Raw genomic sequence first — 70,574 nt, 5'->3', positions numbered from 1 at the left:
AAGTTTCCTGAGGCCTCCCCAGAAGCCAAGCAGATGCTGCCGTGCTTCCTGTACAGCCTGAAGAATCGTGAGCCAATTAAACCTCTTTTCTTTATACATTACCCAGTCTCAGGTGTTTATTTATGGCAGTCAGAGAATGGACTAATAAAATGCCCTTTTCTGATCACTGCAAAGACAGAAAAAGAAGGAGAAATTATTTTGAAGAAGAGAGTTTAGAAAATAAATGAAGGTGTTTCCTTTCTTCTGCACTTGATTAAAAAAAAAAAAAACTTAGCATTTGAAATTTGATACCTGTGGTTTTGAAGAATGAAATTCCCAAGTTTACTTGTATATTAGACTCGTGTGGGTCATCAGAACATGATCAGAGCTCCTAGTATTGGCGGCTGAAAGTATTAATACTATATGGCTGTCAAACAACCACCACCACCTCAGAACCGACATCTCAAAAGTGAAGCACCTTTGAAGTGGAGTGCGAGTTAGGATCTGCACTTGCCTCTTTGTGGTGTTGCAAGGAAAGGTGCTGGGTTTCCCTGAATTTTAGATTTGAGAGGTCTTTCCACGACATTTTTTGGTTACCTAGAGTCCAAGGGTTTCCTAAGGCCAAAGAAAGTCATTCTAGAAGACAGACTGTCAGCCAAAAGCATTAATTTTGCTTTCTCCCTTTGTTCCTGTTTGTGAAATATTTTCCAATTATTTTTCCATGTTCTTCTTTACTGCCTAGACTTTCTAAGTAAGGAGTTGAACCATTTGTTTCCGAAACAAAATGTTCACAGGACTCCCCCCACTGTATGGAAATCTACTTGCAAGAATAAGGTTTGAATCCTGCCTTAGGTTATGAAACCCATCGGAATTTCTTGCAAGTGGTCCTGTCCAACCTACCCCATCCCCCCTTCTAAGTTCACACCCTTCTCAGGTTCTGATTTGAAAGCACTTAATTAGAGGGCTGATTAGAACCTAATCAGGTTGCTAATGAAGTAGTTGACAGCCCAGATCAATTAAAAAAGGAAAACGCATCCCTGGCCTTTTGTTTGCAGCTTCTACAGGAGATGACATTCTCTTTTTAATTGCTTTGAAACTGGCTTTGCTGAACAAATCAGACTCTGTCATTCATGCTTGGCTCTCTGTCAGGTTGCCTGCGCCAGCAAGAGGCTGCACTGCAGCCAGAGGAAAGCTTTTGGACTTTGGGAAGCAAGGTTTTTCTTTTTCCTGTGCTTGATGCTTGTACATCTTACACTTCTAAGAGATTGCTCTGCCCACCTGTCTCCGCCTCCTGAGCAACTGAGCTTTTGAGATAATTGCCATAAATCCCGACTAAGCCAAACTATTTAACCAAAACATCCCCATAGTATATACGTTTATCTCTCTGAAAAAGCAGCAGTGACAATGGAAACCAGATAAATATTTTAAATAATGTTTCTTCCCTTTTTGGTGCCAATCTGGATGCTGGACTCTAGACACAGATTCCTAGAGTTTGGATTATAATTTCTATAGAAGTAACAATAGTGGGTGTATTCTGACATCGTAGGCATTACTCAGTAGAAAACGAAGTTGCTTTCTAGGTTTCATCATCACACAGTGTGTGAAGGTTATGTTGGAATCAGGCCTGCAAGTAGGACACGAGGCCCCGGTAACAGGAACCAGACCACGGACTGAGGGAAATAGGAGAATGGGAAGGGAGAGAGGCGGGGATCTGAGGGCAGCGTTTGCTTACTGGTGCCAGGAAGAGCTATAGAAGTGGCTTAAATAAATACTTTAAAGAATACAAATCGAGCACCTATCGTGTGCTAGGCACCATGCTGAGCACAGGTTAGAGAGCAGTGAAGAACACGACTCTTTGAAAGACAGACAACAAACAAATGATTGCAGATAAATAAGAGCGTGCACAGTGCCGCAGAGCATAAATCATGAGCACTGGAGGCCTGACCTATACGGACACAGCAGACTTCCCCGAGGAATGTAGTGTAAGCTGAGAAGTGAAGGTCAAGTAAGAGATGGCTGGGCACAGGGCGGGGGGTGCGGAGCAGAGTCCCAGCCAGCAGGAGTAGCACAGGGGCCTGCACAGGGAAGGGAGGCAGGGAAGCAGGGTGCAGGTATTGTGCTAGGAACTGGGCAAAGTCCCACATGCTGGAGGATTTCATGGGTTGGGGCTGGAGAGCTGCCCAGTCATTTGTAGCCCTTTAAGCCACTTGAAGGATTTTGGGCTGTAAAGGAATGGGAAGCCATTAAAAGGTTTTCAGGAGGGGACTCTTAGGATCAGATTTGTGTTCTTGAAATATCCCAGCAGCTGTGTGGAGAACAGATTAGGGGGAGTCCAGATGGGAGGTTAGGGATCATGGAGATTTTTATAGTTGTCCAAGTGAAAGTGGCCTGAACCAGGGTGCTGACAGTGGGGATGGTGAGAGGCAGGCAGATCTGAGAGAGTGTTAGAGGATAGAATGACCAAGAACTGGTGGTTAATAGATGTTGGGAGTGAGGAAGAGGGAGTAGTTAAGAGTGATTCCTAAAGATTTGGGTTGAGCAACTGGGTTATGGTGGGATCATGTGCGGAGCATCGTAGTGGTGGAGAGAGAGTAGAACTGGGGCTGCAGATGGGGCAGTTATGAGCTCAAGTCTCGGCTGTATTTAGTTTGAGGCATCAAGGGGTGATGTCATGGAGGGCATTGGTGTGGGTGGATCTGGGACCTAGAGGAGCTGGAGAGGTGGGCGTCCTTGCCAAACAGGTGAACTGTAAATCTGGAACTCCATAAGATACCCCTGGGGGAGAGGGTAGCCTGAGAAGAAGCTCACATGCAGGCCAGAGCCCTGAGGAATCCCAGCATTTAATGGTCTCTTAGAAGAGGGCGAATTGGGAATCAGCCAAGGAAACTAAGAAGCTGCCATCAGAAACAAGGGGAGAAAACTGGAGAGAATCTTTTTCGTGACGCTTTTCATATTCAAGTCTCTGTGAGGAGATCATTGTGAATTGATAATCACTTCAGGCTCGAGAGCACTGATTTCCAAAATTGTTCCAGCAACGACATCCTCTTCTGTACATGACACCTGGAAAGGTGGAAGGCTGGGACTGAAGGCCTGCTCACTTAGCCCTCCCCTCCTGCGTCCACCCCACCTCGTACCTCTGAACTCTAAGGCTGTGAGGAAGGATGTTGGCACAGCCCTGCCCTAGAGGATGCCCTTGGCCTTGTGAGTTTAGGGCCACTCAGAGTAGAGTAACCTTGGATTCTGTTCCTAGGTTGGGCACCACATTCCTCCATGAGCCAACCAAAGGCCTGGCTCCTTCGCACCTAGAGAGCTTACAGAAACTCATCTCTGGATTTCTCCAGGTTAGAAAGCAGCAAGGAGCCCTTTATAGACACCCCCGCTCCCCCGTGAATGCCTCCTGACCCTTAGTAACCCAGCTTAGACATCATTTATTCATCATTTATTTCATGAGCCTTCCTAGGCCCCCAGTTCAGGGGCCTCCCCAGCCCCGCTTCTCCCCTCAAACAGCCTTGTTGCACTCATCACATCGATGACTTGGGGTATTTCCTGACACACACTTCTCCCCTACTAGACTGAGTTCTCAAGGGCAGGGACTAAATCTTTACATCTTCAAGCCAAGATCATGCCTGATACGGTGTGTGTCTTCAATACATATTTGCCAAAATAAAGTAAAAATTACATTGAGTTAAACTTGGAAGAGACTTCAGCTAGTCCACAGCCCTTCCTTCTTTTCTATGTAAAGGTGAGGATAAGCCCCAGCTGTAGCTGGCAGACTCCTGATTTCCGGTCCAGTTTTCCTAGGATCCATTCTTCAGTGCTTAGAAGCCCAAAAGAAGAGTTAACAGCACTAAATAAATCTGTACATGTTGGAGAAAAAAAAACCAAAAAAAAAAAAAAATCTAGTCTGCAAGCTGTAGGTGGCTCTCGCTGGTTTAAATGGTGCTATCTCAGTATCACCCACCAGGCCCACAGCATAAAGTGGCTTTCTTTGGAGTCACTTTTCATAAGTAGAAGTGTGATTGTCTCTCCTACTTGTCTTCACCACCTGTCATGGCCCTGGTTCCTTCACTGATTCCCCATCACTTCTACTTCTTACCTTCAAAAAAGGCTCACTTCTTACATTTTCTAGTGAAAATGCTTTGTTTGTTTGTTTGTTTGTTTGATCTCCTCTTGCAGGATTTGCCCAAGGATGATTCCAATGTTTACAAGGCTCTGGGGCTTTTACTGTGTGGAGAAGGGTTAGGAAATTCCTCTAGGGAAAAGGTAAAATTGGCCTCTCTTCCTTGGAGACAGAATAATGGTTCTGTTTTTTTATTTTTAAGAGTTGAAGAGGGGCTCCAAAGAGGGGCTCCAGCCTTGAGTATAAATGCCACAAGCACTTGTCTTCTGCCATCAGTGGTAGCAGGGCTGTGACCCTTGATTTAGGAGGAATCAGCTGAAGGGCTGAGAGGCTGGCTATTCACTTCTGCCACCCATGTAGCCTGTTCCCAGACCATTTATTTGTTTCCCTTTAGATCTCTTCACAATCCGTGCTGTCTTCCAGCTATTGGGCAAGAATTTTTATCAGCCTGCCAATTTTGTTGAGGAAGTAGAGAAGGCAGTGCAAGAACCCAGGTCTTGGTCCTGTGTTCAAACCCCAGCTCTACCCATTGTGCAATCTGTCTCTTTTTTTCTTTTTTTTTTTGAGATGATATCTCGCTCTTGTCCCCCAAGCTGGAGTGCGATGGTGCGATCTGGGCTCACTGCAACCTCCGACTCCCGGGTTCAAGTGATTCCCCTGCCTTGGCCCCCCGAGTACCTGGGATTACAGGCACCTGCCACCATGCCTGGCTAATTTTTGTATTTTTAGTAGAAACGGGGTTTTACCATGTTGGCCAGGCTGATCTAGAACTCCTGACCTCAGGTTATCCACCCGCCTCAGCCTCCCAAAGCGCTGGGATTACAGGTGTGAGCCACTATGACCGGCCACAATCTGTCTCTTAACCTCTGTGAACCTCAGTTCCCTCCTCTGTAAAATGAGACTAATGATGCCTCCCTAGCAGGGCAGTTGTGAGGCTTGATGAAAATGTATATAAAGCCCCCGGCAGAGTGCCTGGCCCATGTGGCCACCTGATAAACATTTAGTGTTAATAAGCCCAAGTTTTTAGCTGAGATCATTACAGTTTCACTTGCTGTAATCCTGGCTGCGCATCCAAAATTGTAGGATTGATCGGTCTCTCCGCAGTTTTCATGGCGTGTCTAGTGCAACAAATGGTTTGCTGTCCTAATGATTGTTGTTGTCAGTATCACTACTGTGATGCCTATTGATGGGATGGTCTCTTTTAAAGACAGATTCTTGGGTGATAAGTAGTTACCTGTAGCTGAACGCATACACAGAATGAAACCTGTATCGTTTTATGTCTTTTGTCTGTTTTATGTTTGAAAAATATGAATTAATCTGTCAAAATAAAAAGACAAAATGTTTAACCAACATTTTTAACCAACCAAGCCACATTTTAACCAAACACAATGTTTAACCAACTAAATGGGGGCACTTGGACTAATTGGGTCTGAATTCTGTGGCGACTCAGGGTATCCTTGGCAACTGTTTAGGAGAGAGCTGAGCTTCCCAGAGCTCTGCTTTCAGATGGAGGACGCAGAAAGGTTAGACTTTCAAAGCTCTTTTTGTCTGTCAGCCAGTGTCTGTAGGCAATCTGTGCTTTTAGAGCGCCTGTCAAATTACAAGGAAGGTGTGGGTGGCCAGATTATTCCCCTTGAATAGAAATATTATACTTTTTCAAAGAATGCTGGTCTTGATTAAATAGCTCTCTGGTTAAGAGGCAGCATAGAACAGTATCTTAACCCTAGTTTAAGAGCAACCTTAAGGGTTACTGTTTCTTTGTATTTTTTCTACCAGAAGCTGTCACTTTGCTATTCATAGGCCCTCCCTGAAAAAGCTCTGCTACTTGAATTGGGCGATTAGTAATATTGACTACGATGACTGGATTCTCTTTACCTTTTTTGCAGAATTGAGTATTTGCTGGAGACTATTTTAGTACAACCTAGTTGCACATCAAAGTATAGCCTAAGGAAATAATTAGAAACACTAAAAAAGCTAAAGAAATTCTTCTCAGCATTACTCCTACTAGGAAAACTTTGGAAACACCCAAAATGTCCAGCAACAGGACTGGTTAAGGAGATCAGAGCACACCATAAGAGTTTTATATAGCCATTACAAATTGTATGTATGAGTGGTTTTTTTTTTTTTTCCTTTCTTCTTTTTTGAGACAGAGTCTCACTCTTGTCACCCAGGCTGGAGTGCAGTGGCGCAATCTCGGCTCACTGCAACCTCTGCCTCCTGGGTTCAAGCGATTCTTCTGCCTCAGCCTCCTGGGTTCAAGCAATTCTCCTGCCTCAGCCTCCCGAGTAGCTGGGATTACAGGAGCCTGCCACCACACCCAGCTAATTTTTGTATTTTTAGTAGAGACGGGATTTCACCATGTTGGACAGGCTGGTCTCGAACTCCTGACCTCAGGTGATCCACCCGCCTCAGCCTCCCAAAGTGTTGGGGTTATAGGCATGAACTGCCGCACCCGGTCTATGAGCAGTTTTTAATGGTAACTGTTTACGATGCAATGTTAAAGACATAAAATTGTATGTTGAACCTGATCTTGACTTAAATCAATAAAGACATACAGATGAAAAGACTGTAAGGAAGTGTACTAATCTGATAATTATACCAAAGTTGTCACTTGGGCATGGGACTGTAAGCGATTTTTCTTGTATTTTTTATTTTTCCCATATTTTCTAATTTTTCACTATAAACATAAATTACTTCAATTTAGGTTAAAGTGTTATGCAACAAAAGCAAAGACAAAATCTTGTGGTTTCAGGGAGGTAATGGTGGTGGAACTTGTGAATTAGAAATTGGCAGTGAGTGGCAGCTGTTGGATATTAAGGTTTAGCACTTATGTAACATTTCTCAGGAGAGTTTTAAGGTGTTTGATAGCACCTGAGCTCATTTTCATACCCTCCCTCTGTGGTAGGCAGCAGGAATTGTAATGATTTTATGGATGAAAGAAAGGCCGAGTGTGGTGGCTCACCCCTGTAATCCCAGCACTTTGGGAGGCCGAGGCAGGATGATTGCTGGGGCCCAAGAGTTCAAGACCAGCCTGGGCAATATGGCAAAACCCTGTCTCTACGAAAAATACAAAAATTAGCCAGATGTGGTGGCATGTAACTGTAGTCCCAGCTACTTGGGAGGCTGAGGTAGGAGGATCGCTTGAGCCCAGGAGGCAGAGGTTACAGTGAGCAGACATCACGCCACTGCACTCCAGCCTGAGCGATAGAGCAAGACTTGGTCTCAAAAACAAACGAAGCATAGAACAAGCACTGCATTTTCCACCCATGAAGTCTTTAAGCTGTGAAAGCAGAGCCTCCATGAAGACATGGTGCCGCCATCCCTTATTCATAGAAGCATAGACAATTGATTAGGATTGGCAGGGACCGTAAAAATGGTGTGTAGTCCACTACCTCACCTAGAGGAAACTGAGGCAAAACAGTGAGTTAGCCTAGTATTTGAGAAGGTAATTCCCTTGCCTTGCTGTTTAGGATGAAGGATGTTCTAGAGGAGCTTTTTGGTTTAATAGATCGCATGATTCCTGCTGAAGACCTCTATGAACAGTGGGGGAACCCTGAATTCTTACAGATTAGACTGGAGACAGGGTAGACAGAAGAATATTGGCAGCCAGAGAAGGTGGGCTGTGACTCTCATGCTTCCTGAATTCCCTGACTGATCAGTGCATCTGACGCTTTCCTTGGTCCCTTGTATTATAACAGCCAGACTATCCTAGCCCTCTTCTGTGAGACTTTTCCCTCACCCCCACTTCCCACTTCTGCTTCCTGGGGTTTCCATGTCACCTGGTATCTCTAGCATACTAGCCCATCTATGATCACTTTCAATTTAGGATTCGGGGTGTGCTCCCCTCAAGGTGATACAAGAATTCTAAGCTTCACTCCCTCCCATTTCTCTGATGTTGTTTGTCAAGATGGTCACAATCCAGATTCAGAGGAGTCAAATACTCATATTCTCCAACAGTTACCATCACTGATATATTTTTTTTAACCAGTGCTTAACTGAGGATTAATTTTTTCCCATAGCACCCAAGAGTTTGCAGGGATTCAAGAAAAGGCAAGTATGAATGTGATGATGCTACTTTTAGAGTGAAATAGATAGCTGGATTTGTTTTTTGTTTTCTGTTTTAGAAATGGCATCTTGCTTTGTTGCCCAGGCTGGAGTGCAGTGGTGTGATCACATCTCATTACAACCTCAAACTCCTGGGCTCAAGTTATCCTCCCACCTCTCCCTCCCAAGTAGCTGGGACTGCAGGCATGTACCACCATGCCCGGCTAATTTGTTTTACTTTTTTGTAGAGATGGAGTCTCACTGTGTTGTCGAGGCTTGTCTTGAACTCCTGGCCTCAAGTGATCTTCCCACCTTAGCCTCCAAAAGCGCTGGGACTGCACCTGGCCCATAGCTGAGTTTGAATGGAGGTGCTCCTTTTGGCTAGTTAAACCTTTGCTTCTTTAAGTGTAAAAAGAAGGTAATAAGAATCACATAGACTGGGCGCAGTGGCTCACGCCTGTGATCTGAGAACTTTGGGAGGCTGAGGAGAGAGGATTGCTTGAGCCCAGGAGTTTGAGACCAGCCTGGGCAACATAGCAGGACTGCATCTCCACAAATAAAATAAAATAATAAAAATATTGGCCAGGCATGGTGGCACACACCTGCAGTCCCACCTACTCAGGAGGCTGAGGTGGGAGGGGATTAGTTGAGCCCAGGAGTTTGAGGCTGCAGTGAGCTGTGATCATGCCACTGCACTACAGCCTGCGTGACAGAGCCAGACCTTGCCTCAAAAAAAAAAAAAAAAAAAAAAAAATTAGAACACTATAGCAGTGGGCCAGGAGAGAAAGATAGGAGATGCTACCTCAGCTCCACTACATACAGACAGGTGAACAAGAAACTACGGGAGTGAGAACTTCTAAAGGGCTAAACAGAGACACCCAGAGGACACTCAGAGGAGTGCAGAAAGGGCAATTTTTATCCAGTATCTGTGCTAGCCAGAGCTAGGGTATACTATGCTGCAGAAAAAATAAGTCTGGAAACATCAGGAGCTTAATACAGCAAAAATTGATTTTTCGCTCAAGAAAAATCTGATGTGCATCACCGGGACCCTGCCCCATCTGGTGACCCTGGGATTCAGTTATCTTCCATCTGGCATTGCCACCAATAGGCAACTTCTGGGGTCACTGAGGCAGGGAAGAGAGCACTAAAAAGGCCACGCACTGGCTGTTAGATGTTGTGTCCAGAAATGACACATGTCACCTCCACTCACATTTCATTGACTAAAACTAATCACATGGCTTTGCCTCACTCCTAGATTGGAAGTTTAGAAGAGCACATGGGGTAGAGGTGACCATCAGAAGTCTCTGCCACTGTACTAATGTTAATTGAGCCCTCCCTATGTGCCAGGCACTGTTCTCAACACTGTACATGGCTGATCTCGTTTAATCCTCAATCTTATGAGGTGGTTACTAATATCTGTATTATATTGTACAGATAATGCACTGAGACCCAGAGAGGTTAGGTAACTTGCTGATGTCTCATAGCTAGTAGGTAGTGGGGTCAGGATCACAGTCAAATAGACTTTAGGGCCTGAGTTCTTAACCTCTGCATCTGCTGCCTCTCTAATGCCATCTTTCCTGGGGGGATTTCTGTAAAATTACAGGCAATGTAAATAAACCACCTCATATGCAGTGTCTGACATGTAATAGTTCCTCACATATGGCAACTGTTTCTATTATTATTGTTGTCGTTATTGGCTACCTAAGTCCCTTCTGACTCAAGGCAGGGTATAAATAGATGACTATGTGATAAAGCTTCATTAAAATGTACCTCTTTTGTCCTGGAATCCAGGGTTGCATGGAATGTTTTAATATAACCTTGCAGAGAAGTATCAAGTAAATACCATCATCGGGAAGGATTTTAAGCAAGTCGTGCCCATGCTGACCTGCTAATGGCATGAAAGCAAAGACTGCATTTTAATTACTGCCCCGCCATGTCTCGTTACTGGTATCTGCAAGGTTTCTCTGAGCAAAATTGAAAGATATAATAGTCGTTTATTTTGTATTTGTTTTCATTAAACATTAGCACTGATCTTGACTTGTTCCGTAGGTACTTAAAACACAAATAGTGTGTTGTAAAGTGATTTCTGAACCTCTTCGTGTAGCAAAAAATATATCTGATCTTGCAGTGACTTCCCCTGTCTCTTTCCTGCCGTGAGTTAATTGACATCACTCCTGCGGCTTCTCAGGAAGGCTCAGCACCTAGAGGCTGCGTGATGTGTGGGTGGGTGAGCAGGTAGCACTACCCTGGAAAAAGGAGCTGTTTTGGATTCTCTAGATTTTCATAGACCAGTGAAGGTTATCCCTGAGTTTGTGGAAGGACAGGGGCAGTTAATGGTGTGCATAAACCTGTGTGATTGTGGTGGTTGGTGCCATAGCTTCTTGCCAGGTAGGAGTTGGAAGGCGAAGTCTTAGTACTTGAGAGATATTTCTCCTTCTTCCTTAACATTGAGAATTGGGGGATGATTCCTTCTTTCTTACTTTCTTTCAAGGAGCCTGATTTCTGCCATAGGCTGTAGCCCATCGTTTCTGACAAAACAAGATGCACTCCTAGGGGTCTCTCATGGGGTAAACGCTGGAGTGGACAGTGCTGTGCTTAGCAGTGGGCCAGGAGAGAAAGATAGGAGATGCTACCCCAGCTCCACCACACACAGACAGGTGAACGAGAAACAACGGGACAGAGAACTTCTAAAGTGCTAAACAGAGACACTCGGAGGAGTGCAGAGGGGGAAGTTTTTATCCAATCTCTGTTTCCAGTGCCAAAGTGTCAATACATAATCCAAAGATCCTTCAGAAGAACATTCACTTAAAAGCCAAAATGGTACTGGAGGATCGAGCCGAGGGTAGCTGAATCACATATGTGGATGCCTCTTCTATTCTGATCAGAACCCACAGGTATTACTGTGTCTGAGAACTAAGTAGGTCACGTTAGGTAATGAAATTCCCCAGTATCATTTTGGCTTTTAACTGAACATCCTTCTGAAGAATCTTTGAATTAGGTATTGACACTTCAGCATTGGCAACATAGTGGGTAAAAATTTGGCAAGTCTTTAAAAAGAAGTATTCTGTAAAATAACATATACTCTATGATTACAACTATATAAAAATACCTATATATGTGGCCAGCCTCCAGACAGAACTATACATAGTGAAGGAAGTTATTTTATAGTGGTGAGATTATACAAGAATTTTTTATAAATGTTTTGATATTGTATTGCCCCCATTTTAATGAAGGAAGAACAAATTATTATTCTGTTGTAACCAAAATATGACATTTTAACAAATCAATGGGAAAAGCATCAATGGTGAAGTTCAGAGAGAGAATCTTTAAAACAACTACAAAATAGTCACATTGCAAGGAAACGCTGACCTTTGGGCAGAGAACTTGAAAGGGGGAAAATTTTAGGGAAATACAGGGGGCTTTTAGAAGTCAGTAGATCCTCGTCATTAGGGATTTGCTATTGATATTTTTCAAACATCAGAGCAAAGCTAAGAACATTCTAAATTTTTTTTTTTTTTGGGTTGGAGTTCTGCTCTTGTTGCCCAGGCTGGAGTGCAATGGCACTATCTCGGCTCATAGCAACCTCCGCCTCCCAGGTTCCAGCAATTCTCCTGCCTCAGCCTCCTGAGTAGCTGGGATTACAAGCGCCCACCACCACGCCCGACTAATTTTTTTTTTGTATTTTTAGTAGAGACGAGGTTTCTCCATGTTGGTCAGACTGGTCTTGAACTCCCTACCTCAAGTGATCCACCTGCCTCGGCCTCCCAAAGTGCTGGGATTACAGGCATGAGCCACCACACCCGGCCAAACATTCTAAATTTAAGAAGAAAAAGATTATCCATAATCACAGAAATGCCACAAACCAAACCATCTTTCTATTTGTTCCTTATACTCTAGCATTTGCCCATCTATTCCAAACATTTCATATAGCTTTAGATACCTTTTATTCAGTTTTCTCCCCGCTACAGAAGACGGAAGTATTTTTACTCGATACTTTATTATTTTAAGTATTCAAAAAATGTATTACTGATTACATTTTAAAACACTGTTATTCTTGAACATTTGTTGACTTGAACTATCTGACCTTCTCTAAAAAAAAAAAGAAAAAATTATCAAGAAGATAGCTAAAAGGAAAGAAACACCTTCCACTTGAACAGAGACGAGGAAAGGTGATGGTCGCAGTGACCTGGACGCCACCTCTCTGGGATGCCTTGACCAGAATCTGCAGCGGAGGGCACTGGCCCTAAAGTCCCTTCTAATGCTTGAAGCGTTTGGTTCTACATTCTAGAATTTTTAGAGGCTGACGTTCTAGAAAGGTGAGCTGCAGATGAGGACCCAGCACAGAGCCTGCGCCAGAATCCTCTGGTGGCCTGTCTTGGGGAAACGGGGTGCCCGTATGGGGTTCAGAGCCCAGGAATCTGCCTTCTGGAACCTGCCTGACCTGTCCAATCCTAAGCTTTGCCCTTTTAAAACCAAATTGCTTTTTGCAGTTTAAGCTCCTGGCCATTTCCTGTTTTGCCCTGATTCAACCTGCAGAGCCGGATTGCACCCTCTTGGCCGGGTCCTGGGAGAGCAGCCGCCTCCAGCGCCTCCGCTATACTCGGCCAAGTGGAACCCCTGAACAAATGCCCTCGGGAGCGCTCCCGGCCCGGCCGGCTGCAATTGGAGACACAGCGCCATCTAGTGGAAGAAAGAAAAAACACCCAGTTGCTTTTATTTATTTATTTATTTATTTATTTATTTATTTATTTATTTATTTATTTTTAATTAGTGGAAAAACCTTGAAATGGACTGAGAATCAAACGTCCTCGTTTGATATCAAAGGAGCTTGAGGCCAAAGCAAATCCAGAGAAGGAAATAGATTTCCTGAATGTCACATAGCCAGCCAGTGGCAGCTTTGACGCTACAGAACCTCATCATTTGAGATGCAGTTCAGCAGTCTTGGCACCATGCCACGGTGAGGAAACCAGAAGGTGAAAAAGCTAAAATCGGTTGAGTGGCATTTCAGAGCTCTGCTGAGGTGGAGGTGAACATATGCTGGGGGCTGATGTCTAAAGAGTTGTCAGTTATTTACTGTTCTATAGAATGCCTTGGCTGGACTCGCGGTGATGGGTGCAGGGCTAGAGACAATTCAGTTGTCTGCCCTGCCCCTTACACTCCAATCGCCCCTGAAACTCACACAGGATAAGATCATGTAAATTACACTGGGTTAGGGAGCAGGAGAGGCCACAGAGGGCCACTCGCGCCCTGAAGGTAGAAAAGGGAACGAGAGTTTACGGAATGTCAGCCCCAACCTTTCCTATCCCCTTTTCCCTGTTAAGGAAAAATTTGAGCCTCTGATCTCAGTTGTACCTCCTTCTCCTGCTTCTTAGAAACTCCTGAAACTCTGGGTTTCCGATCCTGAGATCCCAGACAAGGGGTGGGGCAAACACCCTTGTTTTCTGCTCTCTAGAGATTGCCGTGACCTGGATGAAACAGGACTGCCATGAGGAACTGGGCAGTATTTGGACTTTTCAGCCAATCTACAGCTAAAAGGCACATCCACGGAGTAGACTGTTGCCCACGATTGTGGAGGGGGAAATGCTTGCTGCATTATTCAGTGTCAGTTTCAGGGGTGGAGGGAAAGGTTAAAACCAATGCTTAACTTCATTCCTTCAAAAGAAAATCCTAAATGTTGACTTGAAACATATGGCTATGCTTTGGGATAAATCGTAGTCTAGTTTCTCATGGCTATCCTAAAACAGCAAAAGGATCTCTTGGCTGCATTGTCTTCCTTCAGAGCCTGGGCCTTCCCTTGACTCCTAGACTATCATCCCAGCAGGAAGGACCAAGCCCATCTTGTCTTAAACCGAAGATTGCTGTTAGGGTTTCAAGCTGCACACGTGAGTACGAAGGGTGCGGAGCTAACCTTTAAACTCATTCCTTTGATTTCATTTTTTAAAAAGCTGATTTGAGTAAGGGAAACTTTGAATGCCCTTTGCTCTTCTAGCCCAGGGAATCGGACTCAGGGACTTTTGTGGACTGGAATGTCCTGAACTGGCCAAGACTTGACAAATCCTCAGGTGCCCAGGGCACTGGCTGAGTCACAGTGCAGCATCACATGGCCTGGTTTGCCCCAAGCTGCCCCTACGCAGAGAGCTGGCCCCTCTCCGGGTCCTGCTCCATTTGGTTCTATCTCCTCTCCAGGGTCACCGTCCTGCCCTCCAAAATGCTTCTCCTCCAACGCACTTGGTTACAACTGGGCTTTGTTGCAGTGCCCGGGAGCCTGTTGAGATGTAGACTCATAGACAATTCGGCTTTCCAGGCCAACACATCCTGGAAAAGGAGTTGTAAAGAATATCTTCAAGGTGCAGACCATATTTTCCCACAGAAACCCCGTCATAACTGGGGTGCGCTTCTAACCAGAGACCTGGCTCCAAATGCCTCCCGGTGATATCCCCAGCATAGCCTAAAAGCTAATGTATCCCGAAAGCTCTGTGATCATTTATCAGAAGAACTCTCAGACGAGCCTTTCGCCCTTAACACTGGCAGGGCCCTCAGCGCGTGACTCAGCGCTGAACTGAGCCTGTCCCTCCCCAACCACACATGCCGGAGCCCCTTTCCCTCCTCTCCCGGCCTTCATCTTCAGACTGTTAGCCTGTTAGTTGTTCTGCATTGACTCTTCTCTTTTCCTCAGTGGATTCCTTTCACTAAAAGACTTCTGAACAATTCACAATTTCATATGCCTTCCCATCCCTACAACTCCCACATTGACAGAATCCAGCCTGTGATGAGCCCCAGACTGTCATAACAGCAACCCTCCACAGATGACTAAGCCTAAGGGAACCCCCATGTAACACAGGTCAGAGCCCTCACACAGCCTGAAGACACCTCAAATCCTCTATGCCTTAAGGGGAAAGGGTAGCTAAGTAGGACATTCCTTTTCCCAAAAGATGTTTATTGAATTCTTTTCATGTGTCAGCACTTTCCAAGGCACTCAGGAGACAGCTGCAAATAAAATGGACAGGCCAGGTGTGGTAGCTCACACCTGTAATCCCAGCACTTTGGGAGATCAAGGTGGGAGGATCACTTGAGCTTAGGAATTCGAGACCAGCCTGGACAACATAGGGAGACCTGTTTCTACTAAAAAAAAAAAAAAAACAAAAAAAACCAAAAACTTAGCCAGGCGTGGTGGTGTGCACCTGTAGTCCTAGCTACTCAGGAGGCTGAGGCGAGAGGATCCCTTGAACCAAGGAGGTTGAAGCTGCAATGAGCCATTATCACACTACTGCACTCCAGCTGAGTGACAGAGACCCTGCCTCAAAAAACAAACAAAAACAAAAACGAATGAAAAATCTGTGCTTATATGGAGCTCTAGAGGAGAAGGTATCAATGGCATTTGTCCAATGAGCAGAAAGGCTTGGGAGTCAGGAAGTCTGAGGAGCTAGTCTACATACCTCCACTCGGAGTGGAGGTTAAGTCACTCCCTCTCTGATCCAATCTCCTCATCTGGAGAATGAAAAGATCGGACCTGGTCACAAGGAAGGGCTCTCAATTGTGACCCGCTGAGGGCTCTTTGATTCGTGGCCCTTTAGACTCCCGTACTGTAGACTCTTTGGCTTGTACTATATAGACTCTTAGGCTTCTCAGCCAAGAGACTAGAGCTCCCCTGCCTCTCCTTCAGTGGAACGTTCTAGTCAACTCCTCTCTCTGCCCCCACGATTCTTTTCCACTTTGCTCATTCTTTGGCCTTAAGAAAGAAAGAAGAGAGAGCACATCTCCATCAGGTTCACCTGCCTGCCTTCCCCTCTTATTCCCCTGATACCCCCTTCTCCATTTTTATGTGGTCACGAACATTTTTCAAGGACAGTTTTAAGTGACCCCCTTCTTCAAAGATGGCTTTTGAGGGTGGAATGCCTCTTTGGGGTCACTGGGATGCCTTTGGGGGTATCTGTCCCCTTAAGCATGCTCAAGGAAGCAGTGGACAGATCCCAGGGAGGGATTCGGTACAGTTGGTGCAACAGAACCACTGGAAACCAATTAACAGGCTGAATACCAGAGTAAGGACAGTGGCCAAAGAACAGGCACCCTGTGGTAAACAATTACCAGTGTGGGCAGGGACGGCAATGTAGGTCAGCTCTCAGCCAGGAAATCGTTTCACAAGTGCAAAATGCGAATCCTTCTGGAAGTGGAATTTAGGGAACGAGTTGTTTTGTTTTCTATATTTGGGAGGATGGCCACCTGGCCGCCCTGCACCTCACCTTGGTTTCTAAGACAGCTGGTCTTGGCGTCCACCTTCCTCCGAAAGAAAGTGGCTCAGAGGCCTTTCTAACTTTGACCTTCTGGCTGAGGATGGTGACAGATGAGGCCAGTTCTTGCTTTATGGACCAGGTCTGGGTTCCAGATAGTGTGCAGGAGTTGTATGTCCACGTTTTGGTAGACACTGGATATTTTTTGGCATGGAAGTATTTGATTCTTTCTTGTCTGTTTATTTTTTAAGAATACACAACTGTCAGCACCTAGAGTACTTGTAAAGATTCGACGTTTTACATGAGTGTCTAGGGAACCTGAAATTAAGGTCAATGTCCAGGCTTTAAGGACTATTCTGGAAGGGATTTGGTCAGCAGAAACAGGAGACTTTGGGGTTCAGATCTGGTCTAGAGGCTCAGGTCCATATGAGCCACTGTGACATTTAACCTCTTAACTTGGCGTGGGCACAGGACCTTTGAGTTTACAAAGTGTTTCCATGTTTCTTCTCTCTCTGTTCCTCAGAACAGTTTTAGAAAGCAGGCAGGGCAGGTGTTAACATCTTTGCATGTTGGATAAGGTTCAAAAAAGCTAAAACTTTTTTTTTAAAAAAAAGTAGAGATGAGGTCTTTCTATGTCGCTCAGGCTGGTCTTGAACTCCTGGCCTAGAGTAATCCTCCCACCTCGGCCTCCCAAAGTGCTGGGATAACAGGTGTGAGCCACACCTGGCCAAGAAAGGCTAAATCTTGTACATGGCAGTCAAGGCTGGAGTAAGATCTCCTAGTATGGAGGCCAGGAGTCTTTTCCACATGCAATAGTGTGATTAGGTGGTCTTCTGAGAAAACCCTGCTCAGACAGGGCAGTTGTACTAGTGAAGACATATTTCTGGCATCTAGCTGTTAACCTTATTCTAGGAAATACTTGGATTTAGTAATAACTCAAGGGAGGTTGGGCCACCACATTGCTTGGTATCGGCATGTGGCCTACTGGATACCACCTTCCCTGGAAGGCCCAAGCCACAGAACCCTGACAGGCATTTTCCTGGGTGGTTCCTGATTCTGCTGCAAGAAGACCAGAGGAGAAACTGCATCTTCTAAATATCTGTGACTCCCTAGGGAAGCGAGAGTTGCCATTTTGAAGGGCTTCAGAGGCTCTGCTCTCTGCTCTCTGACCTCACTCCAGTGCATCTTTCCCCTGAGGCTGCATTCCCTGCTGGCATACTTTGGCCTCTGGATTATGGGCGAGTACTGACCGAACCCCAAGATCCTCACCTTCTCAGGCACTGCATGGGACATCTCTTTGACATATGGCCCTAACGATGGCTAAACGTTCTGCTAGCCTCTTCTTTTCTTTTGGATTCAGGGTCTCACCCTGTCAGCCAGGCTGGAATGCAGTGAGGCAATCATGGTTCACCGCAGCCTTCAGCTCCCAAGCTCAAGCGATCCTCCCGCCCCAGCCTCTTGAGTAGCTGGGACTACAGGTGTGTGCTATCACACCCAGCTAATTTTTATTATTATTATTTTTTGTAGAGACAGAGTTCCACTATGTTGCCCAGGCCGGTTTGCTGGCCTTTTCATAAAAGAGCAAGTAACTGTCATCCTTAACTTAGCAGTGTAAACCTCCATCCATGAAAAGCACCTGCTGACAGCTAGTCATTTTAAGAAATATAGCATTTCTTAAAATGGTACGTGAGAAAGTTTGCAGAAGCAATTGTCTAGAACCCTTCTGGTCTTGCTTCACACTGCCAGCTGAGTTATCATCCTAAGTGAATCACAGTAGAATCCTGCTTTGACGCATTTCTAACCAATTGGACCAGCTGCAGCTCACACTGCCCTCAACTCCCCAAATAGCGTTCCATGCGGTAAATAGTAGGTTGGCCCAAAAGTAATCACGGTTTTTGCCATCACTTTTAAATGGTAAAAACTGAGATTACTTTTGCACCAACCTGATACTTGACATGAAATGGCTTTCAAGGCACTCTCTAGAACCTCATCATAGAGGGGTAAATGTTAGGGGCAAAGGAATTCATTGTGCACCCGTAGGAGTTTAATGTCTTTTAAGCCAGGAATTGTGTAACTAATAAGCATGCCATGAAAGCCACAGACCACCTCATTAAATGTCAGAGCCATTTCCCAGGTTGGGGGGAAATGAACATCCTCAATGAAAACCCACCTCATCAATTAATGAAGATTTTTTTTTTTTAATGTGGTAAATATTCAACAGACATTTCTAATAGACAAAGAGCATTCACCAGAGGACTTAAAGAAGAAAAGCCCCAGATTTCTGGTGGGAAGTGGAGGGAGAAAGGTGGTGAGAAGGAAGAAGCTTCTCTACATGGTGTACTCCGTTGTCAAGAAGCAGCTGGTTTGTGATTTCAAGGTTCGGATGATTTTCAGCGGCTCTCCCTTCCTTTCAAGGACCCTTCTATCATTGTCGGTATTGCTTACTCTTCTAGAGCCACCATTAGGATTGTTGTCTGGTTAAAAGAGAGAATCTAGACTGGGTGTGGTGGCTCAAGCCTGGAATCTCAGCCCTTTGGGAGGCTAAGGCGGGCAGATCGCCTGAGGTCAGGAGTTCCGAGACCAGCCTGGACACCATGGTGAAACCCCGTCTCTATTAAAAAAAGAGAGAGAGAGAGAATCCACCAGGTACAGTGGTGCACACCTGTAGTCCCAGCTACTTTGGAGGTTGAGAGGCAGGAGGATTACTTGGGCCCAGGAGTTTGAGGCTGCAGTGAGCTCTGGTCTTGCCACTGCACTCCAGACTGGGTAGCGGAGCAAGACCTTATCTCAAAAAAAAAAAAAGTTCTTTAAAAAATGTAATATGTGTACAGCTTCACCTACCCTTTACTGAACAGCATGTGTTGTTCTTACTTGTTAAACACTATAAACAGCAATTCTTAGGTTCCACTGTGAGGATGAGATAAACTTAAGCCTGCCTATGTATGTTTAAAGCAAAAGAAAACCAGAATTCATTAAAAAAAAAATGTAAAAAGCTAGGCACCGTAGTGCATGCCTATAATCCCAGCTACCTGGGAGGCTAAGGTGGGAGGACCCCTTGAGCCCAGGAGTTCAAGGCCAGCCTGGTCAACATAGTGAGACCCTGTCTCAAACAAAACAAAACAAACCAAACAATCACAACAAAAGAGAATCCACAAAAAGCTTATGCTTCAGTGCCTGACACACAGCAAGTGTTTGGGGGTATTTGCTGCCTTATGTTATTTAAAAATATCATTATTGGGGGAGGACAGTGTCCCTTTGTGTGAAAGGGGAAATAGAGGCAGAAATCAAGGAGAACTGGTGGCCCTGGCCACTGCAGAAGGTCCCATCTGCTCTTGGGCGTACCTGTCACAGGCCAGGCTGTGAAAGTGACAGTGACAATGACAGTGTTGGAGGAAGTGTTGGAAGGAGCCCAGACTGCATGTCCACGGGCGCTGGTCAGGCACTGACAGCAGCCCTCCAGAGTATGTCGGCGGTCTGGGTTATGTGAAGACAGCAGTGGGGTCACAAATACAAAGGCTCCAGGCTGTCCTTTATCAAGAGCCTTATTCATTGCCTGGTGCCTTGCAGCAAGACCCTGCTTACCCTGCACCAGCCTCAGCATAGGCCTCCAAACGGACCTCCCTGCCTCCAGGTGGTCTCACCCTCGGCTCCCCTGCATACAGCCACCACAGAGTGCCCTCTAAGATGAGCTTCTGATTTGAGCCCTGATACAGCCCTGGGTTAAAATTGCCACTGGCTCTCCTTTGCCTACAGGTCAAATCCATACATCCTGGTGTGGTCTTCAGGGCCCTTTGCGATCCCCTTGCCTAACTATCTCTCTGGAAGCATTGGCACTAGCCACTCTGAACTTGCCACGTGTTGGGAGACAGGCCCTTTCTCATTCCAAGCTCAGGACATGCCCTTTCCCCTGCCTGGAAAGCCGTTCCGTACCACCTTCTCTGCCTGGCAAGCTCGTGTTTCACCGATCAGGAATCAGAGGCAGGGTGGCCCGTTTGTGTGGCCTTTGCTGACTTCTTCCAGCAAGGACCTTCCTGCGGCTACCTGATAGGGCACCCTCACACACCAGGTAAAACTCTTGTGCCTCCCTTGTAGACAATGACCTCTTCTAGGGCAGGTCTCAGTCCCCGAGGCCTCGCCTAGAACCTGATGTATAACGGACATTAGGTGTTTGTTGAATGAAGTGCCCTTTGTATGCAATGCCAGGGTTTGCAGCAATTTTCTAAAAGTCTGACTTGATGGGTAAGACGCAGTGCTTGAATTAGGTAAAGGAATTTCTTTTTTGTCTGTAGCCTAAGAAATAAAAACCAGTCTGATGGGCAGGAGGTGGGGGTTGGGGAGTTTCTCTTCTCCATCCTCTGTTGCCTCCTCAGACTCAGTTGCAGCCCAGCTCTGAAAGGGACCCTGGGGAGTGTCTGCTATGGTTACTTCCCATCTCTGCCTTCACACACTCTTTTGTGAAGGAACCTTCTGCTCACCCAATATGTTTCCTGCTACTCGAGAGGCGGCCACCCTTGCCGACCCCACTGCCACTTTCTGCATGGGGCTTGGGTATTGCAGAACAATGTAGCCTGGCCTTGGATAACACTCTTTGGGACTTGCCATATGTGGTCTCTTTCAGCCTCCTTCAAAGGCACAGTGTGAACATTACACCAGAAATTGTCCTAGGCATGAAACTTGTGTCATTGATGATTAAAGGATGGTAAACGCCATTTAATCACCTCCTTATTTTTGTCATAACAAAATGCCAAAGCACTAGGGACTGGACTTGAAATGTCCTCTGAACTCTGTAGCAGGGGCTCTCATCTTGGGTTGGGGGGGTCAAAGTATTTCAGAACCACCTGCCGATTTTTCTTGCACAGATGGGCTGACTGATCCTGGTGCCCCTCCCTCTTGCCCCCCAGATTCTAAATGCCCCTCCTCACCCCTTTGCCTCCTCTGTCCTGCCGCAGTCACGGAGTAGGGCTTCACCATTAGAGACCCTGCATCTGAATCCCAGCCCTCTGCTCAATGGCTGTGCCACCTTGGCCAAGTTGCTCTTCCTCTCTGAGTCCCATTTCCTCCTCTGTAGAATGGAGGTAAGATGTTTGATCTCATTTGATTTGAAGATCAAATGAGAGTCTGTGAAGTTCTTAGTAGACACCAAAAACAAGTTCGTTCCATTCTCCTCATCCCTTCCTTGTTTTAGCTAGAAATTCACCCCAGGTTCCACCAAAGAAACGGCACCCCAGGTGGCCACGTAGGAAGTTCTCTGGGCACTTCCACTGTCTGGACAGTGCAGCTTTGGCACAGAGAGAGTGAGGCCTTGGGCAAAACATAGACTATCTCCCTCTTCTTTCTACTGCCTGGGGAAAGCTCTACATAGCGACCAGACACTTCATGGCAAGGGGTTCCACAGATTTGAACTTATGTCTGGGCCAGCAGAGGTGGGGGCATTGTGGTGCATTTGCTTGGGGGGCAGTGAAAGGTAGTAAGCTCTCTAGGAGGTATGCCAGGTAGCGCTGTAGAGTGACCAAATGGCCTGGCTGCGAGAGAGGGACCAAGAAGAAGCATGTGGGGAGAGGGTGAAAGCCGACCAATGAGGCAGGGCCATAGCAGGGCTATGTTGGCAGTGGACAGGGAGCCGTTGGTAGCCCACCAGTCATTTGACGCCCTGCTCAGGGTTACTCCTCTTACTTTAAGGTTGCATTTGAGCACACTGCAAGCATGTCCACCCATGTTCTTGACCTCACTGTTTTTAAAATGGAGGCAAGTCCCTACCTTACAAAGTGGTTGGCAAGGATGGTGACAGTGATGCTCTCCAGGTGCCATGTTGGATGCTGGGAGCTTCATGTGTATCCACGCGTTTAATTCCCACAACCCTGGGAGGTAAGTACACTAACAACCCATGTTTTCAATACTGGGAACTAAGGCACAGAGAGGCTAACTAACTGCCTAAGGTGGGTTGATGGGTAGTTGGGAGACCTGGAACTGAGCCCTGGTGATCTGGGCCCGCGGAGCTTGCACTTCGCCATCTATCATGCTACAGAAAGAGCTCTTTTTGCCCTTGCAACTTAAATGACTTTCTTGGCTCAGGTTGTCCTCCAGTAGTTGAGGTTAAGTCAGCAGCACTGGCTTAGAGAAGATACATCTAAGAATCTGGAGATTCCTCTTCCTCTTAGATAATGTACCTTTAGGTTGCCATTTTCCAAAGACCCCGAACCAATGCATGAGGGATGTGCTCTTGAGTTCATGGGACGTTCATTTATTATTCAATATGTGCTTACCAGCCAGGCACTGGGTGCCCGGAGCACAGACAGGGAAGGCCCCTGCTCTCATGAACCTTATATTGGGGTTGGGGAAATAGCTGATAAATAAAAAAGTCAACAAATAAGGTAATTTCAGGTAATCGTAAAAAAATGAAGAAAAGCCAAGGCAGGTTAATGGGGTACAGACTGAACAGTAGTTGGAGAAGGGGAAGGAGAATGGGGAAATGACACGCTGGTGCAGCAGGCAGATTGCTCTGTAGGAATTTTGAACTCAACATTTCCTAATTCTGTGATCTCCTTCAGGCAGAGAAAATGTCATTTGACTTGTACAGCAACCTCTACACACACCCACTTGCCCAACCACCCTATCCTGACATAAAGTGTGTCAATTTAGGCACAGGTTAAGCATCAAAGAAGGGAAGATGTTCTCCAAATGCCGGAGCTTCTGGAGCTCAGCAAGGCTGTGAGCCTCCTTGTTCACAGTGTAGATGCTTTAGAAACATAGTCCCCTGCAGGCTGGCTACTGGCTGGGTCAGAGGGCTCCATAGCAATCGTCGAATTTCAGATCTGAGCATTTTGCATAAAGAAGCCTGTTTGCACTCACAACTTTGCATAGTACTGGCTTTTAGCAAAATCTCCAGTTACAGGCCATGAAGACCCCAACCCTAGTGGGCTGTGGAGTTATAGAACTGAAAGGGTCCTGAGAGGTCGCCCAGTCTCTGCCTTCCAGACAGGGAATGTATAAGCCATCCTGGTCACAGGGCTCCATTTCTCTTCTTGGATATACCCAAGGACAAGAGCTCATAGTCATCTGGGCCTGGGCAGCATGCACTTCACCACCCATCATGCTACAGAAAGAGCTCTTTTTGCCCTTGAAACTTAAAGGACTTTTTGTGGCTCAGGTTGTCCTCCAGTAGTTGAGGTTAAGTCAGCAGTACGGGCTTAGAGAAGATACATCTAGGAATCTGGATTCCTCTTTCTCTTAGATAACGTACCTTTAGGTTGCATTCCAAAGGCCCCGAACCAAGGCACCGGGGGTGTGCTCAAGGCTGGGAGCTCCTGCAGGGCAGAGGGCACATCTCTCTTTTCGTATCCCCAGTGCTCAGCACTGAGCAGGTGCTCAGCAAGCGTCTGTGGAGCAAACAAAGAGAGAAATGACAATAGAAGGTGGGTAGTTGCCATAATAAAAATGAGCATTTGCACCTATTTTTACAGGTGTCAAAGCATTCTCTATGCACGTAATTTCGAAATGTATTCCCAAAATAAATATTTCCCAAAACGTATTCACCCAGTGTCCTCAGGGTTACAGCTCTGCCTCAGATCTAGACTCGGAACTCAGGCTACAGTGTTTGCCTTCAGAAGTGTGGTCCCTGAAAGGGACTCCAGCAGGGGCCATTCGAGTATCTGATTGCTTATGCGACACTGTCTCACTTGTAGGCTGGGCTTCTGTTCTTGTGAAAATGTGAACTATTTAGAAAACAGGAACCTACCTGTCTTCATGGTCCCTTGCTGCAAAGAATATATTATCTTGATTAAGGTAATGAGAAACCTGCTCTGAAATATGTGGATGAGGACCAAAGCAGATGGGCTGAATTAATCTGTGTTTGCCAGCTCTACATAGAGCACTGCAAGGAACTTTGGAAATCATGCCAGGCTCTTTGGGGATGGCATCAATGTGAGACACGTCACTGTGAACTGGCTGAAGGGCTTGGGTGACTCAAATGACCTAAGTAAGTTTTGTGCCTATGAAGCTGAGTTGCTTTTTGTTTTTTAAAGCAGGATCTTGAACAGTTTCATTTCTGAGAGGTTGACACCTGTTAAGTACAGTGCCCACTGCTAGGCACCAAGAGGCACAGCAATGAATTAGCCACAGGCTGATCTTGCAGGGCCTTAAAGCCTTGTGGAAGAGGCCAGATGTGCACTGGTTCTTTCCTACTCAGCCTTTTGACCCTCAGCTCCCATGTAACTTTGCAGAAGCCTCCCCCATCCTCAGTCTGTGATTCCATAACACCCTTGAATTGATTCATCATTCCACACTCACTGAGCAACTACCCTGTGCCAGGCTCTGTTTTAGGCACTGGGGGTGCATCGGTAAAGAAAATGGACAATTGTGCTAATCTCGTGATAGATACGATAGCTTTCTGTGTACCTCTCTGCCTCCCTGCACTGGGCTGGGAGCTCCTGGAGGGCAGTGGGCACATCCTTCTTTTTGTATCCCCAGTGCTTGGCACAAAGCAGGCACTCAGCAAGTGTCTGTGGAGCAAATAAAGAGATAAATAATAACAATAGAAGACGGGTAGTTGCTAAAATAAAAAATGAGCATTTTTACCTATTTATACAGGTGTCAAAGCATTCTCCATGCACGTTATTTCATCCGATTCTTCACAACCACCCCTCTCAGAACACTTGTTTCCGTTTGTGGGTGGGAAGATGGAGGCTGGGAGAAGCCATGACCCACCCAGACGAAGAGCATGGAACACTTGAATCCGAATCCCCTGTTCTCTCTATGCCACATCGGAGTGTTTTATAAAAAGACTTGAGGGAGACAATGAGCTGGAAAAACTCAAGGGAGGCAGAGGTCTCTTCTGGCCAAGGCTTCAGGGAAATCAGGGCTGAAGCTGACACGGCAAGGTGGCCTCCTGACAAGTGGTGCTGGGGTCAGGGGAGAGGAAGCCTGAGCAAAGATAGGAGAACGAGACAGCCCTGGAGAGTCACAGACCATAGGTGTTGGAAGGGACGTCATCCAGCCCAGAAGTTCTTAGCCCAGCGGAGCCTTAGCATTCCCTGGGGAGTTTCTAAAAGAGTGGTTCCCAGAATCCAGCTCCAGAGACAGTAATTCAGTCGATCTGGGGCAGATCTTTTTGAAAAGTTCCAGAGGCTTTGGGATGTGGAGGCCCCCTTTTAAAAATCCATTATTCTATTTTTGCCTATTGGACAATCTTAGAATTCAAAAGCCATCTGGGAGGCGTTTCTGGCTACACTGAGTGGGGGTTGCCCATCCCAATCTGTAGAAAGAGTGCTGTCTGGGATTTGCTGGTGACTTTCTGCATTTCCCCTAATGCTTGCCTCCTGGTCTTTGTCTGCCAGCCACGCCCCCGTTTACGGTCTTCCATCTCCTCTGCCTGAATGTAAAGGGACAACCTTTTCGGTGGACTGTGAATGTACACGTCAATTTCTCTCTTGAGCGGGTGTCTGTGACTCACACCTTGGACTTCCTGGAGGATGGGACTGAGGACTCCAGACAGGTTGATGCCAGATGCCTTAGCTAGCAGGCCTGGGAATGATCTGAGCAGGGTAGTGTAGCCTGAACAGACAAGACCAAGTGCAAGGGTGTTTTCAGTAAGACCCAGGAATGTCTCCTCAATGGCAATGGGGACATACACTCTCTGCAGAGTGAACTGATTTCCTGTGCTCCCAGACTGGCCTTTGCCTCAACCTGCCTCTCACACCTCCTCCACACTCTTTTTTTTTTTTAAAGTCCAAATTAAAAGGCATTAGAAACCCATGGCTTGGTAGCACTGGTCCTCAGACTGAATGCTAAAGGCTCTGACCAGGCTGCTGTGAAGTTGAGCAATCAGACATCCTTCCAGAGACCGTTTACTATAGATGAAGAGGACTATTTCCTGCCACTGTTGTGCTAGTCAATATCTCACTTGACTATGGACAAGTGAGATAAAAGGCTAGTATCAGTCTTACCATATATGCCCATTCTAAATTCACATGGCTCTTCCCGCTAGATTGGAAATTCCTTGAGAGCAGAGACCAGTCTGGTTCATGGTCATGGTCATGTTCCACGTCTGTTGCATGTACATGTTCCGTTTGTTGACTCAGTGAAAAGATATGTATTTAAATAAGATTTGATTCATTAAAATCTTGCATGCGTTTTCAAGATCATGTTCAAGACTGTACACATTTTGAGAGGTGTAATGCTTCATGTAAATATGAAGAGTAAGAACAAAGACATTTCTCTCTCAGCCCCCAGCAGTCCTACTTTCCTTGGCATTAATTGGACTAGAGTGTCTGGATTATGACAACAAAGTAACTGTGCCTTTGTGTTTTCATTTTACTATTAAAAGTGTGTTGAGAGGCTTGGGAAATATTAATACTTAATAGTAATCAGCAGCATGGAAAGTTTTCAAAGTTTAGTTTCCATTTTCAATCAACAAACTTAGGGAAAATTTTAAAAAGCAGTAACCACAAAACTGAAGATGCTACAATGAAGTTGTTACGTGCTTTGCTATATAATGCGCTGAAAAGCAAAGCAAAATCCATAAAAATTTTTCATATAATTTGACCTGCCAATCCTATTCCTGGACATCTGTCCTAAAGAAATAATTCAAAAGATGCAAAAGCTACCTAAATGAAGATTTCAGCACAGAAAAAATTGGAACTATATAGATGTTCCTTCCATAAAGGGAAAATAGTTTAATAAATTATGGTACATCAACATGTTGAAGTATTGCTCAGTCTTAAAATAATTATGAAGGCTGTAGATATTTGGAGAAAGAATATTTAACTGTGTTTGCTAAGATTACAAATGTTAAAAATATGCATGTGTGCCTACTGGCAAGAAAGTAATGTGCAACATAAATTTAGTCGTTAAGAATGAAAAAATGTATGCAAAATATTAACAACAGTTATCTCTGACCAAAAGGATTATGGATGATTTTTATTTTCCTCTTTAATCTTCTCTGTATCTCCCAAGCTTTCCATCTTTCAAAAAAAGCGTGTGTTTTTATTTTTGGGGAAGAATATAATGGCTTCTGTAAGAATGAGCCTTTTGTGTCTGGAAAAATAACGTATAATGATGATGTATATTATGAGTTAGCATTTACTTCAATGCTACTCCCCTGCCCTGCCCATGCCCTCCAGATCCCCACAGCCTGCTCTACTGTCTTTTTTTTTTTCTTTGAGACAGAGTATTGCTTTGTCACCAAGGCTGGAGTGCAGTGGTATGATCTCGGCTCACTGCAACCTCCACCTCCCGGATTCAAGCGATTCTCCTGCCTCAGCCACCTAAGTAGTTGGGATTACAAGTGCCCCCCACCACACCCGGCTAATTTTTGTATGTTTAGTAGAGACGGGGTTTCACCATGTTGGTCAGGCTGGTCTTGAACTCCTGACCTCGTGATCTGACCGCTTTGGCCTCCCAAAGTGCTGGGATTACTGGCGTGAGCCACCGCGCCTTACTTTCTCTTTTCCGTGGCATGTATCCTCTTCTTCCATTCTATATGAATTATGTATATTCACTTTCTGTCTCCTCCCATTAGTATATGGGAGGAGGGAGTTTTGGCCTGTTCTGTTCACTGATGAGCCTGATATGTGCTATCTAGGTGCTTAATGTATATTTGTTGAATAAATTTGTTACAGATGATTTCAATCAGATGATGGCCTGCTGGGAATGCCATTAAAAAGGAAAAGAGCGCTGGGCACAGTGGCTCAAGCCTGTAATCCTAGCACTTTGGGAGGCTGAGGTGGGCCGATTGCCTGAGCTCAGGAGTTTGAGACCACCCTGAACAATATGGTGAGACCCCATCTGTACTAAAATACAAAAAAATTAGCTGGGCATGGTGGTGCGCGGATATAGTCCCAGCTACTCAGGAGGCTGAGGTGGGAGAATCGCTTGAACCCAAGAGGCCGAGGTTGCAGTGAGCCGAGATCCCGCCACTGCACTCCAGCCTGGGTGACAGAGCGAGACTCAGTCTCAAAAAAAAAAAAAAAGAAAGAAAAGAAAAGAAAAGAAAAAAGGAAGGAAAACTGCGAACTGAGGTCCAGGCCTGGGCTGGGGAATCCTCTACGGAGTGGCCAGGAGTCCAGATCCAGGGTCTTCAGGACCTGGAATGCTTATGTCTGGTCTAGGCTGGTATCGTCAGGATCCCAGGATTGTATGCAGGTGGTGGGGTGGGGGCAGCAGTTTCCAGACAATACGTCCCAGCTGGCAGGGTGGGAGCCCCCGCCATTCTCCCAGGGTTCATCTGCAGGTGGCTGGCGATTCTTGTTAATAGTGGCTAGAGCTAGAGCAGACCCAGGCTGTCTGCTGGAGGTGCTCACCAGCCAGAGTAGACCCAGGACACTTACATCTCCCATCAAAGAGAACAAATGGCAGAGAGACGCAGCTCTTAGCCAGTCACAAAAGGGACCAAGGACCAAGGCCCCACTGCACAGATCCCCTCATATAAACAGGAGGTGGGCATGAAAACTATGAAACTAGGAGCTTTATTATTTAAGCCCCAGAATTATGGCTTTGTTTGCCCTCCCAGGAAGAAATGCATCGCCAGTCAGCTGCTGGATTGGAATAAACGGAGGGAAGGGTGGCAAGAAAGGGAGGGATGAAGGACGGGAGACAGAGATAAACAATGTATTTAACTAGAACAAGGGATTTCTTATTAAGTAACCTTGGTCAGCAATCATATCCTACCCCAGAGTTAGATGATACTTTTAACTTATATCTACACATTAAGTGAAACAGTGATCTCAGTGTTATCTCTTAATTAAAACAATGAATAGCTTTGATTTTCTCTGTACACTTTGTCCAAAAACACTCATGCATTTCCTTGATGTGAATGTTCCTGCTGGTCAGGGTCTTTCCCCTCCCTGCCATGTGCTTTGCTGCTGTGGTGTTTCTTTGCTTGTTTGTTTTTGCAGAAACAATCCACGTTGGCGATATTGGTCAAGCTAAGTCCACTTGGGTAAATTCCAACTTGTCAAATTATTCTCTTTTTTTTTCCTTAAGAAAATGGATTATATGTCCAGAATCTGGCCACCTCTCATGACATCTCTGGCTACCACCCTGGCCCGAGCCACCATCACCTCTCGCTGAGTCACCTTCACATCTCCAGCGCTTAGTCTTCCATCTTCCACCCCAGACCCTCAACACGGCAGCCAGAGGGCATCTCTGAGCAGGACAGTCTGAATGAGGCTTGCTCAGTTTTACCCGTGGGCATTTGTCACCACAGTCGTTCAGCCTCTTGGGATAGGATTTAAGTGTGTCCAAAAATACCTCCAGAGATTTGCGCTTCCGCGTCGAGTGTTAGGAGGGCTGCTGCTTCCTAAACTGTTTGAATGTAAAGGCACACAGATGAACGTCAGAAAGGGCTGGGAGAAGCTTCCCTAATAGGAAAGGAAAGTGGCACGCCACCCGTGTAGACAAAAAATAAAACACCCAATTTTAGTTTTATGAGTTGCTGTCTTGTGTGTTGGTAACTGAGTCACCAAAAGTCTGTTCTCCTTTGATTGCTAACTCCTCCGAAGTGACCCTGGGTCTTCCCTGTTACATGATGGGGTTTGGTTGCTTGTGGTTTCTGGATGAGAGTCAATAGGCTCGTGAACTTTCAACTTCATTGTGGGGTGTTGCCTTAATGGACTAAGAAAACAGATATTCCTGCTTCATTCTCAGAATGACTTCTAAACTAATGCTAAAGCAAAATAATATAGCGTTCTTCATTATTCCATTTAAAAGGTAGAAAAGTAGATCCTCTTACCATGTAAAAGGCTCTTTTATCTGAACTTATTATGAGGACTTTATTTTAAAAACTATGTGAAGATAAACATCTTTGTCCCAAGAGGCAGAGTGGCTTTATTTGACATTAGAAACCCATTTAAAATGGCAGATAAGAGCATGAACAAAAGCATAGTTCCTCGAATGCCTGCTTTTGTGACGCGGGTGGATCTGGCTGTAGTCTTTGAGGTTATTAATTGGCATGAATGCCCCAAGGCTGATCTCAGTTTCTCTGTCTGTGAAGCATTTTATGTGGGAGCTCTGGGGTGACTCTGGGTCCACAGTCATGTTCACAAGCCATCTCTTCCGCAGGACTGCCCTGGCTTGACGGCTGCTGGCTGGGTCCCCAGATACTCTCAGGGCAAGAACTGTTGTGTTATAACCACCTGCCATCTGTCGGTGCAAATTTTTTGGATTCTAGATGATGAATCACTTACTTCTCCTGCTGTTCCTTCTGCTGCCAAAACTAATTTACCTATTGGACTTTATCGGGAATATACTGGAGTAACCTATCGTGAAGGTTTGTCCTATGCAAAGTTCCTACTCCATCACTAGAAAAGGTGGGGAAGGGTTTTCTTAGCATCTCCAGAGGTGGGGAGAAGACCCAGTAGTAACAATGTGGGATCCTCACTCTGGGGTCCTTTGCACATAAAGCTATAGCCACTGACTTCAGTAAGGTTTGAGTTGAGAGTTCAATGGTGGGTTCATATTTTCTTGCCAACACTTTCTTGCCAGGACACCCATGCTTGTCTTGAAGTGTGGCACCGGGTAAGCCCTCAATGACCATTGGTTAAATGAATAACTGAGGTCTGTGACCCCAAATGGGGCAAGGCTGACCCACCCAAAGCCACCAAGGGGAGTGTGCTAGGCCAGTTGAGCCCATTTAGGACAGGGGGCCTCAGCTGCAATGCCACATGAGGAGCTATCAGGAACTCTGAATCCTGATTTAGTTTGTTCTTGCCAACCCTCAAAATCAGAGTACTTGGAATGATGTTTAGGAAAAATTCAGGTGACTCTTATCCAGACAAGCTAAGTGCTGTGACAGAAGCTGAGAACAGGAGCCCCGGAGGTTCTGCAGTGGGCATCGGAAGTGTCCAGGGAGGAGGACATGGTTCTAACAGTGGAACAAGTGCTTTCCCAGTGAGAAAACTGAAGATCAGGCTAACACACCCCTCTGTCCAGTTGTGTGTGGGAGGTGAAGTCTTAGGTTAAAATATGAGATGCACTTCTCCGCTGACTCAGTTTCACACAAGTTGGTTTTTATTGTTAGTAACATCATCTTTTGTCCAAAAAAAAAAAGTTTGTTATGATGGTTTGAGTCTAGCTTTATTCATATATCCTAAAATATTTCTATGCTTATGCCTTCCACTTTTTCCCAACCCCAAAATCCTAAGCTCACCAGCAGCAGCAAATCCTAAGCGTAGAAGATTCTAACTCCTTCAAGCTTGCTCCATTTCACTCAAGTTTTCTAAAGCTTTCCTGTCTGGAGAAATTACCAAGTCCCAGGTGGGTGGCATTTTATTCTTACCACGGAGTAGGTGTGATTTTATGGGAGGCTCTTCCCCCAGCCTCCTAGATCAGACGCAGAGTTACATGCCCGAGTCCTGGTGGGAAGTGAAATTCCTGTACTTTTAGGTTCTGGGCTCAAGTTCCCTCTGCTGTGGTCATTAACGGGAAGAGGTGGCCAGTTGTGTGGGCCTGCCCGAGGCACCACTGGCCCCAGCTGACCTTTCCAATCAAAGGAATGGCTGACCAAACCAGGATGGTATTAAGAAATTCTGTAAAACATTCAGAAATAATCTATTCTAGAGTGATCTGGGTGGTGTGGGATACAGTTAGGACAAGGCCAGCCTTCTTCTGAGCAAATGGCAGTGGCGCCCATCTCCACTGCTAAGCCTCAGTATGCAACAAAAACACTCCCAACCATGCACCTTATCTGAGCACAGGATGCGCTTGTTGCTGGGGTAGCCACATTTATATGCTTCTGGAACTCCTGATTCCTGCCTTCTCTCTGTATACCCAGGAGGCGGGGGCACACACCAGAACTCAGGGCTTCGTGATGACCAAGCTCTGGGGGAACAACATGCCCAGAACGTCTGAGTGTTCCCTACTCTGAAGGATGATTTGGCCATAAAAGGGATCAGATGAGTCATGGAGTCTGGCTGAACTTGCAATAGAAGAGAACATTGGCAAATCGTCCATATCATCACTTCAAAGTTGGAAACACAAGACTCCATGGTCTTCAAAGCAGCTCAGGCTAAGACAGGCTGATGTACTTCATGACGGCCAACCAGATGCTTGGGGCACATGGTCTTTCAGTACAGGCACAGCAGAGTAACACCAGACCAAGGCACCCCCCTCCTCCTCCAGAGGTTCTAAGTCAGAACAGGCACCTCTGTCACAGCTCCAAAGGACACTCCATGTTTGAAGTGGGCAACACACTGAAACTGGGGAATAAAACAACTGCTCCAACCCCAGATAAGCTAAGGAAGTTGTCAGTACAAACCCGTTTAGACTTAGAGGTTTGTACATTTTAAAAACAAAAGATTCCATTACTGACAAAAGCAAAAGAAATCAGATTGCACTGGCTTTTTCTGTTTTGGAAGATTTCAGCCCACAAAGTAGCTACCAGAAGTTGTAAACCTAGTCAGTCTCTATTTAAAAGTAGCTACTGGGTAATCCATGCTCACGGAAGCAACTTACTTTCAAGCTCTAGAACTATTTTAGAAAAGCTGATGTTTTGGGGGAAGAAAACCCATTCTTCCCTTCGATGCCACCTCATACAAATAATAAATCCCTAAGAAACTAACCATGCATGGCCAAGGGCTACTTCCAAAGACGGGGTCAACAGCCTGTTTCTTTAAAATACTTGCAAGAAACACAAATGCCAGTTAGATAGTTCCTACACCCTGGTTATTTACCAGACTAGAATCCACTCTGGGAAGTGTTTAATCCTGCATCAAATACAGAAAGGAAAGCATTGGCTTCAAGAGAATCAGAGTTCACTGTAAAGGCAAGCTGGTGTTCCAAAAGGACCATTAGTTTAGAAGGACCCCAAACTCCGGAAAGGAGAAGTCGTGATCACCACTGTTTCAGGAACAGCCTTGGTAACTTGCCAGTTATGCTGGTGGCGGAGAGAATGGAACAGCTGGAAGGCAGCCTTCTCAGCGCACTTGGCGCAGGCACAGATTTCACTGCTTCAGAGGACACGCAGTGGAAACGAGAGTCCCACGCTTCCCAGTTGCACCAGGTCCACATGGCACTTGAAACAGGCTGCCTGGGAGGCCACGACGCCCAAGCATGCTCCTTTGCTCAGAGACCCAGGACCTCAGCTGGGTGGCTGTAGACTCAGGGCCACCCTTCCCCATCTTCCAGTGAGATGCCCAGCACAGACTTGTGGGGGATTCGGCACTCTTGTAGAGATTTGGTGAGGTCAGAAAATCGCCTCCTGGGCACCTCCATTGTTTCAATGCTGCAGTGTCGGTAGGAGGTCTTGTTTTTCTGTTCCGCCACAGCAACAATGGTTTGCAAATCATCAGTTGGCCGGAAATGGCGTACAAACCTTTGGCCTGTTGGTGATCTGACAGCAAGCAGCAACCTTGGTTCTTGGTCCGATGGTTCCTCCAGGTTTCCAGCCCTGGAAGAGCCCTGTTTCTTGGTTCGGATGATGAATTTCCTCTCCATGGCAAAAGCCTGAGCTCTGGAATCTTGTTCACTTGTCTTCATGCTGCAGGTCTCCTCTTGGTAAAGAGCCTGGATACTGCTCAGTTGCAGTGAGCTGGCCTTTTTGGCGACGCTTTCCACAGCCTCCTCCTCTGGGTTCTTTCTGTTGATAGAAGGAAGGACTGGATACTTATTGAGAGAAGAGGAAGCTCCAATGGGAACTTGCTGCAGCAGCTCAGGGATCTCATCAGAAGCTCCCTGGTTTGGAGATTTGGGTGCACAGGCTCCTGGTTTTTGGCTGCTTGGCGACTCATAGGGAATGGCTGGAGCCGGAGATGGTATATGATGAGCGCACACCTCTGTGCCCTGGGATTTTTGCAGACTTGGTCTTGTCCGTCCCTTGGCGGACTTGGGCCTTATCATGTGCATATTTAGTGAGTTTGGCTGCCAAATGAGGTTGTCAACTGCTGTGCTGACAACAGTGCTACACTCAGGTGGTGCTATATTCACAGGGGCTTCTGTGGCCATTGCTTCTCAAGACCCCTAAGGAAGCAGGAAAAAAACAGGAGACCGTGGGTTAAACTTCCTGGGACTCCTAGATCCAAGCCATTCCCTCCCTGAGTGCCCAGAATAAGCACAAATTTCTGGCATCTAGAAAGGGGCACCAGCTGCAATTTATTCATTCAGGCATGCATTCATTTATTTTAGGCACTTGGGAGACATCAGCGAAACGAAGTCCTTGCAATGTAAATCATTATAGTGAGGAAAGACAGGGGTTAAAACCCACAAGTAAATAGACATTTTCAAAGAGTAACAACTGCTATCAAGAAAATAAAAAGTATTGCACCTAAGCGTGATTAAGGTGGGGGACTAATTCTTACTCTTTTAGGAGGGGGGAAGTTTCTGGTAAAAACCAGAAAACCTGCTGTGTTTCAATAAAACTTCATTTTTGGACTCTGAAATTTGAATTTCAGATAATTTTCATGTGTCACAAAATACGCTCTTTTGATTCTTCTTCAATGATTTTAAAATGTGAAAGCTATTCTAAGTTCATGAGCCACACAAAATAGGTGACAGGCCGGATTTGGGCTGTGGGCCATCATTTGTTGGTCGCTGTCCTATAGCAACTCTGGGCGTATGCTAATTCTACAGATGTGTGAGCCAGAAAGGTAGAGTGATTTCCTGATGGTCACACAGCCAGCTGGTGGCAGAGCAAGAGATAGGACCCAGGTCTTGTGACACCCGGTCCTGTGTCCTCTGTACCCATACAAGCTGCTTCCTGAGCCCAGCACATCACATTCTGTATGTCTACTAGCTGCTCACATTTCCTTCTTTCTTTCTTTCTTTTTTTTTTTTTTTTTTTTTTTTGAGACAGTGTCTCACTCCATCACTCAGGCTGCAATGCAGCGGCACGATCTCAGCTCATTGCAATCTCCGCCTCCCAGGTTCAAGCAATTCTTGTGCCTCAGCCTCCCGAGCTGTTCAGACTTCTGTCTTCCCAGCTACCTGATAGGCACCCTGGGGCCTCTGTATCTGGATCTCCCACCAAGAGTCTATGTGAGTCCTGGTTAAATCCGCCAGAAGCAATGAACTGAAGCATGGTGGGAGGCGTGAACATTTCTCTGTGCAGACCCGGAATTGCTAAACCATGACACCTCCTCTTTCATTGCCATCTTGGTGGCCACTTCACTAACACTACTACCAGCACCTCCTCCTCCCAATCTCCAGTTCCATCTTTCCCTAAACATTGCAGACATCTTGTTGGGCTCCCTGCCTCCCTCTGAGTCCTGACCACCACTGTGACTCCTGACTTTTCTGCTCACAAGTGAACCTGGCCTCTCCTAGCCTTCTAAAGACCTTCTGGTGACTTTCCAGTGATTCATGATCCCCAAGAAACAGCATATTTGGGAGCAAAGGACAGAGGACCGGGTGTCACAAGGTGTGGGTTCAATTTCAGCTTCTCTGCCACTGGCTAGCTACCTGATCAAGGAGCAATCACTCTACCTTTCTGGCACAAAACTTTCCTCATCTATCAAATTAGCTAAATGATCTTAGAGGTATTACTTAAATACCTCAGAACATCAGTCTTTTTGTCTGTAACATGAGGATAATAACATGAAATAATGTAGGTAAGGCGGGAAGCACCAGGCTTAGTGCATGGTAGAAACTTAATTAAACGTTAAGGGATTTTGTTGTTGTTGTTGTTGTTTGCTTTGGGTTGTCTGTTTAGTGCTTTCTGTCTGCTAAATTCAAAAGCCTTCCTTGTTTTGCTCTAGAACTTTTCCCCTGTGTCCTTGGTGATTCTACTCCTAGTCAACCAGCTGGGTGAGTCCTGAAACTCATGCCTGCCCTGTCCACTGCACAGAAACACAGGGAGGTGGATTGCAATGAGCTACCACCTATTCAGTTGCCTCAAAAACATGTGAAAAAAAAAAATCCTGAGTTGATCACTTCTCTTCTAATTCTACATTTTACTTACCTCAAATTCACTTCCCGTAGAATGATTACTTCCTGCAAATTCATTCCTTTCATCACAAAATCTTCAATGTAATCTGAGCCTCTCAGGGTATGTATTCTAACCTTACCATTCCGTGCATGTAACCACTGCTGCCTAATTTTAGGGAGTATCTGCTTCCTCTCCACTCAAACCAGGACCAAACAAAACACAGCATCCCTGTATCTTCCTGATGTCCTGCTCAATTCAAAATCTGGGACAAAGCTACCCTCTTTTAAAGACCTCTATGTCGGCTGCATTCTACTCACAGCCTGAGTCTCTCTCCACTCCCCATTTTCCACTTCTCCCTCGTCTTTCACACCCAGTCTGGCTGCTAGTAGCTCAGGAGCCTTCTCCTTAGCAAAGTTTTGGCATCAAAAAAGACTGCCCATCTCCTTGTTAATTTCATCTATTTTCTGATCAACTGTGAAGAATGTGTTTTTCCCCCTTTAGTCTCATTCTCAAGTCTTTCTCTGGCAATTAGCAGCTCTGCACTTTCACTCAGGATGGCAGGAGAAGGTCATAACTGTCCAACTGTTCTGCCAAAGATAAGCTCCACAGGCAAACCCACGCCCCTCTCGGCCCACCCTCCCCACTTGTGGAATGGCTATTAATTTGCCACAGCTTCTACAGAATTATCACAGGCTTGGCTTCCAACACCCACACATGCCTCAGGAAGGTTTAGCTGTCAGTGAGTTTGGTAACTTAGAAACCTCTTCCTTAACAACTTTGATGAGGAGAGTCATGTGTTCTCACAGGCTCTCTGTGGGATTATTTTTAACAGTAAAACTTGAGTATGTGCATGCACTTTCTATACCTTTTGGTTCTATATAATTATCCATGTTCAGGGGGTGTCATATTCAAGACACCCTGGTCATAAGATAACATGACTGTGAGCTATCTCAGAGAAAAACCTCAATTATGACTAATTCCTAGGAGCCCACTCATGGTTATTTAGAGACTAACACCTCCTTCAGGTAAAACCATTATATCCAACCTGCTTTCATAACCCACTGCCTCCTCCCGAGCACAGGGACCATCTGTTACACGGAGGGAACACCAGCTCTCCCCAGCAGCCATCACATAGGGATGGGGCGGTTGGGGAAACAGGTGTCTGGGGATCTGGGCCAACTGTGCCTTTATATTCACACGTCGGGTCCTGAACTCTGCCCGCCGCCCTCAGTCCAGGAAGGCTCCTAGCAGCAGCCATCATTATCCCTGCTCAGTTCATTTCACCACCTCTAGGCCTGGCAGCCGCTCAACCACAAACTGATTTGACAAGATCTAGGCGTAGGCATCTACCAAGCTGCCAAGCTGAATAGGCGAGTGGCCTGTTTACTTAAACACAATAGCTGCGCCCCAGAGGCCTGCTAGGAGTCAGGAAGCAAACACTGCCAACTGTTTCCAAGAAGTTGCCAGAAGGGCAGGTGCCCATTCCTTAAGATTCATCAGCAAATCAACTGGAAAGAAGGAAATGTGGATGGGGGAAGCTAAAGCAGGGCTCCTGCTTTCTAAGGGTGCCCACCACCCACCACAGGGTCAGACCACCCTATTTCACTCACAACCCAAATCTAAGCCTACAGTATATGCAGTAAAATATAACCACCTACATACCATCTGCTGATATATACCAAGATACATACATTTGAATTGGTCTTTTAAAACTGTATCAGTTAATCCTATCCGTTGCCACTCCCCACCCCCAACCCACACCCCCACCAGGCTTTCAGGATAAAAATGCTCTGAAGAACCAACAGGAGATGGTGGTTGGCCTGAGAATGAAAAAACTCTGGTACCATTCCCAGTTCTACCCCAAACTAGTGATTAGAATACACTGTCCTATGCAGAGTGCCACACTGAACCACAAGCCACCAAGTGATCAAATGTTTGGAAAGAGAATTAGGGATGATTCCAGAGACAGAAGGGCAAGGAAGTGGTGGGGATAACTCAATTATGTCCAAGTTCCAGCGCCCTAGAAGGCAACAGGCTTAAGGGGTGGAGGAGGGATCTGGGGGAGGGGCGAGAAAGAGCGTTTAGAAAGTGAGAACTGACTTCAGTGAAAGAGCACAGGACTGGGGGAGGGTCCATCTGGTTCCGGTCTCTGCCCTGCCCGAGACTGGGACGTCCTTTTCTCTCCCTGGGTCTGTGTCCCCATCGCTACATCCCAGCCTGGAGGGCATGGCCCAGCGGTTGCATAGGTCCCTTTGGTAAAGGTGAGCTCTGGCCAGGCTTGCTTTGCCTCGGGAGCAGACTTTTCTCCAGGTCCCTCGCCTGTCTCCCGGGGTTCGCGTCCCTGGGGCTGGGTCTGGGGAGGCCCTCAAGGGTGACGTGCTGGGGGCTCAGGGACTGGCTTCCCCCGGCCCCTTCCAGGCCCGGCGGAGACCAGGGGCAGGCCGCCGGGTCTGGCAGCCGCGCTCACCTAGCCGTTCCGCTCCATCCGCCGCCTGCGCCCAGCTCTGTCCCGCTGGTAAACAGCCCTGGTCTCCCGGGCAACGCCGCGGGGTGGGGGGCCACGTGCTTCCGCCGTGACCGGAACCGGCCTGGGTCGGGTGGGGTCCAGTTGGGTCTGGTCGGGTCGGGTCGGGTCGGGTGGGGTCGGTGGGGGCCGCTGGGCCAGGAGGGCGGAGGCCATGAGCTCCAGGTCGGTGGATTGCCAGCCGTATTGCCTGGCCTGGAGGCGACAGGGACCTGCGGCCTCCTTCTCTCCTCCTCTTCCTAGCGTCACCTGCCTCTGTTTCTCGCTGGGGAGAGTGTCTGGGAGAAGGAGAGCCCTAGCCGGGGCGTGGAGGCGCGGGGAGCAGCACCACTAGTCTCAAACCCCGTTTCTCACTTTGGGTCAGGTCCTGAGCCTCTCAGTGTCCCCGGTTTTAAAATGAGGCTGTGGGACTGATGGATTCTCGGAACCCTAGACTCTGAGTGGATGCTTCTAGGGTATCTGAGTTGCGGGGAGCAGGGTCCCCATCCTCAGTACAGCCCTTTCAGCACCAGATCCCTGACCTCCTCATTTTCACATCAGCCTCCCACCCCGGGCCACACTGGGAACCTTATCAACAGCATCTGCACCTCCTTTGATGTCCCCAGCCACAGTCTCTTCCACTTCCAGCCGCTTGAGTCACTTCTGCTGTATCTGCTTTTCACCATCTTTGGGCTACCTGTCCATTGCTGTCTCTGCTTTCCCCCTCGCTGTCAACCTGCTTCTTCCCTATCCTGGCCCATCCCTCAGCCTTCTCAAAAGGATCCTCCCTCCCCGAGTCCTGCTCTCCTTCCATCTGATGAAACCCCAAGCCGAATCAGTCCGCCTACACACGGGTACTGAAGAAGTCTTGGCCAGCCACACACCTTGGTGTAACAAACACGAGGTCTCTAACCTCAATTAGACCATCAGCCCTGCACTTCCATCCCCGACCAACCATTGGGTTCTCTCTCCCTCCTTTCTTCTTTCTTCCTTTTTTTTTTTTTTTTTTTTTTTGAAGGGGAGACAGGGTCTTGCCCCTTCACCCAGGCTGGATTGCGGTGGTGCAATCACAGCTCACTGCAGCCTGGACCTCCCCAGCTCAGCCTGCCTTGTAGCTGGGACTACAGGCGTGCATCACCATGCCTGGCTAATTTTTATTATTTTTTGTAGAATAGGGTTCTGCCATGCTGCTGAGGTTGGTCTCGAAGTCTTGGGCTCAAGTGATCCTCCCGCCTCAGCCTCTCAAAGTGCTGGGATTACAGACATGAGCCACCTCACCCAGCCTCTGCTTTCTTCTCAATAGCTATTTCAAAACGTCGTTTTGCTCCCGAAACCTCCCACCTTTCCCTCTCCCACCTCCCTCCCTCCCTCCTCCCTCTTAGAAGATACCTTTACTGCCCTTTTCAGAGAAAAAATAGAAGCCATCAGATGGAAACTTCCTCAGCCTTCTGCCATCAGGCCTGCAAACTTGCCTGCCTACGCTTCCTTGTTTTTCTCCCTCCCTCCAGTTCTAATGTCTTCTGATTCTCTCCAAGGTGAATTGCTCCTCCGTGGGTGCTTGGAAGCCCATTTCTGACCACACATATACACACCCTCACACTCCCTCTGACCCTAGAAGATTCCTCCCGACCCTCCCTCATCTGCCTAATTCCCGTTCACCCTTCAGGTCCCAACCTCATGGATGAAGTCTTTCTTCCAAGGTGGAATTAAGATTTCTTCGAAAGAAGCCTTAACTGGACTATTGTCTGCCAAGCTCTGTTCTAGACTCATGGGATACGCAGATGAATAATTTACTGACAGTATCATTAGAAGATAATGTTAGTAGACGTGCACGAACCATAAATTCAAGCCAAGCATGGTGGCTCATGGCTGTAATCCCAGCACTTTGACAGACCGAGGTGGGAGGATCACTTGAAGCCAGGAGTTTGAGAGCAGCCATGGGCAACATGGTGAGGCCCTATCTCTCCAAAAACAAAGAAAAAAAGAACGATAGATTCATTATCTAGCATGTGGCAAAATATTTGCTATCTGGTCTGTCCTGGACATGTGGACACAGGATTGCGACAGGAGCGCAATTCTTGCAAGACGTTCACAATCTGGTTGAGAGCATGCTTTTCACGCTGATGAACAGTTACAAATCAGATTATTTTCAATACAATTTGAGCCCAGGGTATAATAGCAGGCACAGGCTGGACACGATTAGGTGCCGAGTGATTAGCACAGACAAGGCAGTTCTTTGGGGGCCGTGAAAGAAGATCATTTCAGTGGTGGTGTTTCTGCTCATCTCAGAAGGGAAGGCCGTGACCCGTGGGAGTTGCTGGGGAGGGCCTGGGATGGGCCCAGCCTCTCGTTTGGGCTGCCCCCTCACACACTCTGGTCATCCAGGAAGCTTCTGTGGCCCTCGGAATGTGTAAAAGATGGTGGTTTTAGGAGCTGCTGGTTTTGCAACTGAGTGCTGGTGGCTTATTTCTTGTTAATGATTCTGTCAAAAGTGTCTTAGCGATGCTCTTCAGCCCTTCAGCGCCCACCCAAAAAAGATTAAAGTGGATTCTTCATCAGCTATTTTAAAATCACCTAAGAATTATGCAATCCTTTGGAGAATCAAATTGGCTTCTCACCTCGTGTGTGTGTGCGTGTGTGCGCACGCGTGCCTTTGCCAGTGCACAGTGAAATGGCGGTCTGTTTAATGTCAGCAGTACGTGCAGTTAATGTCAGCAGTACGTGCAGTTAATGTCAGCAGTATATGCCTTTTGCTCTGCAGTGTTGTGTAATGCACAGCCCCAGGGGGAGGCAGGAGAGGAGGAAAGGAAGGCGCCAGTCCATTGCTGTGCCTCTGCTGCCTTTGTCCCCGACCTTCTATAAAGGGGATATCTTCAAAGGATGGACCCCATAATGCCTGGTGTCTGGCACATACCCAAAGTGGATCTCAGTAAACATGGGCAGAGGTCATTGCCCTGCCAGCTGAAATGTAGACTCACTTTCCTTTCCAGCCCTGTCCCGATCTACTCTCTAGCTCTCTCCCTGGGCTGCAGCCAGCTTGCTCCCCAGATGGGCCCCAGCTTTTTCATCTCCAGTGTCTTTGCTCATGTCTACCCCACCCTGCTCCCTTCCTTGAAGTTAAGCCAAACCGACTGATCCTCCAAGGCCCATCTTAAAAGCCATCTCTTCTGTGAAGCCCTTTCCTGACCACAGCCTCCCCACAAAAGCTCATGTGCTCTCTCTGGTCCCCTTCGGTCCAGTGGAACATGCCCAAGATGGCGCTGTGCACCCTCCCCGAGTCAGCTCCTTTCATCTTCGCAGTGCTCCTTCATGGAGGCATCATAGCCCTCCTTTGCTTTAGAAAACAATGGAGCCTCAGGGTTCCCCCTGGTGAATGAGCAGCAGAGCAATTTTACAACCCACATCCAGCTGTTTCCAAAGCCCACCCTGGACCCCAGAGTCCCACCCTCAAGCTCCTCACCTGCATGTTCCCCCATGGCCCTTATCTGTACTGTCCATTGCACTGGTCATAGGGACCGCAGGCATGGCCTCTGATGCCAAAGCTTGAGTCTGAATCCTGGCTCCACCACTTGCCAGCTGAAGACGTTAGGTAAATGATTCACCTTCGCTGGAAGCCAGTTTCCACATCTCCAGAAGGGAGATGATAAGCACAGGATTGTTGTGCAGCTAAAATGAGAAAACACATGTTCCAAGGGCTTAGTGAGGGCTAACTCTCATCACATCGTCTTCACTTACAGTGTATATCTCCTTCAGTAGGTTATGAGCTCCTTGAAGGCAGGAACTTGCCTGTCTCAGAATCCCCTGCTTTGCCCACACAGTGCTTACTCTGTGATAGGTACTCAGCCATGATGATGGTGGTGCTGATTCCAAGGCTAGCGTTTCCACTGAGTGATCCAGCAAGCTGCTTATTGGTATCCTCCCCAGCCATATTTGGCTTGGAGTTCAAATGACCTCCCCAGGGGCTGGCTGAAGGTGGGAGCCCCAGTTTCTTAGCAGCTTGTCCTCACAGAGTGGTTGGCCCCATTTAGAATTAGTGACTTCTAGATTTCAGAGTCGATAGCCAGTGTCCTGCTCTGCCTGTCCTTGGTCTCATTAGACATGTGGATTGAGATCATGGGTAACCTTTAAGCAGAAGGTGAACCAGGTGGATATTCTAGTAGCAAGGCCAAGAGGCTGGCAGTTACTCATGGCTCCTGTGATCAGCTTCCCGAGGGGATCTGCAAGAAGGAAGTTTCTGGATGATGAAACTTAACCCTTGAAGTACAGTCATGGGTCACTTAACAATGGGGATACATGCTGAGAACTTCATTGCTAGGCAATTTTGTCATTGTGCAAACATCTTGGAATGTGCTTACCCAAACCTAGATGGTCTAGCCTACTACACAGCTAGGTTATATGGTATAGCCTGTTGCTTCTAGGCCACAAACCTGTACAGCACGTTACTGTTCTAAATACTGTAACACAATGGCAATTATAACACAATAGTACGTATTTGTGTATCCAAACAGATCTAAACATAGAAAAGGTACAATTTAAAATATGGCATAAAATATAAAAAACTGTATGCCCATATAGGGCAGCTACCTTATAATCTTATGGGACCACCGTCGTATGTGTGGCCTGTCATTGGACCAAAACGTCATTATATGGTGCATGACTGTACCGCAGGTTTTTATTATTTTCCCCGTTTTGTTGGAAAATATCCAAAAATGTATAGCCTACTTTCCAGTCTTGTTAAGCAGAACACATCAAACACTGTAACTCACCTTGGCTACTGTTGGCCAAGTGTTTTCACCTTCAAGAGCCTGTGGAATCTTGCCGGCATTCTGTGGGGGGCCAGAATCATTGTCTGCACCTCTCCGGTGGAGGAAGCTGAGGCTCAGGTAGTTTAAATCTGTCAGGAAGTGGCGGAACAGCTCCAACCCCTTTCTTTGACATAGGCTCCTGAGTTCGTTGCTCTCCGCCCTTGCAGTCTCTTGCACAATGCTACCTTTCCTTGGCAACTCGCAGTCAATAATTGTGCTCCAGTTGCACTAGTTTGATGTGGGTGGAGTCAGCTGCCCCAACACACAGTGGCCCAGGCTCCTAGGCTTCGTTGATTATCGCTTTAATCACCCCTCTCTTACCTTCCTATTAAGAGAAGCTGCTCTAACTCCATTCCTGTCCGGCTGCTGGGCCTGATAAATGAAGCTGAGCAGCCTGTTGGAATTGCATCTAAAATGAGAGTCTAAGAGTGTTGTGATACTTGCTTCACTGCTTGGGTTGTTTTGGGTTTTGTCTTCTCGGTGGTGTTTTGGATAGACATGGAAGCAGGAGAGCTTTCAAGGATTAGGAGTGCCAGCTTTGGAGTCAGACACACCTGGGGTTAAGTCCGCGACCCGTCAGTTTGCAGGGCAAATGACCTGACCTGTGCCAGCTTCAGTTACCCTTATTGGTAAACTGGAATTAATTGTATATGACTCATCGGGAGGATTCAAAAGGATTCAAGGAGAATCCTGATTCACACCTGTGCTTAGCCTCCTGTTGGTACTCGAGGGGTTGCAGTTATTGTTTTTATTTCTGTAACTTGAAGTATGATAAGACTCTTATCACTCATTCTCTCATTCATTCATGCCTCAGATATTTATTTACTGCCCGTCTCTCCATGCCTAGTTTCCTTATCTGCAAAACGAGGGTAATAATGGCACTTATCTAGCCGGGAGATGTGAAGATTTAGTGAGTAAATATATGCAAAGTGCTCAGAACCCCTGCAAGGCATAACATAAGTGTGATATATACGTTAGCCATCATCGTCAGTAGTATTAGTTCGTGCCAGGCACTGTGCTAAGAAGGCACTAGGGATAAAGAGGTGAACAAAACAGACATGACCTCTGTCCTTAATGAGCTTGCAGGCTCCATCCACCTTGTTTTCTCTATGGGGAGGAAAGCCAACCAGTGTTTTATCACTGTTGATAAAAGCTGAATTGACGGGTCCAGCAAATGACCCAGATGGTGGCTCCTAAGGACCCTGCAACTTACTGGCTGCTGCCCTAGGGGCTGGCGTGGGAGGCAATGCCATGCTTTCTACATTCTTGCCTCTCATCAAACCTCTGGCCCTCTGGTCCTGTGCTCTTACTTTAGCTTCAGCACAGTTCTAGGCAGCCCCAAATGACTCATCAAATGGAGAGAACCATGCCTGAGTCATAGCTGTGAAGGTCAGTGCATGAAAATGCCCTCAAACCCTCAAAATGCCACACGAACGAGAGGTCTAGGCAGAGAGACTGGCAAGGAGGAAGAGCACTGGATTTGGAGAAAGGGACCAGAGTTTAAGTCCTGGCCCACCTCATAGCTGTGTAGATTTTTTCAGGTTACTTCGCTCTCTGAGACTTGGTCTCCTCCTCTGTCAAATGTGAATGTGATAGAACCCGCCTGGTAGGGTTGTAGTGAGGAGTAAACAGGAGCAGAGCATAAACTTAAGGGGAATGTAGGCCTTCTCAAATACCACGTCTCCTGGGAAGATTTCTGTGACCTTCTCAAGAGAGTTCACTGCTCCTTCCTCTGAGCTCAGAGGCATTTATTTATACAACCACTGGAGCAGTGCTCCTCACTCCACATGGATGCAGACTGAGGTCCCTAGAAACAGACTGACACAAAAAAGTATGTTGCTGGGAGGTTCCAGGAGATACAGCTGTCGGGAAGTGAGCAAGGGAAGAATGGGGAGAGGGAGAAGCTGACATGCAAGGGATAAGCTGACACAGAGGGAGAAGCTAACACAAAAGGGAGAAGCTGGAGCAGAGGGAGAAGCTGACACACAATAGAGAAGCTGGCACAGAGGGAGAAGCCTATGCACAAGGGAGAAGCTGACAAGAGGGAGAAGCTGAACACACAGAGAGAAGCTGACACACAAGGGAGAAGCTGACACAGAGGGAGAAGGTGACATACAAGGAAGGGAGAAGCTGACACACAGAGAGAAGCTGACATAGAGGGAGAAGCTGACACACAAGGGAAAAGTTGACACAGAGGGATAAGCTAACACACACACACACAGAAAACCAACATAGAGGGAGAAGCTGACACAGAGGGACAAGCTAACACACACACATATACAGAAACTGACATAGAGGGAGAAGCTAACACACACAGAGAAGCCAACATAGAGGGAGAAGCTGACACAGAGGGACAAGCTAACACACACACACACAAACTGACATAGAGGGAGAAGCTGACACAGAGAAGCCAACACAGAGGGAGAAGCTGACACAGAGGGACAAGCTAACACACACACACACACACACAGAAACTGACATAGAGGGAGAAGCTGACACACAAAAGGGAGAAGCTGACACAGAGGGAGAAGCTGACATAGAGGGAGAAGCTGACACACAAAAGGGAGAAGCTGACACAGAGGGAGAAGCTGACATAGAGGGAGAAGCTGACACACAAAAGGGAGAAGTTGACACAGAGGGAGAAGCTGACACACACCCACAGAGGCCAACATAAAGGGAGAAGCTGACTCAGAGGGACAAGCTAGCACACACACACACACAGAAACTGACATAAAGGGAGAAGCTGACACAGAGGGACAAGCTAACACACACACAGAAACTGACATAGAGGGAGAAGTTGATACACACAGGCAGTTGCTGAGGCCACAGGGAGCTCTGGGGCTGGGACTGCCTTTCAGAGCTATCCTGAAAAAGGCAAGGGATGGCCCTTTAAACTATCACCCCAACCAGGGATTGGCTAGAGACTCCTTCTTCTGTCTTCCCTGGGAGGGGCCGTAACCGTGGGCCACGCGGTACCTGCAGCAAAGGGTGGTTCCCAGTGAGGGAGAGCATCAGCAGCTGCTGGTACCCTAGCCCTGAAGAGGGGGCCTGCTAGGACTGTGTGAAGATTCGGGAACTAATGGAGAACCAAGCAGAATTGCTGCCCACATGGGGCTTTGGGGCTATATTTGGTCTCTGTTTACCTATTTGGTCTCTCCAGCCAGCTTGGCAGCCTTCCTTGGGTCAGAATGTTCTCATTAGAAGAGCTCATAGTTGGTGCTTAATAAGAGTCTATTGGATTTCATGACCAGTAATGCACCCAGGTCCCTTTCTGTGTCTCTCTAAAGTGTCATCACCTGCTCATTCAAAAGAACGAGCCCGTTTTTCGTGGGCTAAACCTGCACATGATTATTTTTTTAGACTCAAAAGAGAAAAAGGAAGCAAGCCTGTAGAGACAGAACCTAATTAAAAAACATCCCGCACAGCAGTTGAAGTGAAGGTTGGCTGGGACCAGGCCTGGTCAGGGCCGGGCCTCGCAGCATCCACCAGAATGTTGCCAAAGGGGGAAGATAGCAAAGACACCCTGGTTAACTCTCCCAGGGATCTGCAGCAGGATGGTCATTTTGAAGTTTTCCTGGGAAGCTTTGCCACCAGGTGTAAATCTAGCCCAAGCTCTGCACCTGCCAAATTCTCTATTGTTTCACACTCCAAGTCCTGACATTACCAGATGTAGCCTGATTTATGATGGGGCTATAAAGACTGATGCCTGGCAGTTCCATGGCAGGGCTGCAACCCACATTCTCCTCCACTGTCCTCATATGGGTATCATCACCCATACTAATCGGAATATGAATTCTGTGTCTACCTGTGACTGCATTTTATAGTACAAAACGGTTTTACTTTCATTATTCCAGCAGGTCCCACAATGGGTCTGTGAAGGAGACGGCTATGTGACCGTGAGGAATTTGTTCAACCTCTCTGGGTCTCAGTTTACCCATCTTCAAAACGATAATAGAGCCTCAGAAGGACTTGTAAGGGTTAAACCGTATAATACCTGTGAAGCCCTTAAAATAAAGGCTTGAAATTATTGACAGGAATTTCTAGTCTCACTCTACAGGAGAAGAAACCAAGATGCAGAGAGGTAAAGTTGATGAATAAGATGCCCGGGTATCAAGGAAGGAAGGCACTGTGGGACTAGATGCAAACCGAGCTAGGCATTCCTGTGTGGGATTTCTATTACGAACAACATAGATGCCTTTCCAGCTTGGGGAGCAGAGGAAATACGGACTCCTCAAAAGAAAAAAAGAAGAGATGAAGGGATGATGTTGCCAAAGAAAGAAATTTGGAAAAAAAAACAACAACAACATTTGCACTTTTAAAACCATGGAACCCTTCTTATTTTTATACGTTCAGGTCTAAATGCCAGAAAGGATACCATATTCAAAGGGAATGAGATTTGAAAACGATTTCTTTGAGTCCTCTGCTGAGGTCTTTCCAAGGCACTGCAATTAGGGTTTTGCACCCAAATACCCTTGCCTCATTTTGGTCGTTTCGTCCCGAACAGAGGTTCAACTGGGAGACCCCTCACACACAGGTGAAGGCGTGGCCGTGGAACCTCAGACCCCCGGTCTCCTCAGAAATGAAGGTCATTGCTGTCCTCCTCCTCCTCCTCTCCTGCTGTAAGTAGAGGGCTTGCTGGGACAGCACCAGGCTTCTGTCTTCCTGTTTATGTCAGTGGGAGGGGGGACTCTCCAGGTGGTACCAGGTGAAGGAAGTCACAAGTCACTCAGAAAAGAATCAGGAATGGGCCGGGCTTGGGGCTCACGCCTGTAATCCCAGCACTTTGGGAGGCCAAGGTGGGCGGATCACAAGGTCAGGAGATCGAGACCATCCTGGCTAACATGGTGAAACCCGGTCTCTACTAAAAATACAACAAGTTAGCCGGGTGTGCTGGTGGGCACTTGTGGTCCCAGCTACTCAGGAGGCTGAGGCATGAGAATGGCGTGAACCCAGGAGGCGGAGCTTGCAGTGAGCTGAGATCACGCCACTGCACTCCAGCCTGGGCGACAGAGCGAGACTCCGTCTCAAAAAAAAAAAAAAAGAATCAGGAATGGAACGGGCTCCCCCCAACGTCCTCTTGCTTCTGTTTCTGCTATGAAATGGGCTGATCCCAGTGTTGGGATTTTATAAAGTGTCTAGGAAATCAGAGGTTGCCAACCATTTGCTAGAAAGGGAGTTTGACTACTATTTTATGCCCCTCTCCCCCAAGAGTCTCTTTTCCTTTGGATAATAGTAGCCTTTATTTAAGGCCATTTGGATTCAGAACAAAAATGCAGACATACATCCAGCTAATTTAAGAATGATTAATGCTTATCAGAAAGACTTTTTTTTTTTTTTTTTTTTTTTTTTTGAGACGGAGTCTCGCTCTGTCACCCAGGCTGGAGTACAGTGGCCGGATCTCAGCTCACTGCAAGCTCCGCCTCCCGGGTTTACGCCATTCTCCTGCCTCAGCCTCCCGAGTAGCTGGGACTACAGGCGCCCGCCACCACGCCCGGCTAATTTTTTGTATTTTTAGTAGAGACGGGGTTTCACCGTGTTAGCCCGGATGGTCTTGATCTCCTGACCTCGTGATCCGCCCATCTCGGCCTCCCAAAGTGCTGGGATTACAGGCTTGAGCCACCGCGCCCGGCCAGCAGAAAGACATTTTTATGGTGACTTACGGGATAATTGGTAGCTATAAGTCATTGCTTATTGCTTACCTCTGCAAAGGGAAAAAATACCTACTGGGAAACAGTTTGGGGGCTTTTGGAGACTCACAGACTCCTTTGCTGGATTGGTAGAGTGGAGGTTTGTCCAGATCCATTTTCCTGTCTCTTTCAATTGAGTCACAATAACTTTTGAGTCCCTAAGTCAAAGATGTCAAAAACAGACTTCCTTTCCCCACAGTGAGTAGTGGAACTTACACTTTTCAAGGTGATAGCGCAGGAGGATACCCGTATGCAGGGATGACCACCTCTGCAGCCCCTCAGTCTGAAGATCAACCCCTGAGTGCGGCTCCAGGGACTGCTTGGGCAGCAGTGACCACTCCTGGGCTTCTTCCCCTCACACCCCTGTTTAGACTAAACACAATAGTGAGATCGAAGGCTCCTGAGCAAACTCCCCCAGACTCTATTTCTGTTTCTCTTCTTCAAGTTCATGTCTTTATTGTATTTTTATTGCAAATTTACAACATGCTTATAATTAAAAAGTAAAATAAATGAGTATATAGCAACAAGGTAAAGCTCCTCCTCATCCTCCCCAGACCCTAGTGTTTTCCCTACCTCCAGAGGTGACCACTCTTAAGAGTTTGATATACATCCTCTATACAACCTTTACACACACACATGTAAAACACCATAATAGAAATGGAACACAGGCTGGGTCAGGTGCGGTGGCTCATGCCTGTAATCCCAGCACTTCGGGAGGCCGAGACGGGCAGATCACCTGAGGTCAGGAGTTCGAGACCAGCCTGGCCAGCTGGCCAAGATGGTGAAACCCCGTGTCTACTAAAAATACAAAAAATTAGCCAGGCGTGGCAGCGGGCACCTGTAATCCCAGCTAATTAGGAGGCTGAGGCAGGAGAATTGCTTGAACCCGGGAGGCAGAGGTTGCAGCGAGCTGAGATCGCACCATTATACTCCAGCCTGGGCAACTACAGTGAAACTCCATCTCAAAAGAAAGAAAGAAAGAAAGAAAGAGAGAGAGAGAGAGAGAAAGAAAAAGAAAAGAAAGAAGGAAAGAAAGAAAGAAGGAAAGAAAGAAAGAAAGAGAAAGAAAGAAAGAAAGAAAGAAAGAAAGAAAGAAAGAAAACGCATGCTTATTGTGCAAAGACATGAGACAGCAGAGATGTATATAAAATGAATGTTGACTGTTTCTTTCTCTCTCTTCAATCCCAATTGCCTAGAGATAGTGCTATCAAGTGTAGTTTATTTTTGAGACACATAATTTTGTTATTATCCCCCTGTCAGCGGACATGTGGGTGGTTTCCAATTTTTTTATATCACAGATAATGCTTCAGCAAACCACTTTGTGTATGCATTTGTGCCCACTCTCATAAGCACCTTGTAGAAGCAAAAACAGCTGAGTTCATGTGTACTTGCCATTTAAAAAAATAATAATTGAGGATACCTTTCCTGCCTCTTAAGTATTTTGTTTCTCCTGCAAGATAGTAAAGGCCTGATGACATCTGGAGGGACTGGCATTTCTGGCTTTGAACTTTTCCCATTCATGTTGCATCAGACCCGAGGGTGTTCTGCCTAGGACGGTGGTTTCCTGCCTTGAGGGGGAAGACTATGGTTGATGGGAGAGCCTTGTTCCGAACCTCATGGGAACTGGGTATTCATCCGGGTTAGCAAAAAACTAGCTGTGTTACAGGAGCAAATCTAAACTTATTTTCTTCCCCAGGAAAAGGGCTAATGATTCCAGCTATGCCCTTTGCACTTCGCTTTGGGGATCTGGTGATATTTCGAATTCTCAGCATTCTAGTAAGGGGAGGGGACATCAAGGCAGCATCGTGCTCATTGCAACTTCCTTCTTCCTTGTTTCCTCATCGGCAGTGGCAGCCCCCACCCACAGCAGCTTCTGGCAGTTTCAGCGGATGGTCAAACACATCACGGGGCGGAGTGCCTTCTTCTCATATTACGGATATGGCTGCTACTGTGGGCTTGGGGGCAAAGGGGTCCCCGTGGATGACACTGACAGGTGGGTGCAGAGGCTCTGAGGCCACCTATCATTTGTTTTGCATTAAAGTTCAAGCTCGAAGCCAGAGAGAGGGTGTTAGAATTCTTGCATGGCAAGTAACAGAAAACAATGCAGGCTAATGGAAGGAAGAACTGAACGGGATTCGGAGGATGGGTCTTGAGAAACCCAGCGTCGGGGCCAGCTTCCTGAGTGTGTGATCTGTGAGGTTTCACAGGGCCCAGCACTCATAAGGGCCTAAATGTGGTTTGCTGCTCTGCTGCCGCCATCTTGAAATTCTTAATAAAGGGCCCCACGTTTTCATATTGCTTTGGCCTCTGCAATTATGCATCGGTCCTGCCCAGAGCTCTAGAAGCTGTTTCATCCTCATAGTAAAAGTGCTCTGCTTCCAGCTCTCCAGCTTTTAGGACTATAGGCACAGCACAACTGACTCACTAGTCCTAATTCCATATTCTAGGAGAGGGAATCCAAGTGGCCCAGTTTGGAGAAGTCGTCCATCTGGGTGAGGTTGCATGGCACAAACCTGCTTCCCAGGCCTACTCCAAAGGATGGGGGTAGGGGAGTGTGAGTTCCTAGAAAAAGTAGAAGTGGGTGTCATGTGGTGAGTGTGTGTGGGGGGAGGTAAGAAACGGGACAGTTTGCGTGTCATTTCATTTGAAGAAATAAGAAAGCAAAATGTTCCTTGCCACATTTAACCTAGTGTGGAGAAACATGTCCCCACAGTGGGGCCTTAAATATCACTCCTGGAGCTCAAGCCTTGTGGGTTGGGCTCTTGGAACCATGGGAGGACCTCAGAGCCCTGGAAGGTCAACTGATACTTACAAAATGCCCAATATATGCCAGGCACTGGGACTGGCGATTGGCACACGAACTTAATTTAATTCTTTCAGGGAATGCACAAGACAGTGATACCAGCCCATTTGACAGGTGAGGACAGTGAGTTGCTAAACCACTTCCCGAAGGCAATGCAGCTTCTAAGTGGCAGGGTTAGAATTGAACAAGAATTTGTCTGTTTCAAAGTTTGTCCCCTGTCCTTGATGGTCTGTAGCTCCACTGTCAAAGTCCAAAGGCTGATTAGAAATTGAACATCACTAGTCAAAGCTGATCAACAGCAGAGCCCTCACTTGCAGATGGGAATGGCAAGAGACGGAGACTGAAACATTTTTCTTGGCCTTTCAGGCCTTAGAATCCAAGCTTAAGTTTCTGCCTTCCTGTGCCTTGAGCAGTGGCTGAGGACTTGGACTGAGCCCATTCTCCAGATGTTATTTCTCCTGCAGTGCTCTCCCATCCAGCCCCCAGCCAACTCTGGGTGCCAAGAGTAGGACTATCTCTGCCTTTGCAGACAGTTGTCTCCTCAGAGACCATCACAGTGCCTGGCGCACAGTAGGTGCTCAGTAAAAAGTGTTAAATGCGTGAATGGACCCAGATTTGTGTCCTGGGTCTGTCATTTTCCAGCTGCCTACGTTTGGGAAATGGGCCTCTCTGAATCTCAGTCCCTCCCCTACAAAAGGGAGACAATGACTGTACTTCATAGGTTTCTGTGAGTAGCTGATGAGATAGCAACAGATACTAGAGAGGGCTCAGGAAATGCTACTGGTTATTATTATTATTTTTTATTTTATTTATTTTTTGGAAGACAGGGTCTTGCTCTGTTGTCCAGGCTGGGGTAGAGAGGCTCAATCACAGCTCACTGCAGCCTCTGTCACCCGAGCTCAAGCAATCCACCCACCTCAGCCTCCTGAGTAGCTGGGACCACAGGCTGGTGCCACTATGCCTGGCTTTTTTTTTTTTTTTTTTTTAAACTTAAAAAACATAGGAGGTCTCCCTGTGCTGCCCAGGCTGGTCTCAAACACCTGGACTGAAGCGATCCTCCTGCCTCATCCTCACAAAGTGCTGGGATTACAGGCATGAGCCACCACACCTGGCCTGTTTTTATTATTATTGATAATTCACCTCCCCACCTTCAATGCCTTCTTGCCTAGAGGAGGAGGCAGGTGAGCCCTTTCTAGACCCCAGATAAGGTCCTCCAGCAGATTCCCGAGGCACCCACTTCCAGGCACAGCCCCTCATTTCCCTCTTGTCTTGCCCCAGATGCTGCCAGGCACATGACTGTTGCTACGAGAAGCTGAAGGAATCCAGCTGCCAGCCTGTGTTGAATGGCTACCAGTTCCACATCATCAATGGCACAGTGGTGTGTGAGTAGCCTTTTCTGTATGGAAATGTCTTTTAACCTGGGCCTTTCCTTAACATTCACCTCCTCTTTGACCCAGAGATGTTTTAGAAAATGAAATGCTTCCAAGTGCTTGGAAGGAGGCAATCCTGAGCTTTTCCCTGATGCTCCAGAGCTTCTCGGAGTGTCTGTGCTCATCCTGCCCTGGTGTCTCCCGCCCATGGGTGTACTTCCTGAACTCTCTGGGAGGCCAGAGCCCTGCAGATAGTACATGCTCAATACATACTTGTTCACTTGAGCTTACACTGAATTTTGAAGCTTCCCTTGACAACTGTTACTATTGATAACGTGTTTCCTTGTTTCTGTCATGTGTTACCAAAACGGCTCAGCTGTCTTCCAGTTGGACAAATATTTATTAAGGGTGACTGTATGCCAACCACTAAGATAGGTGCCACCAGGGCCACAAAAGCAAATAGGTGGGAAGGGAAGGGGGACTCACATGTTATTGAGACCGTTCAAGGAGCCATGTGGACAAGTGGATCAAGTGCCCTGCATATGGGCCGTGGCCCTGGCATCCGGGGCGTGTTCTGCTGCTGGTAGAGTATGGGTATGAGCATGGCAATCCCTGTCTAAACAGCAGGCACATTCGGAGGCACTGGGCAGTGGCCTTTGGTGAGTACCATCCTTTCTAGCATAGCCACGGTGGGTCCTGGGGTCCCGGGCTGGGAGGGTGAAGAGCACCGAATAAAGAAGTGGCCCCTTACAGCGTGTAGCTCACTTCCTGCCTGGCCTCGTGGGGTTGCATGAATCGCTTTCCTTCCCAGGTCTATTTGTTCACAGCTGTGAGTGCGCCTTGGAGTTCCTCTGTTTCCTCCTGAGGTCAGGGAACCACCACCTCTCGGCCACTCATCCCCTAGGGCGGGAGATACATCCTCCATCCCGTGGTGGGTTCCAGGGCTCAGACTTCCGGTCTCCTGAGCTCCCCGCACCCACCACTCCAGCTCGGCACACACCAAGACCCAGAGTTAGGACTGTGAGGTCTCCCTGGAACCAGCTGTGTGGGTTGGGGCCTTGGACCCCTACACCGGGAGGACCTGCCTCAGTTTTCAGCCTGCTTCTTGGCCTGCACTACCCACTGCCACCAGGACGTGGTTGACAGGGAAAGAACCTTCTTTTGTTCCCCATGTGAGCTCAAGGAGACTGAGTTGGAGCTCTCTGGTGTGGTCCTTCTCAGGCCTAAAGCAAAGTGTCTTTTCTGTGACACCTCCAAGGCCATGTTCAGGAGAGGCGAAGGGATCAGGGTCTGGTGGGAGGGATGGGGAGAGGGCACTGGAGAAGTTGGCTGCCAGGAACCGGGTTTCCCATAGCCTCTTCCCACCCGTCTTTGCCACAGGGGTGGGGATGCCCGGCTGGCCCAGCCCAAGCCTCCACCCTGGGCTCCTGTGGACTGACTGCACTTGCCAGGGCTGGCCTGGGCTCTCTGTACCCAGGGAAACTTCTCTATTCAACGCTCTTCACCCTCCCAGCCCAGGACCCCAGGAGATGAGGGAGAGTGGAGCAAAGGTTGAGGAGCAGAGGCTGGAACCCCAGGCAGTGGCACTGCTGGGCGGTGGTGGGAGGTGCCGGCAGAGGCTGGGAGTTGGACCAGAAAGTACCTGGCCTGGGCTGTACTTTCTTCCCACGTTGCCCCTGCAGAGCAGAAGCAGCCAGTTGCTCCTGAAGCCTTGATCAGGGCTCCTGAGTCCAGAGCCCTGCTCAGGGCACTAGCGTGGGAGGAGGCTTCCGCATCAGTACCAGGGCATCAGCACCCGCCTCCCCAGCTGACCCAGCCAGTGAGGACCAGGCCAGCCTCTGTCATCCCCATCCCCACCTCGCCAAGCCCCTGCCTCCAGGAGCAGGGCTGAGAGCCAGGTGATCTGGGTTCTAATCCAGAGTCTGCTGCTGACACGTGCTGAGCCCCAGGCCATTGATTTACTTGCCCCAGTATTGAGTGAGCATCCACTGGGTACCCGCCCAGTGCTGGTGCTGTGCCAGGGGCCAGGGGCACAGAATAAAGCAGACCCAGTCCCTGCTCTTCTGGCATTCACAGTCTTGTGGAAACTCCAGAGCTAAAGTTCCCTTAGAGATCGTCCAGATCAGTCCCTCATTGTAGCAATGAAGAGACTGAGACCCACAGAGGGGACGAGTTTGATCCAAGAAACGGACAAGATTAAGATGCATGTGTCTTGAAACTTTTCAGTGCTCTGGAACGTACCGTCTGGCCTGAGTTGTGTGGGCTTTGGTTTTCTCATCCATGAAATGGGTACAATAACAGCAGCTACAGTGTATGAACCTCTGTGGTAGATGCTGTACACACAGCACCTGAACTCACATGATAAACCTCTGAGGTGAGCATTATCTCCCGTTATCAAGGAGGACTCTGAGGCTCAGAGAGGTTAAGCACAATCGCCAAGGTCACACAGCCAGGGAAAGAAGAGCAGGCGCCCTGTCTCACACCAGCTTCCCCTGTGGAGGGTGCTGTGTGTGTGCATGATTGGAGGCCCTCACACAGTGTAAGTCTCAGGATCTGCAGCAAACTGGTCAGAATGCTCTGCCCTGGCCCAGGGAAGGAAAGAGGGGCAGATGGAGTTTGCTTCTCTGTAAGGCCCCGGAGCTTTGTGTTCCTGCTAAGAGGCCTCGGAGTCAGGCAGCACTGGGTCTGATTCCAGCTCCACCCTTTGTATTAAGAGTTGTATTAATAGATTAATGTATGCATCTCCTCACCTGTGAAATGGAGATAATGTCTGTACTTCATAAGGCTGCTGGAAGGATTAGCTAAAGCAGCCCAGCTACAGGGGCTGGCCTACAGTAGGTGCTTCATTAATGCCCTTCCTTTTAGATGTGGAAATTCCTCTTTTTGTCCAAGTTTTCTTTTCTTCTTTGCTTACAGCACTGGGATTTTCTTAAATACTGTTTCTTTGAAGAGTCTGCTCTGTACTTGTGTCCATCGGGCTAAGGTCAGTGACCCCTTATGGAATAAAACCCCTTTCCTGGCCAGGCACGGTGGCTCGTACCTATAATCCCAGCACTTTGGGAGGCTGAGGTGGGGGGATCACTTGAGCCCAGGAGTTCAAGAACAGCCTGGGCAACACAGTGAGACCCCTCTCTCTACTAAACATACAAACAATTAGCCAGGTGTGGTGGTGCATACCTGTAGTCCCAGCTACTCGAAAGGCTGAGATAGGATCACCTGAGCCCAGGAGATGAGGCCACAGTAAGCTGTGGTTGTGCCACTGCACTCCAGCCTGGACAACAGAGTGAGACCCTACCTAAAAAAGAAAAACAAACAACAAAAAAAACTATTTCCCTATCCTCATTGCACCTCCGTTCAAAGAGCTGCCCCTGCAAGAGTTAACCAACTCCCTAGCCTCCCCTGAATTCTGAAATCCTGCACCCAGGCCTGGTCCAGGTTGCCTAGCAACCAGGGGCTGCTCTGGGATGCAGTAGGTAAGCAGGGGAGGGAAAGGAAGAAAACAACTTGGTCTGTCCACGACTCTAAATGTCACTGAGAGATCAGTGCAGAGAAAGGCCTGTCACCAGAGCCCAGGGCCTAATTTGCCTGGTGGTGGGGACAGCTGCCCTCAGGCCACCTGGGAGGTGGTTATCCCTTCTTTTAGTGGGCTTACATAAGTACTTGACATTTTTCCAAGGGACTTTAAGCTCACTCAGCAGTGACACCCCCTCCGCCCACATGCACATACATGTGTGGTACAGGGAGGAGAGATGGGGTTTCAGCCAACTGAACCTCCATTATCTACATCTCCCGGCCTCGGACTGCCTCCCTCTGCCAAAGCGGGAAGATGAAAATGGCAACTGCCGGAATTTGTATTTTGCAAAGACTTTTCTCATTTACTGCTGAATATATTCCTCATCTCAGCCTCCACTCACTGACACGCTACCCACCGTCTCTCCCAGCATTCATCTCTGCCTGAAATGATCTTGTTTACTTCTCTGTGTCTGTGTGCATCGACTCTCCCCCCAGCTAGAAAGTTCCGTGAGAGCAGGGAGCAAGCCTGTCTTGTTTGAGGGCACTGGTTCTCATAGAGCCCACAGAGAACCAGGCCTCTGGACTAAGCAGTGTGGGGGCTGCTGGCTTGCACCTCTACCCCCAGCTCCTAGCCACAGACCGGACACATGTTGGGAGCTCAATACTTGTTTGTTGAATGAGTAGATGAACAAAAGCACTCATGAAATAGGCAGTGCACGTATCTTTACCACCATTTGAAAGCTGAGGAAACAGGCTTGGAGAGGGAAGCAACTTGCCTGAGACCCCAAATCACAGAAGCAGCCTATCTGGCCCAAGAACCTGGCTTCCTGTCTCCTAGGGCTCAGCTGTTGGCACTGGCCTGTAGGCCATGTGAGTGTGGCCAGTAAGGTGGTCAGGAAGGAGCCCTTACTGCGTGTTAGGGCCAGGAGATCAGCAATGAGGAGGACAAAATCCTTGCCTGGAAGGAGCTTGCATTCCAAAAAGAACAAGAGACGGTAGCGTATTTATTAACAAAGACACATTCAGACAGGGCCAGGTGCTCTGAGGCACCTCGGACAAAGCGACAGCCTGCAGAATGACAGAAGTCGGGGGTCAAGGAGACAAAAGGGTGCCTGCTTTAGGTGGTCGAAGAAGGCCTCTCTGGGGAGGTGGCGTTTGGTCTGAGACCCCAGGGCCAATGTGCTAGGAGCAGAGGAGCCTTGGGAAGAAGGGAGATGAGGTTGGACAGGGGGAGACACACGCACCTTCTATGTCAATGCAAGGGAGTCATTGGAGCGTGTGAAGCAGAGGATGCTCTACTTTTGCCCCAGAAAGATCACTCTGGCTACGGTGCAGAGAAAGAAGAGTCAGGGAAGAAAGAAGGGCCCCATTAGGGGACTGTTGCAGAGCATTGGGAGGCACAACCACAGCCAGGATCAGCACGGTGACAGTGGGGATGGGAAGTGTCAGATGCCGGGAATGCTGTGCAGGTAGGGTCGGGGCCGGCGGGACCTGCTGATGGGTTCGGTGTGGGGTGTGAAGGGAACAGAGGCTGCATCCCAGGCTCCTGGCCTGAGTGGGGATTCCGTGTGGGGTGTGAAGGGAACAGAGGCTGCATCCCAGGCTCACCTGAGTGGGGTCTGTGGTGGTGGAAGGAATAGAGGAGCAACTAAAATGGTCTGGGGGAATGTGGTGGAAGGAACAGGCAACTGGCCTGAGTGGCAGGAAAATACTGAAGATGGGAAGAAAGCTGGATGATGAAAAGAGGTGTCAACAATGGAGTTTGAGACACGTGTCAGACATGTAAGGGGAAGGCAGGTGGACACGTGCTTATTGCAGTCCGGACCCCAAGGGAGAGGTGTGGGCTGCAGCGGAGAAATTGGGAGTATTCAGAGTTCTGACACTGAACAAGAACACCCCTGAGAGAATTCAGAGACAACCAGGGCTGAGGCGAGGGGCTCAGACCGGGACCTGGGCCAGCCACGGGCAGGAATGCAGACTTGTTGCCTCTTCTTATTTGTGGAGATGTAGTTCATGCAGCAAGAAAGGTGTTCCGAAGCCCTCCTTTCCTTTCTTCATACCTCAGTTTCTCCATTAGCACATTAAAAGATGCAAGGTCTGGAGTTAAGCTTGTTTTTAAAAGGCGACTTCCAAAGATGGTTTTTCTTGGCCTGGGACTGTCTCATCATCCAGGTCATGAAAGGCCCGGTCCATGGTTGAGAAATGCCGCAGACGTGACAGTCCACCGCAAAAGACTACTGCTCCAGATCAATTCTGGAAGGCCTGGGGATAGGGCAGGCCACTGAAGTAGAACTGGATGTCAGATGCATGCATTAGGAAGGACAGGAAGACCAAACGAGAAAGGGAGAGGGGGCAGGGAGAAAGGAAGGAGGGTTAGAGACTCGAGACGAAGGAAACAAGAGATGGAGAAGAAGAAGAGAGGACCAGAAGACAGTGAGATCAACAGAAAGAGAGAGGGATGAGAAAGAAGGTGGCTGAGGAAGATGAGAAAAGTTTCCAGGGCGACAGCAACTGGACCAGGCCCTCTGGTTGGACAGTGAGGCTAGCTGGGGGGGCCTGAGTTCAAGTAACCCTCACCCCCTGAGAGAGTGGGGGGCTACCTGGGGAGCTGGGCTTGATGCATCTGGAAGGATTTTCACAGAGGCAGGAGGGGGAGTGGGAGGGCAGAGGGCACCCAGGCGCTACAACAGTGGGAGCAGCGAGAGCCGCAAAACCAGACAGCCAGAGGAGTGAACATCCCTGGCAGATTTCCTGCGGGCGAGCAGAGGGGACAGGAAGCTCGGCGGTGTTGGCACAATGTGAGAAGTTCCAGGGAGGCGTGGGAGGACGGCTTCTGCAGGATGCAGACTTTGCAGAGGGAGAGTGGCAAACAGACTGACTGCAGCCAGCTCGGCTGGCTCCACAGGGCGCTGCTTTTTCTCCATGTGGAGCTGGAGTGCATCACCCTGAGAATAGCAGCAAGCACCCATAGGGCACCTTCTGTGTGCCAGGCACATCCAGACCACTCGTCGGTAGACACCAGCGATCCTCACCACCACCCCAGGAATGGGACACTGTCATGTGTTTCTGAAATGATTAGGTTTTAGCATCATTTCATAGACAAGGAACCTGAAGCTAACTTGCCCAAGGTCACAAACCAGGGCATCTGGTGGCCTCCCCTCCTCACTGCCAATCCTGAGAGTGGACTAGGGTGGAATTATCTGGAAAGAGAAAGCTGCACCTGAGAGCCCTAAACACACACGCACACACATACACACACACATGCACACGCACGCACATACACGCACATGCACAGATGGACACATACCTGCACACACATGCATACACACGCACACAGTGCTACAGCTCTGATTAGTAGGTAAATAAAACGTCCCCATCTAGTGGTGACTCGGCCAAAGTGCAGACACTCAACCCCAAAGGTCCATAGAGGCTTCATTCATTTCTTCTCTTATTCTTCATTCATGGTTTCTATTGAGCATCTGCTTTGTGCAGCATCTGTTCTGGATGCTGGGGACACTGTGATGGGCCAGATGCGGTCTGGCTTATGCTTCTTTGAGGGGAGGCAGGCACAAGCCAGGAAACCAATAAGAGAAGTTCAGTAAAAAGCACAGTGAGTGAGACAAACGGGTATGGAGGGCGTGGCCAGAGAGAGCTTTAGTTCAGGCAGTCAGGAAGCGCCTCTCTGAGGAGGTGAAATGTGACCAAGCCTCCAACAGTGGCAGGGATCCCACCGCTTGCAGATCCTTGGGAGAAGCATTTTAGTCAAAAACAACAGCAAGTCCAAAGGCCCAGGAACAAGGCAGAGCAAGACCTGTGACATGAAACAGCTTGGAAGCCCAGAGCAGGGAGGCTGGGAGAGTGGAGGGGGAGGGTGATGAGGGTGGAGAGGCTGGTGAGGGTGGCATCCCGGCAAGTGTGCCTGGCCATGGAGGCCACGGGAGGAGTCAGCCTGTCTTTCCCGAATAGGAAACCACACTGGGGCTGTAAGCCAGAGAGTGAACGTAACTCAGGTTACAGTTTGAGATGGTCCCTGCTTACTTCCTTCCATGAAGGAGGAAGAGTTGTTGATGACAGGGATTTGGGCAGTGGCCAAAGAGATGGAGAGAACAGGGCAGAGCATGGGCTATTTTAAACACAGAGAAGATTAGCGGGAACTTCTGGCAGACAGGATGTGAAATGTGGAAGGAGCAGGAGCAGCAAGGTCGACTCCTGGTTTCCTGAGAATGTGGGTGAATCACGGGCTCACAGGCAGAGGGAGCACTGGGATATCAAGGGTTGCCTTGTGAATGCCTCAAGTTGGAGATGCCTGAGACATCCAAGTGAGATGTCAAGCAGGCAGCTGGAAACAGGAGATGAGCTCTGGGAAAATGTTCTATCACCCTGGCCTGTGCACTGCCCGGGTGAACTCACTGAGGGCCCCTCCAGGCAGCCCACACCCCCCTCCTCCTGCTTCCTTCTAGGCTTCTCCTCATTCCAGCACTCATGGGATGTTCAGATGTGATCAGGGAAAGGCTTGGGGATGCAGGGAAGCTGTGGCTGAGAGCCCTAAACACGCACACACGCACATACACATACACAGACACATGCACACACGAGCATACACACGCACACATGCACACACATGCACACAAATGCATATGCACACACATGCATGCACACACATGCATACATGTATCCCTTTCAGTGGCTTTCCTTTCTGTCCTCAACCCTTGGCCCTTTGCAGTGAGCTCCCTGCTCCCCCCGAGCCTTGGAACCAAACCCTGGGGCTGGGCTGGGAGCCCCCAGTGACCCTCTGTGTCTCTGCAGGTGGATGCACCCTTGGTCCTGGTGCCGGCTGCCACTGTGGGCTGAAGGCCTGTGAATGTGACAAGCAATCCGTGCACTGCTTCAAAGAGAACCTGCCTACCTATGAGAAAAACTTCAAGCAGTTCTCCAGCCGGCCCAGGTGTGGCAGACGTAAGCCCCGGTGCTAGGGACACCACAGGGTCCTCCTCGTCATCCAGCGTCTGCTCTAGTGTTGCTCTTCCGGGAAGCCTTCTCAGATCATCCCCGACAGGCCCCTGTTCTTCCCCCGGGACGGAGGACAAAATGTCTCCTGCAGGGCAGCTCACCATTCAGCATTCTGACCAAGGGGACTCCTCAGCATCGGAGGACTGGAGAGCAGGAATGGGAAAGACGAGATCCCTGCCCTGCAGGAGCTGGCATTCTGTGGAGCGGGGAGGACTACAGATGCATGAATATAGAAGTAAGAGACACATTAGACTGTAGTAAGTGCTATGATGTAGTAAAACAAAGGGACGGGATAGAGATGCACCCGACCCCACCTCCCAGGGTTTCCAGGAGGGGAGAGGCCCCAGGATCTACCCCAAACTCTCTCTTCACCCCGACTGCAAACCAGGACGTGGAGCAGACTTGAGCGCCAGGCCCACACCCAGCTCTAGCTGGGAACAAGGCCACCACTTTCCTTGCCTCCCTGTGTCCTTACTTTTTATGATGTCATTCTTAGCTTTTCTTATCAAGAGACAGAATCTGTTTTCCCCACCTTGTGAATCTGAACTGGTCTTGTGGCTTAGTTCGGTCAACAGAATGTTGTGGGAGGGATGGTTTACCAGTTTTGAGCTAGGCCTCAGGAGGTCTAGGGCACGTCTACTCTCTCTTAGGATAGCTGCCCCCACCCTGCGAAAAAGCCTGGGCTAGCCTGCTGGAGGATGACAGCCCACCTGGATCAGTCGTCTCAGCTGATTTCAGACACATGAGAGAGAGCTCAGTGAGACTCAGCTTGTAGCTGACTACAAATGCATGAGGGAACCTGGCTGAGACCAAAACAACTGTCCAGCTGAGCCCAGGCTAAACTGCCAGCGTGCAGAATTGTGAGCTAAATAAAGGCTGCTGTTCTAAGTCACTGGGTTTTGGTATGGTTTGTTAGGCAGCCATAACTAACTGGTGTAATTGGTCCTTATTCCCTTATTCACTGAGAGTGATGGGTTCTCAGCCCTGAGCTGGACTTGGAGGCCATGGAAATGTCGTGGACATGGCCTTTGTTCCTTACCTTGAAGGTGCGGAAGGAGGTGAAGCTCATGGAATAATGGAGAACACACGGCTGTAAGCGTTTGCTTGCTCAGGCAACACACATTTATGGAGCACTTACTATGTGCCAGGCACAGTGCCAGGCAGTTGGCATTCAGAGATTTAAAGAAAACAAACACAAATCAGGTCTAAAACTCCTGGGGAGAATGCTGAGAGTGGTACCAGCTTTTAGGAATTCAGACACAAGATCTGGATTGAAAAACGGACAGATGTGACGACAGAAAAGGACACCAGATGGGGAGGGTCAGCGGAGGGTCTGGGGGCCCCGGCTCCTGCGCTTTGGCTGGCTCAGCTTGTACTATCATGTGGGTGACTGGCCTGCTCTTCTCCCGCACACACACATGGGTGGAAATTGCAACTGCAGATGGGCAGCTTGAGGTTTATGAACATCAGGGAGATTGTTAAGCCGACCATGAGGGAAGCAACCGTAGAAAGGTGGGCATGGAACCAAGGTGGCCAGGCCCAAGCCAGCAGGCACTCCCCCACCTCGGGGATCCTGACCACTGCAGAGACCAGCTCCAGACTGTGAAGGTGTCTGGCTGACTGACACAGCGGAGGAAGAGGGGCAAGGGCCAGGCTTAAGGTAGGGGACGGGTTCCCATGTGAGATACAGGCCATCTTTTTCAAAAAATGTTTTGAGACAGAGTCTCGCTCTGCCTTCCAGGATGGAGGGCAGTGGCGCGATCACGGCTCACTGCAACCTCTGCCTCCCGGGTTCAAGCGATTCTCCTGCCTCAGCCTCCCAAGTAGCTGGGATTACAGGCGCCCACCACCACGCCTGGCTAATTTTTGTATTTTTAGTAGAGACAGCATTTCGTCATGTTGACCAGGCTGGTCTGGAACTCCTAACCTCAATTGATCCACCCACCTCAGCCTCCCAAAGTGCTAGGATTACAGGCAGGAGCCACTGCGCCTGGCCCCAGGCCATCTTTTTCACTCCCTCCTCTCTTCCATCCCCTCAACCTATAAGAGAGAAATGATGGGCCCTTGATGGTATGCAAGCCCCACTTGTTTGGCACTGATGCCCTGATTCTTGGAGAGATGAGGTGGGAGTATAGAGGGATGTGCAGACTCTCGCTGGGAAAGCCTGCTGTCCTCAAAAGGAAATCATCCATTCCATGAGCACATGTTACTGAAGACCTACTCCAAGCCAGGCCCTCTGCGCCAGACTCTACGGAGCTCTCAGACCAAAGGGAAAACAAGTAAGCAGGGGATTGCAGAACAAGCTGGGGGTGCTGGGATTGGGGTGAGCTTGGGGAGCAATGCCCACCTCCTGGAGGGTGAGGGAAGGTTTCCTGAGGACTGCTGGGAGTCTGACATCCAATCTGAGACTTGAAGATGAGGAGGAGTTAGGAGGGCTGGTGGGGCCATGCAGAGCCTCCCAGGTTGAGGGTTGGGGAAAAGCAGCATATGTCTATGCAAGCTCCTTGTCCACCTGCCTCGCCCATCTCTGCCGAGGGCTCTTCATCATTGGTCCCTGCAGCCCAATAACCTGGGTGATGAATTCTCATGTTCTGCATCCCACACCCAATCTGTTGGCACTACCTACAAAATGCATCTAGATTCTGTATTTATAAAATGCTTCCATCAAATATTTACATGGAAAAAAGAGAGGGGACAAACCTAGAAACTGGCTACTTCTTACGACTTTCACTGCCATCTTCTTGGGTGGGAGCCACCATCACTGGTGCCTGGGTCACTGCAGCTGCTCTATGCCGTTCTCTCTGCACCCACACTCGGCCCCTCCGTCTCTTCCTCACACAGCAGTCAGCCAGCAGTGACCGAGCCTGGCACTCTCTGCTCAGACCCTCGGTGACTCCCACTGGGCTGTCTTTACAGTGCCACCCCTTCAAGTCTGGACTGGAATCGCACCTTCTTGATGAGGCTTATGCTGACCATCCTATTCAATCCTGCCCTCTCCCACCAGGGTTGCCCATCCTCTCTGCCCTTCTCCTTATTCGTCTGATGAAAACTGGGGACCAGGAGAGGGGACTGGTGACTTGTTGCAGGTCACCAGCTAGTGCCCAGCAGGCTGGAATGTGAACCCCTGTCTTCTGATTCCTGATGTCTTACTTCCCACCCACTTTCTCAAAAAGGAGGACGTTGGATCTGATGCCCTCTGAGTCTCAAGCTCTGGAGTTGGAGTTCAAACCCTGTGTTTGTTGCATGACCTTGAGTCATTTACTTGGCTCATCTGGGCCTCAGTTTCCTCCCTGCAGAAGCAAAGCTATGAATAGTCCCCACCGCAGCAGGATGAGCTGCAGACAAAACCCCTCAGACACTGGGTTAAGGAAGGATTTGGCTTTACTCGGCCAGGAGCTTTGGCAGACTCTCATCTCAATGGCTGGGAGTTTCAGCAGACTCACGTCTCAAGAACCAAGCTCCCTGAAGACAGAGTTCCTGGCCCTTTTAAGGGCTTACAACTCTAAGGGGTTCCACATGAAAGAGTCGTGATAGATTGAGAGAGTCGTGGTTAGAGTGGGGGGTTAATCTTCTAACCTCAGGCCTGGTCATCAGTGGTACCGGCTGGTCTTGCCACTGACTTTACTTCCTTCTCCTCTTCAGAGACAGGAGACAGTAAGAGAAATGGCTTCTCTCCTCATTCCCCCCTTTGAGAACCTCACTCACTAGTGGGAGTTCTCACTCTCATTTTCACTACCCAGGTCTTCCTGCCAGTCCAGTTCCATTGATTCCTAGAGTTGCATACTGTCCTGTTTTCCAACAGGGATCAAGTAGTTCTAATGGGTTATAGCACACATCAGGCTGGTCACTTCCTGGGCTGCATACCTTGTACTGGGTGGCATTATACACAGAAGTCCCTTTTAAACAAAAGGACTATTTTAACTTTTTGCCCTATCTCAGTCTGAGGAAGGTCAATTGAAGTCCTTACTGTACAAGTCCAAAATTTAAGGAAAATGAGTCCAACAATGAGTTTCCTCATGCTTTGGCCATGTGCAGACCAGTCAGTTTCTGGGTGTGACTGAAGCAGGGCTTGTCATCTTCTTCAAAGTCACCTTGCATGGGTTGTCCGGGCTTGGTCTCACCTCCCAGGTCTCAGATGCTACAGGTTTTAAATGGCTGTGGTGGATCCAGGTTGGGATTCCTTCTACCTTTACGGCTGTGGGAGTGGTCAAAATGATGGTCTGGGGTCCTTTCCACTATGGCTGCAAGGAGGCTACGTTCTAATCCTTGATCCATACCGGATCACCTGGGGAGAAAGGGTGAGCTGGGGAGAATAAGCTAAAAGGGCACCTCTCATTTACCCAAGCTGAAATTGTTTGTGTAATTTTCCCTCAAGCCTGTAGCTGTCGCTGTAACTCAATTTCACCTAGCTCTTGAGGAGTGCCTGGGAGTCCGCATAGTATGGCGGGTGGGGGGGGGGGCCTATGACATAATATTTCATAAGGGGAATATCCTGTTCTTTTAGAAAGGATACATCTAATCTTAAACAATATCATAGGGAGAGCTAATACCAACTTTAATCCTGTTTCTTGACACACTTTCCCTAAACTATTTTTGATAGTCTGATTCATCTATTCCACCTTTCCGGAACTCTGTCGTCGGTAAGTGGTGTGTAGTCTCCATGTGATGCCCAATACCTTTGCTGTCTTCTGTACCAAGTCAGCTACAAACGCTGGCCCATTGTCCAAGCTGATTCATAAGGGCAGTCCAAACCTACGGATGAGATCTCAGAGAAGCACATGGGTTCCTTCACGAGCTTTCCCAGTTTGTGTTGGATAGGCCTCCACCCACCAGTTCTAGTTCTATGAAAACACTAGAACTAGCAAATACTTGTTACCTCCACATTTGGGCATCTTGGTGAAGTCTACTTGGAGATCTTCAAAGGGGGCTGCTCCATAAGCTTGTATGCCGGGCGGAACGGTTGGACCTTGCCTAGCGTTGTGCTGCCGGCAGATGACACACTGCTGCACCACTGTTTTGGCAAGAGCTGACAGATGTGAGATGTAGAAGTACCAGCCCAACAACTTTTCAAGTGACTCTTGGCCTAGGTGGGTGGTCTCATGCACAGCCAACACAACTGTGGCTCCTATCAGTTGTGGCACGGCTATTCTTCCATCCAATAACTGGATCCATCCCTCTTCTACCACCTGCCTTCCCTCTGCCTGGAGAAAGTCCTTCTCTTCTTTAGAATAAGTAGGTACAAGGTCAGATGCCTGAGGGAGCAGGGGCGCTGTGACTGATGCCCAGTAGGGGGTGGATGCTGCTTTTCGAGCCTCTGAGTCAGCTCGGGAGTTCCCCGAGGCAATCAAGGTGGAAGCTCGCTGGTGTCCTCTGCAGTGCAGAGAGTATGGGCTTCCGTACTGCTCTGCCTCTAATAATTGCAGGATCTCTTGCTGATACTTTATGTCTTTTCCCCCAGAGTTCAACAGGCCTTTTTCTTTATATAACACCCCATGCACTTGGAGGGTTAAGAAGGCATACTGAGAGACAGTATATATATTTACAGTCTTACCTTCACTTAGCTATAAGGCCCAAATTAAAGCAATGAGTTTGGCCTTCTGGGCTGAAGTATCCCGGGGAAACCATTTGGCTTCAATGACAGTGGCGTCCAGGGTTACCACTGCATATCCCGCACACCTCTCTCCTTGTGGGTTGACAAAGCTGCTCCTGTCCACATACAGCTCCCAGTCTACTGATGTCCAAGGATAGTCTCAGAGGTCAGGCCTGCTAGAATAAACTGTGTCCAACACCTCTACACAGTTATGTTCAACTGGGCTCTCTGATACCGGGAGTAAGGTGGCAGAGTTCAAGGTGTTGCAAACTTCAATGGTTATGTGGGGATTTTCACAGAGCAAGCTTTGGTACCTAGTTAGTCTAGCATTCCTTAGCCAATGATGTCCTTTGGTATTCATTAAAGTCACCACAGCATGGGGGGCCTTTATGTTCAGGTTTTGCCCAAGAGTTAGTTTATCTGCTTATGCTAGCAGGGCAGTTGCTGCCAAGGCCCTCAAACATGGGGGCTAACCTTTAGAAACTCCATCTAGCTGTGTGGAGAGGTAGACTACCAGTCTTGGCCAGGGCCCCACCATCTGGGTTAAAACTCCAACTGCCATCTTTTCTCTCTCTGACACATACAGTGTAAATGGCTTCGTAAGGTCAGGTAGCCCCAGGGCTGGGACTGACATGAGTCTCTCTTTAAACTCATGACAAGCTTGTTGCTGTTGGGACTCCCATTCGAAAGGCTCTTTGTTACCTCCCTTTGTGACTTCGCACAGAGGTTTGGCCAGTACTGCAAAGTTTGGGATCCATAACCTGCAGAACCCCACAGCTCCTAAGAATTCTCTCACCTGCCTTCTGGTCTTAGGCTCCAGCAGGTTGCAAATGACCTGCTTTCTCTCTGATCCCAGGCTGCACTCCCCCTGTCAGAGAGTAAATCCCAAGTAACATACCTGCTGTCAACAGATCTGAGCTTTCTTTTTGGACACCTTATACCCATAGTACTGCAGGTGCCAGAGCAGGGTATCCATTCTCTTGGCGCACCCGACTGCTGTGGGGTGTCCCGGAAGGAGGTCATCGACATACTGGAGCAACACGCAGCCTAGGTCCCTGGTGGGAAACTTTCACAGCTCTCGAGCCAGGGCCTCCCTGAAGATGTTGGGGGGGGCGGTTCTTGAACCCTTGGGGAAGCCAGATCCAAGGGTACTGAGTGGTGACACCTGACCCCAGGTCTTCCCACTAAAAGGCAAACAGTTTCTGGCTCTCAGGGGCTGGTCTGATGCTAAAGAAAGTGTCCTTCAGGTCCAGGCAGGTGAACCAGCTGTCCTCAGCTGGCAGCAACCCCAGCAATGTGTACAGGTTAAGTACTGTTGGGTGTAAAGTTACTGTAGCTTGATTGACCAAGTGCAAGTCCTGTACTGGCCTGTAGTCCTTGGTCCCTGGCTTGGGAACAGGCAGGAGGGGAGTGTTCCATGGAGACCGACATGGGACTATAATTCCAAAGGCCCTCAGGCACTTGAGGATGGACCTGGATACAGAGCTTCTCTGGGGACCGGGTACTATTTTTGCCTGACTGGCTGGGCCTCAGGCTTAACTTCTATAAGTACGGGGGCCTGGTTGATTGCCAACCCTGGAGTGTTGTCTTCCGCCCACACCCTTGGCCACCACTTAGCCAGAGCTGGTCCTGTCTCTTGACCTGGCTCAGTTAAGAAGAGTCTCCATTCCTCCTACTGAGAAACCGTAAGGGCGATGATGATTCCCGTTCCACATAACTTTAGCTGTAAAGAGCTGTGCTTTGTGAAATAGATGGTGGCTCTCAGTTTGCTAAGTAGGTCCCTTCCTAGCAAAGGCAAGGGGCAGTCAGGTATGTACAGGAACTGGTGAGTCACTTCATGCCCCCCTATGGTACAGGTCTGGGGCAAAGAGAGAGCTTGCTTTGCTGAAACTCCTGTGGCTCCAATTATATCAATAGTCTTTTTGGATAAGAGGGCAACCAGGGTGGTCACTATGGAATGTTTGGCACCAGTATCAACTAGAAACTCAATGTTCTTGCCCCCGACTGTCATCCTGACCATGGGCTCTTTAGGGACACATGAGCCTGGTCCCCCTCTGTCCAGTAACCCTTCTGCCAGACTGAACAAGACTCTTTCATCCTTGTCTGAGATCCTCTGCTCAGAGTCACCTTGTTTCCTTTTCAACTGGGGGCCCTTGTCCTTCCAATGTCCTATTTCATTATAGTAAAGCACACTAGTTATGCTGCAAGTGTGGACGGCCAGACTGGGTATTTTTCCTGGGGCCCCCCATCTCTTGCCTCTTTGTGGGGGACCCCTCTAATAGCTGCCACTAGCAGGTCTGTGTTTTGCCGGGCTTGGTGTTTGTTGCCTGTGGTTCTCTCTGCGGCTTACTGCATCTCTATTTAGAAACACCTGGTTGGCTATCTCCAATAACTGTGACGTATTCATGCCTGCAAACCCAGCCTGTTTCTGCAATTTTCTTCTCATGTCTTCTGTAGTCTGACTAAAGCCGTGTTAATCATGCGCTGATTTTCAGGGCTATCAGGATCAAAGGGAGTATACATACGACAGGCCTCACATAGTCTCTCGTAGAATTGTGTCTGGCTCTCATCTTTCTCTTGAATGATCTCAGAGACTTTGTTAACATTTGTGGCCTTCTGAGCTCCCTTCTTTAACCCTTCCAGAAGGGCTTCCCTGTACCGGTTCAGGCTTTGCATACCCTGTCTTTCATCTGGGTCCCACTGGGGGTCTGTACCTGGTAGTTGGATCCTCACATACTCTTGAGGGTTTTGGTAATCAGCAGGAACATGTTCTTCCAGCCATTTAGTTGCTGCTTGGAGCACTCTCCTCCTTTCATCTGTGTTAAAGAGGTACATGAGCGGCTGGGTGCGGTGGCTCAAGCCTGTAATCCCAGCACTTTGGGAGGCCGAGACGGGCGGATCATGAGGTCAGGAGATTGAGACCATCCTGGCTAACACGGTGAAACTCCGTCTCTACTAAAAAATACAAAAAACTAGCCAGGCGAGGTGGCGGGCGTCTGTAGTCCCAGCTACTTGGGAGGCTGAGGCAGGAGAATGGCATAAACCCGGGAGGCGGAGCTTGCAGTGAGCT

General features: G+C 48.2%; 2 protein-coding genes across 5 annotated transcripts; one reads left to right on the top strand and one right to left on the bottom strand.

Annotated features, from left to right (window-relative positions):
• Window positions 1-15,384: 15,384 nt before the first annotated feature.
• UBXN10 (UBX domain protein 10) lies at window positions 15,385-38,768 on the bottom strand. Of its 4 annotated transcripts, XR_004183060.1 has the most exons (4): window positions 38,691-38,768; window positions 24,766-24,869; window positions 23,612-23,747; window positions 18,763-18,845 (listed from the first exon to the last, which is right to left on the bottom strand). XR_004183060.1 is itself a non-coding variant. In XM_003891254.3 (2 exons), exon 2 carries the CDS (start codon window positions 34,303-34,305, stop codon window positions 33,463-33,465), a length of 843 nt encoding a protein of 280 aa, XP_003891303.1. In that variant the 5' UTR covers window positions 34,306-34,320; window positions 38,691-38,765; the 3' UTR covers window positions 31,353-33,462. The 4 variants fall into 4 exon arrangements, 2 of the variants coding, with proteins under 2 accessions (XP_003891303.1, XP_009199140.1); XR_004183061.1 differs by lacking the exon at window positions 24,766-24,869 and having other exon boundaries at window positions 15,385-18,845; window positions 38,691-38,738; XM_003891254.3 differs by lacking the exons at window positions 18,763-18,845; window positions 23,612-23,747; window positions 24,766-24,869 and adding an exon at window positions 31,353-34,320 and having other exon boundaries at window positions 38,691-38,765.
• Window positions 38,232-62,806, top strand: PLA2G2C (phospholipase A2 group IIC). The gene is made up of 5 exons (XM_009200889.4): window positions 38,232-38,484; window positions 48,036-48,150; window positions 51,067-51,211; window positions 53,300-53,403; window positions 61,711-62,806. Exons 2-5 carry the CDS (start codon window positions 48,111-48,113, stop codon window positions 61,875-61,877), a joined length of 456 nt encoding a protein of 151 aa, XP_009199153.1. The 5' UTR covers window positions 38,232-38,484; window positions 48,036-48,110; the 3' UTR covers window positions 61,878-62,806.
• The last annotated feature ends 7,768 nt before the right edge of the window (window positions 62,807-70,574 follow it).

This window comes from Papio anubis, chromosome 1 (genome assembly GCF_008728515.1).
Source record: "Papio anubis isolate 15944 chromosome 1, Panubis1.0, whole genome shotgun sequence".
Lineage (NCBI taxonomy): Eukaryota > Metazoa > Chordata > Mammalia > Primates > Cercopithecidae > Papio > Papio anubis.
Note: the sequence above shows the minus strand (reverse complement) of the source record. Positions and strands in the feature narration are given on the sequence as shown.

Excerpts from the sequence above, each read along its gene's own strand:
- UBXN10 (XM_003891254.3), bottom strand. The coding sequence starts at position 34,305 with ATGGCCACAGAAGCCCCTGTGAATATAGCACCACCTGAGTGTAGCACT.
- PLA2G2C (XM_009200889.4), top strand. The coding sequence starts at position 48,111 with ATGAAGGTCATTGCTGTCCTCCTCCTCCTCCTCTCCTGCT. Across the intron at positions 48,151-51,066 it reads CCTCCTCCTCCTCTCCTGCT|TGGCAGCCCCCACCCACAGC; the intron begins GTAAGTAGAGGG and ends CCTCATCGGCAG. Across the intron at positions 51,212-53,299 it reads CCCGTGGATGACACTGACAG|ATGCTGCCAGGCACATGACT; the intron begins GTGGGTGCAGAG and ends GTCTTGCCCCAG.